Source organism: Molothrus aeneus, chromosome 24, assembly GCF_037042795.1.
Source record: "Molothrus aeneus isolate 106 chromosome 24, BPBGC_Maene_1.0, whole genome shotgun sequence".
In the NCBI taxonomy this organism is placed as follows: domain Eukaryota; kingdom Metazoa; phylum Chordata; class Aves; order Passeriformes; family Icteridae; genus Molothrus; species Molothrus aeneus.
Window position 1 is genome coordinate 4,672,009 of NC_089669.1, and position 70,492 is coordinate 4,742,500.

The 70,492-nt window shown below is 47.1% G+C and overlaps 2 protein-coding genes across 4 annotated transcripts; one reads left to right on the plus strand and one right to left on the minus strand.

The window, feature by feature from the left end:
* Positions 1-5,585: 5,585 nt before the first annotated feature.
* Positions 5,586-21,842, plus strand: STK38 (serine/threonine kinase 38). 3 transcript variants are annotated; one of them, XM_066565037.1, is made up of 14 exons: positions 5,586-5,687; positions 7,452-7,584; positions 10,060-10,111; positions 10,257-10,379; positions 11,575-11,658; positions 12,619-12,742; positions 13,151-13,305; positions 14,863-14,965; positions 15,517-15,578; positions 16,129-16,246; positions 16,600-16,723; positions 17,431-17,526; positions 17,774-17,868; positions 18,689-21,842. In XM_066565037.1, the coding sequence occupies exons 2-14, from the start codon at positions 7,454-7,456 to the stop codon at positions 18,817-18,819; spliced, it is 1,398 nt and encodes a 465-aa protein (XP_066421134.1). In that variant the 5' UTR covers positions 5,586-5,687; positions 7,452-7,453; the 3' UTR covers positions 18,820-21,842. The 3 variants fall into 3 exon arrangements, 2 of the variants coding, with proteins under 2 accessions (XP_066421134.1, XP_066421133.1); XR_010784988.1 differs by lacking the exon at positions 17,431-17,526 and having other exon boundaries at positions 16,600-16,745; positions 18,689-18,800; XM_066565036.1 differs by lacking the exon at positions 5,586-5,687 and having other exon boundaries at positions 7,424-7,584.
* An 819-nt stretch (positions 21,843-22,661) lies between these two features.
* On the minus strand, positions 22,662-57,177 carry KCTD20 (potassium channel tetramerization domain containing 20). The gene is made up of 8 exons (XM_066565038.1): positions 57,101-57,177; positions 31,959-32,155; positions 31,034-31,313; positions 29,889-29,991; positions 29,295-29,415; positions 28,164-28,361; positions 27,599-27,709; positions 22,662-25,839 (listed from the first exon to the last, which is right to left on the minus strand). Exons 2-8 carry the CDS (start codon positions 32,104-32,106, stop codon positions 25,547-25,549), a joined length of 1,254 nt encoding a protein of 417 aa, XP_066421135.1. The 5' UTR covers positions 32,107-32,155; positions 57,101-57,177; the 3' UTR covers positions 22,662-25,546.
* Between the last annotated feature and the right edge of the window lie 13,315 nt (positions 57,178-70,492).

Here is a 70,492-nt window from a genome sequence, read left to right on the forward strand (position 1 = left end):
AACAAACTTGTTACAGGCAAATACAGAACTGATGGGCATTTATGTTCTATTAATGTATAATTTGCTTTATTATCCAGTCACTGACAATATTCAATTTAGTATAAAGACAAGTCTTGAGAAGGTGCTGAGTTTTTTATAATCCCAAATTTCTTCTGCACAGAAAGAATTGTTCCTACAAAAACTTGTACAGGAACTTGTCTTTACTACTCTTAGATAACAATATAAATGCTAGAACTTTTGTTTTGTTGTCCCTCCAGGTTTTGATGTAACAATTAATACAGGAATAAAGGCTGGAGCCAATCCTAAAGCAGAGTACAGTCATCAATACCAAAAATACAGAAATTTTTGGGCTAGACCTGGCAAAAAAGGTGTGATGGGGTTGAAGGGATATGTAGGTATGGGTGTACCAATGCCATGAGCAGATATAGAGCTGGATGAAATGATAACACAGATTAAAATAATAATTTTTAATTGCACAATTACATCTTCTAGTTGTTCCTTCCCTAAGCCAGAAATCCACTTCTTCACAGAAAAGAAATCCAGCATCAGTCTAATATAATCCTGGATATTTGGGTGTCAGCACTTGTCTTGCTCATGGAAAGGGTTGTGTTATTGAAGGCCCAAACCCCAGGGCTGTGAACATGTTTTAACTTGATATTCCTGCTCCACCTTAAATACCTTCTGGGTTTCATGATTTTCAGCAATCGCGATCTTTGTGTCAAATTGCTGTGAAGGTTTTTGATCAGGAGGGTTTCTTCCAAGTCCTAAAATAATTTTCTGTGCTTGCAAATGCACAAGACAAAATGTTATATTGAGAGGCAACAGTGGGAAAGGAGATTTAAAGCAATGAAATGCAGACATATTCTGTGAATCCTGTCCATCCTTTCCTGTGTATGTTACAAATCCGTGGGTCTGGGATGATGTGGGAGGCCCTGGGGTGTTTCACCACAGCACAGTGCTCCACTCTCAGCCCTGCTTAAAGGCTGAAATTCATTTTGTCAGGTGAAAGCAAGAACAGAGGAAAAGATTTCTGGTCACAGCATCAGCTTCTGGTCCTGTGGAGCTGATTTAAAGAAGAGAGAAAATGTTCCTGCCTCAGAGATCTCTGCAGACAGTTACATTTTTGGCAATTCTTTTTTTTGCCTGTTCTGCAATGGGCCAAGACCTTGAAAAGTAAGCAGTTTAACCTTTTTTCTTCATTGATATCATTAGAAAACTGTTCACTTTTGATTTCATGGGCTGTGTTCTGCACTGCTCTTAGATACTCCAGGCATGGCAGAAGAAAAATTTGATGTATTTGGTACAGCACCATTTTACCTCACCCTCTCTGCAGTATAAAATTAGACCAATTGCATTTTTAGCTGTGTAACATGGACCACATTTCAGCTGTCACTTTTAAACACAGTGTGGCAAATCACATAAGGATGTTCAGCAGAAGCCATGGAGATGGCACATGCTGAAATTCCATATTTAGGTTCCCATTCAGATCCAAATCTGCAGTAGGAACCTATAGCTGCAGGGAGATCTTATCTAAGCAGCCTGGAATGCTGAAATGTTTGCATCTGAGATTTAGCCTGCCCTCCTCAGTCAACAGTTGACTCAAAAATTTTGGTGTAACTGTAGAAAATAGGAGTTTGGTTTTATTTCATGGATATCAGTGATTTCAGGTAAATTACTCCCGAGTTACAACTCTGGAAGGAAAGAATCAAACCCAAGAGTTCTGTAACACTGGGGTGATGGAAAGGAACCTTATTCTGCTATTGAAACCTCTGAAAAGAATCTAAACTTGGGAAAGACCAAATTGTCAGTCTCCCCAGTTTACCTTTCCTAAGAAAGAGGAGATTCAAGGCACACCTTTGGGAAGAGCACAGCATTTCAGCTTTGCTGGAATCTGAAATGCAGGGAACTCTCAGAACTTTGGACCTGCAAGCCAAAGCTTAGAATTAAACACAGGATTTGATCTGAGACTTTAGAAAAGGCTTCCAAACTTAGGTGCTAGAAGCAAGAATGTGGATTTATAGTTTAAAGCAGAGACAGACTAAAATAAGTAGAAAAAAGTTTAGAGTTTTAGAGTACAGTACTGTAGCTTTGTGTGTCATGACATGATGACACATGTCATGACATGTAAGCTAAGAAAGCTTACACTATAGCATGAGTCCTTAAGATGAAATATTTAAAGATTAAGTAAAAAACCATAAATATCCTTGTTGATAGTGTTTTATTAGTTAATAAATCCTTTTAAAAGCTTATAACTAGAGGTCTTGAGACGACCTGAGCCATGCAGTGAAGATGTGAGCCAAACTCACCCTTCCTGCCTATGTAGAAGATGAAAAAAAATAAAACCACACAATCTAAAACAACTCAAAAGTCCCATCTCTAAATTAATTCAAAATTCCTTCCAAATCCCCACAAGCCTCCCATCTGCAGGGATCTTTAGGCTTCCTGACAGGCTGCTGGAGCCTGAGGCACCTCCAGCGCTCCTTCCTCACTCAGATCCATGGATGCACATCAGCATCTCCCGTCCCTGACGCCGCGTTCCTTCCCCCGCAGCCGGAGGGCACTGACCGAGCACCAGCTCCTGCACGACAAAGGGAGGGCGGTGCAGGGGCTGAAGCGGCTGCTGTGGCTGCAGCACGCCCTGGGTGCCGTGCACACGGCCAGCAGCAGGGACACCCCGCTCCCCAGCGCCAGCTGCGACTCGCCGGAGAGCCACGATCCCTCCGGTTCCAACCGCAGCCGTGGAGAGGAGGCTTCCAGCCCGCTGAGCATTCCAGCTTCCAGCCAGCTGCTGGAACAGATGGAAGCTCAGGGTCTCCTCCCACTAGAGCAGCTGGATGGGAGGATCCCGGAGGGTAACTGGAACCCACAGCACCTTTTCAAGTCCCTCTGATACTCCCAGCAGTGTCAGCCCAGCCTCTGTCCCTGGCTTTACACGGGCACTGCTGGAGGGAACGGCTCCAGAACAAAGGGGAACAGCAAAATGAAAACCCTTAAGGGCACTCACTCCTCCAGGTGTTCACAGAGACCCTTCCACAGAGGGCCAGGGTTAGGGTCAGGGGCCTCTCCCATCTGGGCAATGTGACTGAGAGAGAACTCCAACAGCTCCCTTCTCTTCCCCTGCCAGGGCCCTCCATCCATCCAATCCATCCTATCCATCCCATTCATCCCACCCACCCCACCCATTCCATCCATCCCATCCCATCCCATCCATCTCTTTGGGATGTCCTAGGGATGCTGCAGCCAGCTGGAGCTCCTGGAGCTCACACCAGTGGAGGTTTGGGTCATTAATCTGCACATTCACAGCCCAGTGTTTGGACCAAGAAAGTTAACTCTGAATACAGGCTCTCTTCCATTCACACCTGCCTGCAGTAATGTCACACTCTGCTCCAGTAATCACTTTTCTTATAGTTACAAAGGATTTTCCCTGCTCCTTCAGCATGCAGACTGTTTTAGGCATCTCAGACCCTGAGGTTTTCCTTCATTTTTTCAGGTAGAAGTTGGCAGTGATCCCCATTCAGCCAAAGCCCCAGACACCCACCTTGTTCTGCTGGTGGAGGAGATGAGAATGAGCTCTCAGGGTTCCTCTTTGAGCCTTTTGTTCCACACTTCCTTTTCTTTCCTCAAGTGAAATCCTCTCCAAGAGCTCCCACAGCAGCAGGAAAACAGATTCATGAGGCCACTTGTGTTTCCTGAGAGGTACCACTGGATTTTGCTGTTCACCTTTGATAACAAACAGATCATCTTTGTCTAAGCAAAGCAAGGTCCATCAGATCATCTTTGTCTAAGCACAGTCAGTCTTTCAGAAGTTAAATCTGTCATGTGTGTAACAAATATATCAGCTTTTCCATTGTGTTGGGACACTGTTTTAAATCCTGAAAAATTTCCTCTGTTGCTGATAGACTTCAACTGTGCTGAATGCAGTCCTCAGTGATTAAAATGTCAATAATAAAAATCCTTTTCACCCTCTTAATTGCACCTGTTTTTTTTTTTTATTTTTTCTTTGGTAGAAATGTAAATAAAATGAAGCACAACAACATTTTCCCAATGTCTCCACATATCTAGGATGAATATTTGTTATGTCATTCCTCACAGCTCCCTATTAGGTTCCTAAGGCCAGTCAAACCATTCCTGAAGCTGATGGTTTCAGATATTTCAGATGAGCTGGGAGGGTTAGGGATGAAAATGGGTTGTGCCCCCCAAGCTGTACAATGAGTTGGCTGAGCTGGGATGTGGGAGCTCTTCCTCATCAGAGTCAGAGCATGGAGCCCTGGGGACCTGACAGCTCAAAGCTCCTCTCCTGCCCAGCACACTGTGGATCAGCCTCTGTATCCTTGTAGATGCAGTTTCCTCAGGGACTGAGGGGTTGTTTCCTTGATCCCTGAGAGGCAGAGGTGACTTGGTGGCCTCTGTTCCTGGCACACCTTGCTCCTGTGGCCATTGGGTGATGTGCATCACCCCTATGGGGATGGGAAAAACCAACCTCCCCTCCAGGGTGAGCCCGGGCTATGTGCTGGGAGGCTGCAGGCCACAGCACCGTGTGGGAAGGAGGGAAGTTGGAAAGGCAGCCAGGACAGGGCTTCCCAGGCTGGGAGGAGCACCCAGGAGCATCCTAAAGGCACGGCAGTGTAGGTGCACAGCTTGTGGTCACTGGGAGAGGGGCTGCAGCCTCATCCCCAACAGGCTACAGCTGTGCAGGCCAGGTGAACAGCACTGAAGGTAACGAGCCAGGGAGTGCCCAGGTGTACTGACCAACCACAAAGGGAAGGAATCTGTGGGGCAGACAGGATTTATGGGGCAGCTACAGCTGTGTGGGTCAGGTGAACAGCACTGAAGGTAACGAGCCATGGAGTGCCCAGGTGTAATGACCAACCACAAAGGGAAGGAATTTATGGGGCTGATAGGATCTATGGGGCACAGAGCATCTATAGGGCAGGAGGAATCTATGGGGCACAGGGGATCATCTATAGCGCAGGATCTATGGGGCAGAAGGAATCTGTGAGGTGGGATTTCAGGATTTATGGGGCAGAAGGAATCTGTGAGGCAGGATTTCAGGATCTATGGGGCACAGGGGATCTGTCGGGCAGGATCTATGGGGCACACAGGTGCGGTGCATGTACGCTAAGGGTGTAAAAGGTTGTGCTGAAGAACAGGAAAGGGCAGACTCTCGCAGCCTTCTGAAGCGACATGATGTTACTCTGTATGGGCTTGAAGACCTCTCCTGTGGCATGGTGTTACTCCGTACGGGCGAACGCTTAAAGCCTTCTGAGGCTGCACGGCGGCACTCCGTGTATCGTGGCCGTCTCAGCTGTGCCGTACGCTGGGGCACCGCAGGCGGGCCGGCAGCTCTGCCCTGCCCAGCGGGGAGCAGCGGCCGCTCCGGGCCCGCAGCAGCGCCTCAGCAGCGCGGGGCTGTTCGGGCCCCGTGCGCATGCGCTGCGGGCGGGGGCGGGCGGGGGCGGGCGGGGGCGGGCGGGGGCGGGCGGGGGCGGGCGGGCGCGGGGCTCCGCCCGGGCGGGGCGGGCCGGGCGCGGGGCGCCTGCGCTGCCGTAGCGGTCCCTGGGCCGCCCGTCCCGGCCGGGTCGCTGTCGGTGCGGGGGGCGGCGGTGGCCCCGGTCCCGAGCCCCCCACCCGCCTCGCCGGGACCCCGCCTCGCCTGCAGCTGCTGCCGCCCCTCCCGGGGGCTCCGGGTAAGCCGCTCCCGCCTTGTTCCTACGGGCGCCCCCCACCCAGCGCTCCGCATCCTCTCCCCGCCCTCCTCTTTCCCTCCGTCCCCGCGGGCCCTTCGCCTCTCCCGGGGAGCGGGGACGGCCGCCCGGAGCGCTCAGTGGGGCTGGGGCCGGCCGCGCTGCGGGCCCGGGGCCGGCGGGGGTCCCCTGCTCCTCCTGTGTTGGTGGCTCGGGCCCCCTTTGTCCGCTCCGGGGATGCTGCCGGGCCCCTCCGCCGGTCGGGCCACGCCGGTGTCACCGCCCCGCCGAGCCCCGCTGCGGGGGCGTCCAGCCCCACTCCGTCCCGCTGGTCCGTGGGCTCTGGGCGCCCATCCCCGTGAAGGGGCCCCGAGCACCAACAGGTGGTTTGGCACCGATACTTTCTCTTTTGTTCCCCTTCCCTTTTTATTTCCCCTGCAGCCCTTTCTGTCCGAGAATTTTCCTGGTTTGTTCTCTAGGAAGCGAAAACCGCCCATGGCTTTTACAGCTCCCACTTGCAGCCACAGAGTGTCTGACCCCAATTCCGGGGTACAGCCCCCATTTCTGGGTGTGTAAGCACTCACCTCTGGGGCTGTAACCCCATATCCAGGGGTACTTGTAAGAGAGTGACCCCTTCCACTTGTGTTTGCTACTTGAGCTGCTCTTGCATAAAGCCGTGATTCCACCTCACATAAAGACATCATTCCATCTCAAAAGCCACCCAGCTGGAGATGGTCACCAGCTCCTGTCCCACGAGGAGCCTGTGAAGACAGCACACACGTAGCTGCTGTCTGGGAAGGAGGTGGTTTGCAGGGCCCTGCCTCGTAGAGATCTGCAAAAAGTGAACAGAAAGAGTCATTTGAGCGTGTTGGCAGCACCCAGGGTTATAAAAATGGGAAGTGTCTCACCTATTTTGTCTGCAACTTCTAGTAATAGTTGCAAAACTCTGTTACCTTACTGTGAGTTACGTGGTGTGCCGGAGAAGCAGGGTAAGGTGTAGTTGTACATTTGAAATCTTTGGGGTTTTTTAATGCATATCAGGAAATAGAGCTGGGTTGTCAGATACACTGAAGCTGCTACATTCCAGTATTTATATACTGTATTCTCAGAAATAGAAAGGGTATTAAAATACATGTATCTTTCTTAGAAAGAAATATGTCAGATACCTACACTAGGCTTTGGGTTTTTGGCTATTTTTTAAACTACAACTTGCTCAAAGGCAGTGATCCTCTGGATTTGGTCAAATTTCTGTGAGAAAACATCTAGTAAAAGTGCTTAAGGACAACTAAATGCCCTTTTTATTCATTCCTCGGTTGCTCTCTTATTGAGATTTTCAGGATTTAGATAAATTTCACAGCAGAGGAGCCAGTAGGCAACTGGTGGAGTTATTTCTGCAAGGGTTAGGGGAAGAATAACTTCTGGATTAGATGTTTCAGTGTGATATTCCTGAATTTTGAGCATTCATTAAAGATAGAATGTGGTGGCAGCAATAAACATTTGCAGTGCTGGCTGAAATTGTGGGTTTTGAGGCTCAAAGTTTCTTAAGTTTCCTTCCCTCTAATTTCAGATCAAAAAATGTTCAAAACAGGAAGTTAGACTTGTACCTTTTATTTTGTAAGACTTTTCCCTGCTTAGCTTAGACTGGTGATATTTGTTGTTAAAATCTGAACTCTATGATTAAGCATCACTTAATGGGTATGAATTCTTGTTTGAAGATTATTTGTCTTTTATAATGTTTGATGTTCCTCCCTTCTCCTTTCCCACCAGCCATGGCCATGACAGGCCCTACACCGTGCTCATCCATGAGTAACCACACCAAGGAGAGAGTCACAATGACAAAGGTGACATTGGAAAACTTCTACAGCAACCTCATAGCTCAGCATGAGGAGCGAGAGATGAGGTAAAAATCCTTCTTGTTTCCCTTCCATGCTGGATAACAGCCCAGAGTTATATTGAATGAATTTTGTTTTCAAAGCAAAAATAATAAAATCTTCTGGTTGTGTTGGAAGGGACTTCAAAGCTCACCCAGTTCCACCCTCTGCCATGGCAGGGACACCTTCACTGTCCCAGGTGCTCCCAGCCCTGTCCAGCCTGGCCTTGGGCACTGCCAGGGATGCAGGGGCAGCCCCAGCTGCTCTGGGCACCTGTGCCAGGGCCTGCCCACCCTCACAGCCAAGAATTCCTTCCCACTATCCCACCTAACCCTGTCCTGTGGCAGTGGGAAGCCATTCCCTCTTGTCCTTCCAGGCTCTTGTCCCCAGCTCCTCTCCAGCTCTCCTGGAGCCCCTTTAGGCCCTGGAGGGGGCTCTGAGCTCTTCCTGGAGCCGCCTTCTCTCCAGGCTGAGCAGCCAGCTCTCTCCCCAGCTCTCCCAGCCTGGCTTCAGCCCTTGGAGCATCTCTGTGGCCTCCTCTGGGCTCTCTCCAGCAGCTCCAGCTCCTTCCTGTGCTGGCCCCAAGGTTGGAGTTATGACTGCAGGTGGGGTCTCACAGCCCAGGGCTCAGTGGGGTCTGCACTGCCTCATGTCCAGCTCTGCCTCATGTCCAGCTCTGCCTCATGTCCAGCTCTGCCTCATGTCCAGCTCTGCCTCAGCAGCACCCCCAAATCCTCGTGCCAGGGCTGCTCCCAGTCCATTCTCTGGATTTTGCTGGGATTGCCCTGAGCCATGTGCAGATGTGCAGGAGGACAATGCAGGGAGCAAGGAGGGGCTGTTGTGAGGAGTCCCTCACTGCTGGGACTGTCCTGAACCTGGGGCACCTCTTTAAGTCCAATCCAGCAATGGACTGCACTGAGCTGTGGCCTAACTTTGGCTGGAACCCTCTGAATTTGCTGAGTATCCTCAATTGTAGCACTGGGACTTGTGCTGTTCTCCCAGCTTGCCATGGAGTCTATAACCAGAATTTGGAAAATGGTTCAGTGTTGGTTTGGCTTTGCTGCTTAACAAGCTCCCTGAGGAGCTGCCCAATGCCTGCTCACTGCAAGAGCTGCAGAGATGAGGAAGCAATCTAGAAATAAATAGTAATGTGCAAAGATATTTGCTTCAAAGCTTCTGATGAGTAAAGAGAGACTGAGGTCCAATTCAGGCAGAAAATATCACTGATTCAATTAGTTTCATTCTCCTCACAAAGCTCTTGCCTTTAAAATTTATTTACTTATTATGAGCACTGTTGTGTATTCCCAAAATCTCGATTTTTTTTTTTTTCTCTTTAAGATCAAGACCTTGTCTGAACAAACAGACTGGCCTTTATAAGTGACATGTTTTTTGTAGCAACAGAAGTCTGTGGGTGTGTAATTTGGAGTTTAAATGGTGTTGACACTGTACCCTGAAGTGCAGATTGACCCTATTAGGGATATTTGGGGGAATTTCAGCATGGCTTTGGCATCACTCAGTCCTGCTGAGCTGTTTAATTCTGTGAAATTCAGACTTTGCTACTGGAGTTGCTGGTTTGAGTGTGGGTTGGGGTCACTGGGCAGGGCTCACTGGTACTTGAGCAAGAGCATTTTCATTGTGCTTGATTCTGAAGTGATAACCCCAAATATTATCACATCACAGCAGCTGCAGAGAGCCCCTGGAGACAGGAAGAGGATCTTGCAAAGAATGACTTGCAGAAGTGAAGGAATTTTTTAGTATATTTGTAATGTCCCAAACCACCAGGCCCTGCTGTTAATATGACTGGCATTGGGAAAAAGTTCCAGAGGATAATCACTACAAATGTCCCCTGAAGTCATTCCCCTTCTAAAGTCTTGCTTCCTCCTTTCTTTTCTCCCAAATAATCCCTTTGTACTAAGACTGTAAATATTTCTGATTCCTTAAGGAGGAGAACATGTACAGACAAGTTTCCGCTTCCCAAATATTTTGACTATTTCAGGGATTAGGAGATCTAAAATAACTTTTGTCATCTTGCATGTGAATAGTTTGAGATGCAGAGAAATTTTAAATGTGTTTGAATACCAATTCTTCCTAGAATAAGTGAAATTTTGGTGTTGAAATGCTTCTTGTGGCTCTGGCCTGAAGTGACTTGTCCAGGTGTCAGAGAGAGATAAGAACAGAACCCAGATCTCTCATTTGTATTTGTGTACAGCAAAAATGTACACTTGAATAACTTGTGGAACTCAAGGCAGGTTTAGTTTAATAAAAGCAGAGAGGACAGGGTTGGAATTATAAAACTGCATAGTAGATTCTTCAGAATTAATTTCCTGTCTGAGTCTCTTGTACATCTTTACCCTCAAAACTTGCTGGCACAGACCAGATGTTGTGGATATGTGCACCTTGTTAAGAAACAAAGTTAATGATTCAACCTAGGTTTTTTTCTAATTTAATTTAAAAAACAAGGTTAATGTTTCAACCTTTATTTTTCTAATTTGTCTCTGCTCTAGACAAAAGAAACTAGAACAAATGATGGAAGAAGAAGGCCTAAAAGACGAAGAGGTAATGAATATGGAAAAACTATCTTAATGGTTAAATACAAGAAATTTTCTTTTTCTAAATGGAGATCTGGGATCTTTCCTTGGAATTGCTGTGGTCCCTGTGGAAGCCACCTGCAGAGCTCTCACTGGGGTCTCTTAAACTCTAGAAAAGGATCAGGAGGTCGGCACATGCACAGAAGGAGACGGAGTTCCTTCGCCTGAAGAGAACCAGGCTTGGACTGGAGGACTTTGAGTCTCTCAAAGTGATAGGCAGAGGAGCATTTGGAGAGGTGAGTCCAGAAAAAATGGTTACACATGTTTATAACTGGCTCTGGTGTTTGTTAAAGACTTGCTCGGTTTATATAAGCAAAAGGAACAACCACAGATAGACTTTAGCTGTTTTTTACCTAATAAATGCTGGTTCAAGACATCCTGTGCTTTAAAGGAAACAGAATGATGTTGAAAATGATCTGATGGACAGCTAAATACAGGTTTGCAGTGGGTTTTAAAGGTGAACTTCTGGGGCTGGACTTAGGGAGAGGTGGAGAGCCCTTGCAAAGGCTCTTCTGGTGGCCTTCAGAGAAGGGGCTTTGGAGCACCTGCTTCAGGTGTTTGTTGTTTCTGATTTAGAGATCGGGTAATTGAGAGGTGTTTTAAAAACTTCTATTTTAATCTCATGTGAAGGGCGAGACAATACAGATATTATAATTTACACCATCACGATCAGAAGTTAACTATTTCTTAATTACAAGAATTAAGATAATGTGATGGTGTAAATTATGAATGTTTCTTGGTCTATCAGTTTTTGTTATCCTATGTTGTAAATGCTTTAAAGCTAGTTATCTAAAATTACTCTTGGTGGGTATTTTTTATATATAGATATAGATATATATATATAGATATATATATATATATATATACCAATGTATTTATATATTATTATTTACATATAAATATTTATATAATAAATATATAAATAAATTGTACATATATATAATTTATATTATATATAAAATAATATCTTTTATATATAATATATAAATATTTTATATAATATATAAAATTATATATAAAATAATATAAAAGTTCATATTATATTTATTTTTATATATTTACAATATATTTCTTTTAAAACTTGTTTCTAATCCTATTTTTCTCTCAACAATGTTTATCCTATTGTATAATATTTCTAAGTTAATATTTCTTATCTCAAAGTTTCCATACCAATGTATACTATGTGAACTTTCTATTAAACTTCAAGAATTCTCTACAAATCTATTTCCTACAGGTGTGAATCTCTCATGGTCCTGTGTTAAAATAACTGCAGCTCTTAGCATTAACAGGACTTTCTGCCATTGCTGTGCACTGTCTAATGCTTCTTGTGTTTTACAATTTGAGATGATTTGATGAGATGGAAGCCAGGGGCTTGATACCCAACCTTGGCAAGAGCAGTGCTGGGTTTGCTCAGTCTTTCTGTGCCCCCAGGTGCGCCTGGTGCAGAAGAAGGACACGGGGCACGTTTATGCCATGAAGATCCTACGCAAAGCTGATATGCTTGAGAAGGAGCAGGTGAGGAACACCCTGAGCAGGAGCTGGGCCATGGATCACTCTGTGTGCAGAGCAGGAATGGGCTTCTGTGCTTAATTAGCTAAAAATTCTGGGGATTTTTTGGTGTCTTTTCTTATAGAGGAAATAAGTCAGAAAAATCTCTGAATTCTCAAGGACTTCTTTTCTAGTGGGCTCTTTCAACACAAAGTTCTGTGCAAATGATTCTGTGTTTTACTGCACTTCTGACTTACAGGATTGGATATAAATATAAGAGATACAACTGCAGGAACTGTACCATGGATCACTCTGTGCTGTGTGCAGAGGAGGAATGGGCTTCTGTGCTTCAGTAGCTAAAAATTCTGGGGTTTTTGTGTCTTTTCTTATAGAGGAAATAAGTCAGAAAAAATCTCTGAATTCTCAAGGACTTCTTTTCAACACAAAGTCCTGTGCAAATGATTCAATGCAGGCTTCAAGGCCAGTGTTTTACTGCAGTTCTGGCTTGCAGGATCAGATATAAATATCAGAGATACAATTCCTGGAATTCAGACTCAGAGACATAAAGCAGCAGTATCTAATATATTTAAGGCTTTCCTTTGCTTTCCAGTACTTCTGGATATATAATGATCTGGGACAGTCATGTCCCAGCATGACAGCACTGGGATGCAGCTCTTGTGTTTTTAAAAAGAGATCTAATGATTAGGTGTGTTTGTAAAAAAATGAGATTTTTGTTTATAAGATTTATATAATGTATAGGTTTACTATATATAGAGTTATATATATCATATATAGGTGTATATATAATAGGTATAAATTATATGTATATAATCAACCACACGTTGAATGTTCTGATAGTGTTTCTGCCCTTGTGCCAAAATTTGACTTTTGTCTTCTCAATATTTGATGCTGTTCAGAATAATAATTGAATTGCCTGTGAAATAATTGCATTTAATAAAACTTATCCAATGCACTGTGTGTGTCCAGGTTGGCCACATCCGTGCAGAAAGGGACATCCTGGTGGAGGCAGACAGCTTGTGGGTTGTGAAGATGTTCTACAGTTTCCAGGACAAGCTAAACCTCTACCTGATCATGGAGTTCCTGCCTGGAGGTAACTCTGGAATGCAAGGACTGCTCTCCTTTTGTTTGGGGATTGCTAATTCCTTCATTACAAATGCAGTCTGGGACTAGAGTGCATGTGGTGTTTGCACTGTGCATCTGGAAGGGAACTAGATTTCTGCTTTTTAGGGTACTGAGGTGTTTAGACAAGCTTGAGGTTTCCTGTTTGGGTCTTCAAGCTGCAGGTATTTAAACTTGGCTTTAATATTTTTCTATTTAAACTTGGCTTTAATATTCTTCTCTTTCCTACCCTTGCTATGCCCTGGCTGTCTATAGAGCCAGAGCATATCCACCTTTGGCAATCTCTGCTGGTTTGAGCTGAATGCAGCAGCATTTCCTATAAATGTCTTCAAACTCAGTGAGAGTGGAGCCTGTGTGTTCACCTCTGGGGGGTTTCCAGGTGACATGATGACATTGTTGATGAAGAAGGACACTCTGACAGAGGAGGAGACACAGTTCTACATCGCTGAGACTGTGCTGGCCATTGACTCCATCCACCAGCTGGGATTCATCCATCGTGACATAAAACCAGACAACCTCCTCCTGGACAGCAAGGTATGGGCTGGGGAGGAGCAAAGAGGCCTTGTGATTGCTCATATTGACCTGAAGGGGTGTTGACAGTTGTGGAAGAAGATGGTGCTTCTTTATTTAGCCCTGTTCCTTCCAGCTTTTGAGGGACATATCTGCCAAATTGCCAGGGAAAATCCCCAAAAGCCAGGAAAGACCCCACCTCCACTCAGACCTTGAGCTCTTCTGACAGCTGTTTAAACTATTTCAGCTGTTTAAACTATTTTTGGCTATTTCAGATGCAGTTTAAAGCACGTGGTTTCAGTTCCCTCTTAGGCAAAACTGTTTCCCTTTTCTCTCACATCTGTTCCACTCCCACTTGCCAGCTCTGGTCTTACCAAATGTGAAGGATGTGGCTGTTCCAGGCTGAGAGTGGAGAACCTCCCTCAGGGTCAGGGTGTGATCCCTGAGAGCTGCCCAGGCTACCTGGTTATTGCAGGCACTTTGCAGAAATCCCAATTATTTCAGTGTCCTCCTATTGCTCCAAGTTTGCCTAAAATTAAGATTTCTTGGAAAGTAAATAATGAGCAGTAAATAATGAGTTTCCCACTGCTGTGTAATGCACTGTTGGATTTACTGCAGAATCCCAGAATGGTTTGGGTTGGAGGGACCTTGAAACTCATCCTGTTCCACCTTTATGCTGTCCCAGGGTGCTCCAAGCCCCATCCAACCTGGCCTTGGACACTTCCAGGGCTGGGGCAGCCACAGCTTCTCCAAGCAAGTGTGCCCAATTCAGAATGTTCACCTCTAGACATGCCTACATTTAGGACTTTGAAAAGGAGGTATATTTTATAGATACACCTCTAACAATTGCTTGTAGTCAGTGTGGTCATGTTATCCACCAGGACAGATTCAATCACTGAATTGAGGGTGATTTCTATCTCCTGGGGCCAATACACAACCCAGGGACTGCAGCTGTCTCTGGAGATGTTTCCTTTCACCCTGAAGGGGTTGGGAACTTGCAGAGCAGAGGTTTCCTGAAGTAAATTGTCACTGGGTTTTCTCTGTGGAGTAGCAATGGGAGTATTGATGGTTTCATTCCCTGTACCCATCCAGTGTTGGGTTTAAATAATGAAAGCAAAGGACATTGAGGGGCTGGAGCGTGTCCAGAGAAGGGAAATGGAGTTGGGGGAAAGTCTGGAGCAGCTGAGAGACCTGAGGGGGCTCATCCTGGAGAAAAAGAGGCTCGGGGGAACCTTTTTGCTCTCCCTGACAGGAAGGTGCAGCCAGGTGGGGGTCAGGCTCTTCTGCCATGTCTCAAGTGAAAGAAGGAGAGGAAGTTGTGCTGGGGAGGTTCAGATTAGTTATTGGGGTTTTCTTTTTTCACTGCAGGCGTGGTCAGGCATTGGAATAAATTGCCCAGGGAGGTGGTGGAGTCACAGTCTCTGGAAGTGTTCAAGAGGCATCTGGATGTGGCACTTGGGGATATAATTTAGAGGTGTTGAGGGTGGTGTTGGGTTTTCTTCCAACCTTGCTGATGCTGTGATTTACTATGATAATGCCTTATATTGGGTGTTTGTTTTGTTTTGTTTTGTTTATTTCTAGGGCCACGTGAAACTCTCAGATTTTGGTCTGTGTACTGGACTGAAGAAAGCCCACAGGACAGAATTTTACAGGAACTTGAATCACAGTCTTCCCAGTGACTTCAGTAAGTTCTTTGGCTCCAAAGGGTGTCTGGTTGGTTGCTCTTGGGTCCTGACAAAACTCATTTCAGTGTGAGGGCGTGGCTGCAGTGGGGAGTCTAATAATCAACTTTACATCTTGAGGTGGATTTTCATTTTCTGTAAAATCATTTCAGTTACATTAAACCCATTTTCATTTCAGATGTTTGTCTCTGAAACAGACTCTGCTGTAGCTTTTTGCATGTGTAATAAAATGAGAACTCAGTGAGTTGGTAGCTGCTGACTGCATCTCATTACTGAAATGAATAAACCAGCACAGTCTCTGAGTATCCAGGATTATTCTGGAAGGGAAGAACTTGGATCATGGAGTTACATCAACCCTGAAAACATGGTCTGCTAATGAAAGGCTCAATTAGATGTTGCCCATATTTCATAGGTTTGGAAGTTGCTGAGAGGTTTAGGTGTGGGGTATTGACACACATCTTAAATGAGATCTTTAGTGGTAAAGATATTTTGGGGGTAAAAATAATATTGGGTGACCAGTAGGATTCAGTCACAGCTATTGGATCTCCTTCAGCTTTCCAGAACATGAATTCCAAGAGGAAAGCAGAGACTTGGAAGAGGAATCGCCGGCAGCTGGTGAGTAGGTTCCACCTGCTTGGAGATGTTCTTGCTGAGCTGTTGCATCCACATGGACCATGGATTTACATGGAAGTTTTTAATGCATCTGAGTTTTGGACAATCCTGAAAGGAAAAGATTCAGGCATTTTTTTTTTTTAAAGAAGAGGAATGACTCTAGTTTGTCCTTTGTCCATCTGCTGAACAGCTGGTGACATATGTGCAGAGATAGCACTGCCATAATTATTTACATGGATATCTGAAGTCTCCCAGCCAAAACTATCAGTGCTTGCCACTTCCAAGCTCACAAAGGGCTGCTGACCCATTCCAAGGTGACCCATTCCAGGACACTGATTCCCTCCCCTGTTTTCCTGGTGCTATTTTAAGACTCTCTCACATGAAGATGTTAATTTTGTCTCTACATATCTTGGAAGAAAGGCTTTAAACACCTTTGCTAAAGGATCTCAGAGACAATCTGGTGTCTTCTCAAAATAACCACTGTTGTATAAGTTCCCATGTCCATGTCAGGCAGTTTTCCCTGCAGATGCATAACTGATGGTGTTTGTTCCAGGCTTTTTCTACAGTGGGAACTCCAGACTACATTGCTCCTGAGGTCTTCATGCAGACTGGATACAACAAGCTGTGTGACTGGTGGTCCCTGGGGGTCATCATGTACGAGATGTTGATTGGTAAGGAGCAGGCAGGGCAGGCTGGAGGTGGGAATGGTGGAGCAGGACATCAGCTGTATTCATATATTCATAGAATCCCAGACTGGTTTGGGTTGGAGGGGACCTTAAAGCTCATCCCTGTCACCCCCTGCCATGGCAGGGACACCTTCACTATCCCAGGTGGCTCCAAGCCCCATCCAACCTGGCCTTGGACACTTCCAGGGATGGAGCAGCCACAGCTGCTCTGGGCAGCCAATTTCTGTGCTTGGGGTCAAGTTCTCAGAGCATCCACTCCTTGCCTGGTCTCTGTGGTGTGTTTTGGCTTCAGCAATTAATTTTGCTTGATCCAAGATGATATTTTTGTTTCTTTTCAGGTTATCCACCATTCTGTTCTGAGACTCCTCAAGAGACCTATAAGAAAGTGATGAACTGGAAGGAGACCCTGACATTTCCTCCAGAGGTTCCAATCTCTGATAAAGCCAAGGATCTTATTTTAAGGTGCCGGCCCCATGGTTTGCCAGTTAATACAGCACTAATTTTCTTATCTTGTCCCTGTATTCTGTGCCTCTCATGGCTTGTTTCACATGGAAAACCCTGATGCTACAAACTGTTACACACATGCATTAAATGCTGAACTCCCTTGTCAAACACTTTTTGTCTCTCAGGCCATTTAGTGGTTCCCTGACTAAACTGTGCTCAAAAGGAGTCTCCATGGAAGTGCTTCTACTCTGGCAAAATGTTTCTGCTCCTTATTTTGCCTGCAGCCTTCTCATGGAAGGACACAATTTCAATCCTTTTGACAGAGCTGACTTCTTGCAACAGCAATGATTTTACCTTTGTATGCACTGGAGCATACAAATGTATCCCACTGCTTGCTGACTCATTTGTACTTCAGTATCTATTCTCAGGACAGAAATATAAATGTCTGGTTTTTTAGGCTTTATATGTTCTTCTCCTCTACTCTGGTCCTGAAATAGAAAGGTCACATTATCCTGTTGTGAAGGAGTAGCACATCTTAACTGTGGCATTGGACATGACATTCCTGTACATAACTTTGTGTGTTGGTTTTGCTGTGGAAGTTCTTAGTCTGCTCCATGTATATGTTAAGAAACTGCAGCAGTATCGGTTCAGAAAGCTGTTCCATTTCTGGATGGAATGCTTTCGTTTTCACCCTCCCTTCATTTTCATTCTTCCTTCCATCCCAGATTTTGCTGTGAATGGGAGCACAGAATTGGTGCATCTGGTGTGGAGGAAATAAAGAGTAACCCATTCTTTGAAGGGGTTGATTGGGAGCACATCAGGTAAGATGCTTTGCAGAAAAGCAACTGCTCTTCTCTAGGGACTGCTCAGGCCAGCCCTGGTCTGCAGCAGGGAGCAGCTGACTGGCATTTATCACATCCAGCTGTGGGTGAGAACATTTTGTTCTCTACCTGATGCTTGCTGAGGTTTAGGTACCTTCAGTCTTGATTCTGTTAAGAAATGAAAGGTGGCTGAATTCTGTTTTGTCTGCCTTTGAAATCTCAATGCTTCATCTGCTCTTCTTGGCAGAGAGAGACCTGCTGCGATTTCAATAGAAATTAAAAGCATTGATGATACCTCAAACTTTGATGAATTTCCAGAGTCTGATATCCTTAAACCAACAGGTAAATGATTGTTTGATTCTCTTTGTAAGCCTTTTCCTGTAGAATAATCCTTCCTGTTAGCCAGATCTTACTAGATGCTGATTTTGTTTGTTATCATCACCAAATAGCTTGGAAACCTCGTGGTGCAGGGGGTGCAAGCTGGAATTGGGGTTCCAGGAGATGCTGTCTTGTAAATGATGTGGAAGTTGCCTGAGAAAGGGCAGCTCTCAGAGGCAGCAGAGCTTCCAGAAAGTTCAGATCTCAGCAGGGCCTGAGAGCCCAATGCTGCCAGTTCCCCTCGGTGCTGATTCCTGCTGGCACTTGGAGTAGGGTGGGGAAGGGTGGAACTCAAGGGGATTTTTGCTGTGAATCTCTGAAGGATCACAGCATAGTCACACATTTGCTCAGTGAGTTTAAAAACAGAATCCCAGACTGGTTTGGGTTGGAAGGGACCTTAAAGCTCATCCCACTCCACCCCACCTGCCATGGGCAGGGTCACCTTCACTATCCCAGGCTGCTCCAAGCCCTGTCCAACCTGTCCTGGAACACTTCCAGGGATTGGGGCAACCACCACCACCTCTCTGGGTAACCTGTGCCAGTGTTTCACAGCTCACATTGTAAAAAATTGCTTCTTTCTATGTGATCTGAATCTTCCCTCTTCTAGCTTACAATGCTTGTGCCATGTCCTGTGTCCCAGCAGTTCTTTCCTGGGGTTGAAGCACAAAGCTGCATCTACATTTAGGACTTTTCCTTTAGAAACATTCATCCAGTGTTTTGTATGAAAAAATAAACTCTGCAGCTCCAAAGGATAATTAATTCTATTTCTTCTATGTCTTCCCAGTGGCAACAAGCAACCACCCAGAGACAGACTACAAGAACAAAGACTGGGTTTTTATCAATTACACCTATAAACGTTTCGAGGGCCTGACGGCCCGAGGAGCAATTCCATCCTATATGAAGGGAGGGAAGTAACACAGCTTTACCTGGGACTTCTGAGCCGTGGAATTCTGTTGCTGTACTTTGGGTTTATACCCATAAAAGAACTTGTTCTTTTTTTTAAAAGAAAACTTGAGGGCTATCAACTCTTGGAGAAGACTTCAGGACCCTGTTTTGTTACACACCTGGTTGTTATTAAGGATTTTTTTTTTCCCCTGCACCATTGAAAAATTCCACATGTTTGCATCATCTCTGCTGCCAGCACCTTTTGCTGCTTCAGGAGCAAGAGTTTTTTTTATATTCTTTGCCAGACTGTCCAGTCCATTGGGAGATGAGAGCAAGCTTTCCCTTTGGCATTGCAAAGCACGGGATTCAATAGGACTGCGTCCAGTCCTGCATTAAGTGACAAACTCACTCTGCCAATTCTGCCAGCACTGTTTGCCCAGCAGTTGAGGACTCCAGGACAGAGGAAACAAAGCAATAATTGAAGCTTGAGACAGACAACTCTCCAGGAAACTGTCTAGTAGAAGGACAAAACTCAGATTGCCTTAACCTTACTTTGTAGTGCTGTTTTTATAATGCTCCCTGGAAGCCTCTTCAATAGCATTTCTCAGCTCTGTCACTGTGGCCCCCAGTTCTGGTGCACTTTACTTTTGGTACTAAGTGACCCTCAAGCCATTTAATATTTTTTCTAAATTAAAAAATTTTGCAACACTTTTTCTTTCCTAAATAGAGGAGAAATGGGCCATTTCCTTCCCCGAGCGCCGAGTTTTTGGTTCCTGTATGTCAGGATGGATCCATAAACAATGCAGATAAACTACAGCTGGTCACATAAGTGGGTCTGGAATTAGAGCAGAGCGAGGGAATTCCAGGAACCTGATCCTTGGTGGGCAAGTTGTGCACAGCTGGGCCAGCCCTGAGGCTCCCCAGCCCAGCTGCTGCTGTTTCTCAGCCACCTCTGAGCTCTGCTGCATCTTCAGTGGTTTAAAGGCCAAAACCCAACTTCTGTGGCCTTTCTGCTGTTGGCTTTGAGCAGAGCAGGATCAGAATGTTGCTGGTGGAGCCTGCCTGGTGCTCCCTCACAGAGCTGCTCTTGCTGCCCTGGCTGTACCTTCTGTACCCAGAGTGTTCCATGGATGGTGCTCATGGGGTCACTTTTGGGGCACTGGAACCCACCATGTCCACTCATTGATTGTTGCCTACTCTATTTATAAAAGTACATTCAGTTCTGATCAGGGTCTCTCCAGGAGAGCCCCAAAGTGCCTTTCCTTGCCTAAGCCTCTCTCAGAATGCAACAGCATTTTGGGAGGGAGGATTCTTCCTCAGCTGAACTTTTCCTAATTTGTTTTTCTAACCACAAGCTCCACATGGTGCCCATTTGTAGTTAACTCTGCACTTGCAGGGGCAGGTGCCATTAACCCAAGGGCCTACATGGTTCCAGTCTGGAATTTACCATCAGATATTAAAAATACAATTCAGTGAGTTTTCTAAAAGCGTGTCTCAATTCAAATTGTCTCGGATTCCTGCAAACTTCTCTTGGTGCTGAACACTAACTCTGGAGTACAGACAAGACAAAGCTCCAGTGATGTCTCACAGGAAAAAAAAAAAAGGCTTCCAGGTCTGTTTAGTCCTGACTTTCTTGATTAGAAAATGAAACGAAATGGATTTGTAGTGTAACTTTTTTTTTTATATAGGTGCTTTTAGGGAATGTTTACCTAGATCATGACTCCAGTGCCATCCCCAAGGACTGGTGGGGGACTGCCAGTACTGTACAGAACTCATCAGGGTCCTCCCCTCACCACCCCTGTGCTTTTTGTACATGTCCTACGAGTTTATGACTTGCCATAAGCAGTTCAGACAGCAGTTGGATCCTAGCAAGCTGAAGTGCAAAAGCAGCCTTAAGTAGAAGTGCCAGGCTGGCTGTAGGCAGAAGGGCTCACTCGGATGGGTAAGGGCTAAGGGAAGGAATGACTTACAGGATCAGGCTTTCATCAGCTCCTCCCTACATCACATTCTGCTCCCTCTTGACTTTGCATGAAGGACTGATACCAGCTTCTCAAACTGTTCCATCCTTATCCTGCAGTTTCTTCTAGCCATTTGACAATGTTGCCTTATAAACTATTGGAATTAATGTAAGATCTTTTTTTTGTCAATTCTTAACAGCTTAGTTACTGCCTTAAAATAAAAACAAAAATCAAAATCCTTTGAAGCTGCTGTGGATTAGGAACAAATGATTTTGAGATAATAGCTGCATTCTTAGCCCTTTACTGAAAGGGACCAGCATTTTTATTTATAAATACCAAAGATGAAGAAGCTAAACAATTTTAAGCTGTGATAAGTTGCTGTGAAAAACCAACTCCCTAGTACTGTGTATTGTGCATTTTTAGTGCTGTGTTTGAAGGGGAACCCCTCAGGTGTGTCACTGGAGCCCAAAGTGAAGTTTTCAATGGCACGAGGAGCAGTTGGGTACCTCATTCCTGTTGTCTTCCAGCAAAAGTTGGATGTCTTTGAATCCAGTCCTGCTGGACACACCTTTGCAGTGGGAGGTTCTGTATCCCAGGTGCACTGTAAGCCTGCATCCTGTCCCAGGTTTTTTACCAACATTAGGGGAAAAAGTGTCTCCTGCAGTATCTCCTTCCAGGATCCATACTTCACTGCTATCAGTAAGGTTTTTGTATGCCTGTTACATCTCCCATGGTAGCCAAACATTTTTGCATTTTTTTGTGTTTTGAAGTTCTTAGTATCTTTTACCTCTTTTTTTTTTTTTTTTTTTTTAAGCTGCAGTTGCTGGATTTGTAGAAGTAATTCCAATCTGAGTTTCCAATGGATCTGAACACCTCATGCTGCCAGTACATCTCTGTTTCATGCCTAGCACAAAGCTGCACTAAGTGTTTCTTATCACTGTGCCCTGACTCTGCCTTAACCTCGAAGTTGAAAAAGTGTTCTGTAAATATTTAAAAGCTGTTACAAAATTGCACTGTACAATTTGGCAGGTGTAGTCAACTTTTTATGGAGCGATCTCATTGTGTTGTGTAAATAAAATCCTCTTAGTAAACACACTCTTGTTGCTATGTTGTGTTTTACAAAACAGGTATCAGGAAATCCTGGAATGGTTTGGGTTGGAAGGGACTTTAAAGCTCATCCATTCCAACATCCTGCCATGGCAGGGACACCTTCCACCATCCCAGGCTGCTCCAAGCCCCAGCCTGGCCTTGGACACTCCCAGGGATGCAGGGGCAGCCCCAGCTGCTCTGGGCACCTGTGCCAGGGCCTGCCCACCCTCACAGGGAACAATTCCTGCCCAATATTCCATCCAGCCCTGCCCTGTGGCACTGGGAAGCCATTCCCCTTGTCCTGATGAAGAGTCCTCCACTTTTCTTGCAGCCTCTCCAGGTAGTGGAAGGTGCTGTGAGGTCTTCACACACGTCCCACCTTGTCTGAACTGTTAGTGCCTTCCCAACCTTCATCAGGAGAAGCCTGAAGTACATCCAAGGCTGAAGATGGAAATCAAAGCCAGACTGCTCCAAAGCTGTTTTCTTCTGAAGCAGGTAAAAGTGAAGAACGCTTTTCACAGCACTGAACACAACCACTGGGGTTTGTTAGAGATGCTGCAGTTTGTGGGTCAAGGAGTGTTGTCTGTGCTGCCTTTAGAACATCATTGCAATGAGGTGTAGGGATGAAGTAAACTTAGGGGTCCTCTCAGCACAAGTGGTGGGAACACCACCCTGCAAACCAGGCTCTGATGCCAAACTACTCCTAAGACTTTGGAATCACCACCCCCACTTATTTAATGAAGCAAAGAAACAAAACCTTGTAGCTCTCTATGCCCTGCCTGTTCTACTCCACATTGAAAACAATTTTTAAAGGAGCCAAACAAGTCACATATAATTTATATTTTAATACAGAAAAGAAACCATACATCTGGGATTCATACACAGCACAGGAGCACTTCAGTACATCCAGAGTAAGACAAAAGTTGACCTTGTACTTGAAGTAGGTGACTGTGCGAGGAGGAAAAGCAAACACTTTTAAAATTTGATTCAGTGTTCCAATGGAATCACTCTACTAACAAAATTTAAAATCCAGAATGAATAATTACTTAGGAAAGCCAATAAACCACAGTGGGTAAGTGGTAAAAACTGCATGGAAATCATGGGAGCTGGATAACGTGCATCCATCCCATGCTGAAGGTGCAGCTGATTGCACAGGGAACCATGAACTCCTACAGGCACTGACAGTCTGGAACTCCCAAGAGGGCCTGGTGCAGTTTAATCAATGCCTGAATCCTTCCAGAGGCCGAGCTGCCCCTGCCCTCAGGGACACACTGGGTGGGATTGGGATTTGGTTTGGCTGGATATGGTCCTTCAGCTGTCAGATCCCAGAAGGTGCTGCTGAGCTGCAATCCTCAGCACCTGATGCCTTGACAGAGTCCTGAGGAGGAGCTCTGAACAACACCCACACTCTAGTCCTTAGAGCAGAACGTGTGGAACCTCCAATTCCAGCTCAGCTGGGCAATACCAACACTCATTTACCTGAACCTGACACTGCTGGGGAAATAAATCCACACAAACAATCACAGAGCCTGGGGGCCATCACTGCTGGGCACTCAGGGCCTAGGGACAAGTTCCAGCACTGCTTCTGTTGTCCTGAGGAACAGCTCATCACAAGGCAAGGACTGGGGTTGGTCTGGCCCCTGGTGGAGGTTCATGGTCCATGTGCCTTCTTTTCTCTACCACATCAACAACAACTCAGCTGGAGCAATACTGGAGTGTCTGCACATCCCCCCAGCCCTGTGCAGGCACCAGAGGACATTCTCTCTACCCACCCAATGACACACAGGGAGGAGTTTTCAAAAGTAGTCAAGGGAAATTTAGGCATCTGAACACCTGGGACTCTTAGGAGGTCCTGAAATCTTCCCATAGGCACTTCTTTTTAGAAGAAATCTATTTGCTGCACTTGGGAAAGAAGCTAAGAATGGAAACACTGAGGGAATGGAACTTGTATCCATACTAATGGAAATTATAATGTGCCTTGGCAGAGATTTGTTACTTGCAACTAAAAATTTCTGCTTGATCTTGTTATGTTACTTGCACTGAAAACCACAAACACCTTGGCAGCAACCAGCAGCAAATTTCACTGCTCAATTCACCATGCACTTGGCAGTCAGAAGGAGAACAATACAAATTTGCTTGATGTTGCAGCCTGGCAAAAAAGGATTAAACTTTCTAGGGCCAGACTGATACCTACACCTCAGTTTTGCCAAGTCTGACCAGATAACACTCATGAAATGCAGGTTTCAACACCTTTGCCAGAGCAGCACTGACCTGCCCAGCTTTGTGAGGAGCTCTGTCCCTCTTCTTCTTGAATGGTTTCAGCTTTTCTTTGCACCAGCACCATGTTCTAAAACTCTGGTTTGGGTACAGAGCCTTTACACAGCCTCAGAAGGGATGGCTTTGGGAGGCAGCCCAACTCTGGGTGCCCTCAGCTCAGCTGGGGCAGTGCAGAACTCACTGTGTGCTCATCAGGGGTTAAACCAGCTCCCACAGGGAATTCCTACATGGAACTCCCACAGGGAACTCAGTGCTGCAGGAGCAGGACCAGTGAGGCTCCAATGCACCTGAGCTAAACCAGCCTGGAGTGTGCCTGTTCTTACAGTCACAGCTTTGCTGGCCCTGAACCCAAATTCCCAGAGCTGACATAGATCAGGATAACACACTCAGAGCAGCAAAGGAGTTGTTCCCAGGTATGTCCATTTTTCTCTTCTTAGGGCTGGTTTACTATTGGTATTTCTTACCTGCCTGACAGAAAAATGGCCCAGTCAGTTCCAAATTGGGAAGAAAAGCTGGCTTTTTAAAGCTGCTGCAGCAGCTCCTTGGAGAGTCTACAGCAATTCTGACTAAGGTTGATGAGAACAAGGATGTTACTCAGGTAGTAAACTGGGAGCTCCTCCACTGGCTTTGTTTGTCTTAGCAGGGGGATGGAAAGACAATGCAAAGTCTTCAGTATGCACAGTCACCTCTAGAAAGCTTCTTACATCTATGTGGCTATTAACAGATTTATTTTATTGGTAAAATATCAGCTACAGTCTTTTTTGGGTTTTCCTTCAGCATGATCTACTCATTTTACTGAACTTAACAGAAAACATCCCTAAAAACAATGATTCCATCTCACAGAGAAGTACAGATGAGGAATTCCTGTGAATATGCTTCCTATGGAACTGGTTCCTCCTTCCTAGGGCAGCAGTACACCACGCTGGATCCAAAGCCAGGTGGCAGTGCAAACAGATTCCTCCATGCTCAGGCTTTGCTGTCACACTGTGCTACATTTCTGCTGGTTGATATAGAATATCATCTGTCCTGCTTTGATGTTCACTCCTCTGTAACTCACAAAAACAAAGCTGTGCCTAATGGCAAAGGAAAGCTTTGTCTTGACAGGCCCAGAATTTCCTCTCTCATGTCCCACAAGATATTTCCATACTTGTGCTCTTCTTTCAGAAGTTTAGATAAAATATTCAGCACCCACAATCCGGAAGCCTTTGTAGTAGAAACAACAGGTCATTTCTTTTTGTCTGAGCAGATGTTGCTTTTCATTGCACAATTAAGACTATGGAGTGTGGCTCTTTATTAACATGCTTGAAATATGACAACGTAGTAAGAGCATGAACGAGGATAAAGCACCTGGCAGGAGTCTGTGTCCCATCACCTGGGATGAAAGTGTGGTGAGAGTTCCCCACCTCCAGCAGGATTCTCCACCCTGAGCCGCACTAATCCGGTAGATCATTAACAACCATTTGGGAGAAGGGGGCGTTCAGCCTGTCCAATTCATCCACTTGTGGGGGGTGATGCATGATCACCTCGTGGTCCTCCGAGACATCGTCCCCCACCGTGACCAGGTTTGTCAGGGATTTGCTGCGAACGCACTGGAAATCCACGTGGCGGCTCTTGCCCTCCTCCTTCTCCCAGGACATCTGGATGAAGGGCCGCTGCACGTAGTTGTAGATCACCTCAGAGCGGCCTCCAGGCCTCCTCTTCACCTTCTCCTTGCATGTGGGGTACCCTGGAAACACAGACAGCCACTCAGTTCCACTGCACCTCTCTGATTCACAAAGGGACAACAGGATTCCAGAACATCCAGGTAGGAGTGTGTTGTTGTTCTATTTCTAGAGTCTCATATTGTTGTTGTCAGATTTCTAAAGTCCATACCTCCTTGGTGTGTTCTTATGGCTGCAGACCTTCACAGCACAGACTCTTTCTTCTACATGCTGTTCTTTCCCAGTTCAGGGCTCCTCCAAGGCTCTCCCTGACTGGCTAACCCACCCCCTTTTATCCCAGTTATCTTCATTGGTCACAGCTGCAGCCCAATTAAAGACATTGCAGCTGCAGCCCATCAAGGACAACCAAGACCTCCTGGGGCAAAGCCTCTATACAGATATTCAAATACAATACATTTCCTCTACTATAGGAGTGACTGTGGGGTCAGGGTGGGACACACGCACAACTGAGCAGACAAATGCTCAGATTCCAGACAAATGCTCACATTCCACATTTAGCTTTACTGGCTTGTAAAAGACTGTTCTCTTTTCTCCTGAAAAAGAGTCCTGCAAGGCTGGGCATCCTCCAAGAAGGAAAACTTAAAGTTTCAGGAGCAGGTCATCCCCATGTGCCAAAAGATGAGCAGTGAGGATGAGAAGGAAAAAGGGCCAGATAAATCAAGAGGACTATGAGGATGCCCTGAGGTTATGTGGGGAGAAAATGAGGAGTTGAAGGCTGAACAGGAGCCCAGGTGGGCAACAAGGCCATGGGCACCTGGGCTGTAGCAGCCATGGTCTGTCCAGCAGGCCCAGGGCAGTGACTGTCCCCCTGTACTGGGCGCTGCTGAGCCACCTTGAGTACTGCATTCAGTTTTGGGCCCCTCACAACAAGACAGACATTGAGGGGCTGGAGCGTGTCCAGAGAAGGAAATGGAGCTGGGAAAGGGTCTGGAGCACCCAGACTGGCTGAGGGAGCTGGGAGGGCTCAGCCTGCAGCAAAGGAGGCTCAGGGGGGACCTTGTGGCTCTGCACAAGTCCCTGACAGGAGGGGACAGCTGGGGGGGGGTCAGACTCTACTCCCAGGGAACAGGGACAGGATGAGAGGAAATGGCCTCAAGCTGTGCTGGAAGGGTTTAAATTGGGCATTATGGAAAATGTCTTCACCAGGTCCAGCCATGGCACAGGCTGTCCAGGGCAGTGGTGGAGTCACCATCCATGGAGGGATTTAAAAGACATGTAGATGTGGCCCTTGGAGATGTGGTGGGCTTAGCAGTGCGGGGTTGATGGTTGGATTCAATCATCTTAGAGGGTTTTTCCAACCTAAACAATTCCATGGTTCTCTGACAAGAGAATCACACACAGCACTGTGTGTAGTCAGCCTGCAGGTGCTGCACAGCACCAGCCATCCTGTGAGCAAACACAGCTACTATAAAAATAAGTCTCCCAGGACAGAGCCCAGCATTCTCTAAGCTCCCTAAGGGAAAGCTTGGATCAGCAGGTGGAAACATTTGACTCCTGTTTCCTGTTTACTCATTCCTAAGGAGACAAGTCTTTCTCCTACATGTTATGTACCTTTCACTTCCCTTTAACTTTTAAGCCCCCTGGCTAATTTCAGTGGAACATGGCAGAGGTAAAGGAAAAACATGCTGAGTTTTAACTGGCTTGGTAAAAATAAATGTAAAACACAGAGTAAACAAAGAAATGCCTGGATTTCAGAAGAAATCAGGCTTTGCTGACTGTGGAGTGACCTGAACATGCATTTCACCTTCTGAAGCAGCACGTTACCTTCGATGCCAATGCGAATGTTCTTCAGGCCCCGTTCCTTCAACACGGCTTTTGCCACATCCCGGTTCTCAATGTACTTGAAGAATCTGTACAGCTTGGAACTGTAAAGGACTTGAGAAATAAAAGGGGTGATTAGAATCAACAAAGAGGAACCTCCTCCCTGCTTCTGGCATGCCCTGCTGTGCCAAAAGCCAGGTGTGGATTCCAAGGATTATTGCAGGTGTCTGTTTTCCTCACTGGGATTAATTGCACTTCCTTTTGGGAGGGCAGAGATGCAAATCACAGTCTCGATAGACTGGGTGGTGATGGGAGTGTAAAGCAAAGAATATTCCCTCATTAAGGAGCCTGGAAAAGGCTAAGGGGAGGCAGAAACAGGAGGAAAGGTGCAGTGAATGCTGGGATCAGTTTTAACCAGCCAGCCATCCTGCCTCCAGCAGCACCAGCTCATACAGAGCACACAAATCAGGGCTCCACGTGCCAGCACCTCCTCCTGGAGGAAGCCAGATTGGGAATGTGCCCTTTTCTTATGGCTGGGTGTGTGTGGAACAGAGAGCAGAGCCCTTACTCTGTGAATACTCCTCTCCCATGGGAGGTGGATGATCCTCATCCCAGTCCACGGTGTCCTCATCGGTCAGCACGACGATGTGACACTCGCGCTCGCCCTTCCGCGCGCTGTCCACCATGATGGGCAGGATCAGCTCCTCCAGGTAGCTGTCAAACTGCTTGTGAGCCCCATCGTTGGAGAGCTCGTGTAACAGAGCACCTGAGGAGACACAGAGCACAGCAGCTTTGCTGCAGCATGAAAATATCTCAGCTCTGCACTTCCCAGATCCATCCAAGAGCACAGCCAGAGTTCTTCTTCAGACAAAATGCTCAACATATGTTCAGACACATCAACAGCCTCCAGATCCAGAACTGGCAAAGTCAGAAGTGCAGACTGCATTTCAAATGGGATGCAAATTGCACTGCAGAACCATTCCATTCCCATTAAAAACCCACCAAGCTCCAATCAATACAGTGAAACAGTAATAGACTGAATAATTAATTCATTATGATACTTAACTTGAATTTCCAGCAACAACCTCTGCCCTTGAAAGTACATTTTGCTGCTTTCTCTGTGATCACTCACCAGAGAACAGGGCAGGAAATTCCACCCACAGCCTGTGTTATGATACCACACACCCCATTTCAGTAAAGTGCCTTTCACAGACCTGCCTGTGTTAAAAGTACTTCTTTTTGCCAGCATGCCCACCAAAAAGCTGCTCCAAATCAAATCCCTTCATGACCAGGAATTCTACTGCTCTCCAGATTTGGTATCCTTGGTTCCTGCTCTGCCCATCAGCCTTTAGCTTAAATTATTCATTATTCTTTGGTACATTTTGGATAGGGGTTATAATCCTGCTTTTAGCCTTCATTTTGTTGGCAGTAACAGCAAGCTCTGCTCAGCCTCTGTTAGAAAAAGAGACTAAAATGTTAAAATTTGCTTTTGGAGCAAAGTGCCTGTGTCCTGAAGGATCTGGTCACTTTGGATTGAAGCAGCCAAAAGGAAGCTGTTTAAATGCAACTTGAGCCCCAGTGAAATCCATGTGTTCATGTCTAAACTAAAGCTCAAGATTAAGAACTACACTGAATCAGGATCAGAGTGCTCAATGCCCTGCAGATGATCTCCTAAGAGCTGATTTCTCTTTGTACTTACTTAAATCTTGACATTTGATTGTGTTGAAATCAAAGTTTATGCAGAGGTAATCACATGTGTCTCGAAGGTCTGGGATGGAAATCCCATCAGGGCAGTTAATGATTCCGGTTTTGTAATAATCCTGTGAATAAAAGGACAGTTTTTGGAGAGAAAAACTATGAACATCTTGGACTATGATAATTCCTAATTAGTTCTTTATTTTGTTTACTAATATTGGAGAGATACTGAAACGATTTATAAAACAGCCCTGCTTGTCCGATCTTTTTGCAGATCCTCTAGGGTCTGATAAATTATGAGCTCCAGTTAAAACCTTTCCATGACACAGGGTTTCATAACATCTCATATGCAATATGTATTTATATACAACCACAAGGTCAGGATACAGCTCAGGAATTACAACAGCAGGACATAGAAAAGGTAAAAGGCAACACAAGCAAATATCTGAAATGTAGACTTATACTAAAGCTACATTTTTTCTTTAGAAATCACAATGCAAAACTTAAAACCAGAATGTTCCAGGGAGTGCCTGGAGATGGCTGAGCTGTGTGACAAACAGATTGTTTCGTTTCTCCCCCCCTGCAGAGCTGCCCTTACCAGCACGGTGCGGAACACGGCTGAGCTGATCCCTTCTGCGATCTCGTACTCGCCCTTCTCGTTCGGCCGGGTGAAATTGTATTCTCTGCCTGGCCCAAACATCCTGAAAGAGGTGAAGAACTGTGTGAGTGCACAAGGACATCGAAATGCATTTATTCCAGAGACAAACAGGTGCACTGGGGTTAGAAAATTCTTTCCTGTGTGGGCAAGGAGGGCCTGGCAGAGGCTGCCCAGAGAAGCTGCGTTGCCCCAGCCCTGGAAGTGTCCAAGGCCAGGCTGGATGGGGCTTGGAGTAACCTGGGCTAGTGGAAGCTGTCCCTGCCCATGGCAGGGGTGAAATGAACTGAGCTTCAAGGTCCCTTGCAGCTGAGGCCATTCCATGATTCTGTGATGAAGCCCAGCAGTGACACAGAGATACAGCAACTTAAACCTCCACTGCAATCTCTTCCTTAGTAAACAAGGACAAGACTTGGCTCAGGGAGGCCTCTGTTACTCTGGCTACTGCACTCTAAGGAACAAGCCAAAGGAACAGATCATTCAGTCCTGGGGCAGAAAATCCCCTGGCCATAAAGCCCTTGCACTGACCTACACCAGATAACTCCACATGATTTTAGATGCCTTGTTTTACACAATGATCCATGCAGGGTCAGTGACCCACCAGAACCCTTTGGGCAGAGAGGTGGAAGTGCTGGCAGTACAGCACCCCTGGCAATACAGCACATGAGGATTTCTTGGTGCAGCAACAGGCTCCAACCTCTCAGAAGGAGCTGAGTAACTTCTCTTTTGAGAGAGTATCAAGAGGTGCCAGCAGGAAGGGATGGAGCATTATCACATTCCCCATTCAGGAGGAAGGTTATCAGTTGGGGACAGATGTACAGCTGACAGACCAGGCAAACACTTGGGGAGAAGGAAAAGGAGATCACCTTTGGCTAAAAGTGTGCATGTTTTGATGGACATGGAGACTTATCTAGAGAACCACCAACTCTCCATCTGGTCAGGTCTTCTGGGCCTCACTCACAGCCAAATTCTGACTGAGGTCACCGTGTGTACAGATGAGATCACAAAACAAACATTACACGTTTATTCCATTAAAAAAATATTTTAGACTGTCCTGATGTACCTTGAAGGTAACAGAAGTGACCCACCTTCCCAGCATGGTGTCAGGGTGAGCAGTGAAGATCTGGGGGTTCACTGCAAAGCGGGTGCCATCCACCACCAGGGTCACTTTCTCTGGAGCTACTGTCTGGGAATTGCTGCTTGAAGACAATGCACAGCATCCATGGCGTTCCTGGGTATTAAAATATTCCAGCTGTCTCTTATTTCCATCTGGGATATGGCAGCTGTGAGGTTCTTCAGGAGCAGACAGCATGCTACAGATCTGGGGATTTACTGGGCAAGTGTTGTGTCGGCATTCAGAATCCAAACCTGAGGGACACAAACAAACATTGCAAGGGGAGGAGAGAATTTATTAAAAAACATAATTTCATAGTAACACTTGCTACTGAAATGAGAAAACTGAGTCATGCAATAATTAGGGATGCCATAACTGTCAGGGTGATGTTATATGGCATAAAACTTGGCTGTTATTGAACTGCACCAGCACCTGGATGTTTTGGTGAGCCATGGTGCTTAATGTTCCCTGTTAAAGCAAGATGGATTCAGCTGAAAAGGGCAGGAGCACAGGAATCAAACAAGGCCAGAAACACAGACCCAGCCTGCTGGCAGGACTCCCCCAGGAAGCTGAGCAGCAGCACACACCTCAGCAGAGTGCTGTAGGGCAGCAGTGCCCAGTGCAGCCCGGGGTGGGCACACAGGACTGCCCAGATGCCTGCAGTGAACCTGCTCAGGGCCAGCTCCAGCCTGGCCAGGACAGCCCTGGGGATGCTCTTGCCAAGGTGCTGAACTCTGCTCTGAACTCCTGACCTTTGGAGCAGCCTGGCACAGGCAGGGCACATACTGCCCAGTGCAAACTGCCCTGTGATACTGGAACACTTTCAAAACCATTACACCCCTTAAAGCCCAAACAATAATCTCCCTCAAAGATTACAATGTTGAGGGCAGTATCCTTACCCTCAGTCCTGGGAACTGCAGGGCTGTGACCTCCTAACACCACAGAACTTTCTTCTGACTCATGGGCTGCTGGAGTTCTGTTTTCCACAGGACAACTGGAGTCCAGATTTCTCAACCAGTCTGTGCCCCCAGCACAGTTCCCATTCATGCTGGGCCTCCGTGCTGTGAGGAGTTGGTGGCGTTTCCTAAGAGAAGAGCTGGAGAGAGAATCCAGGTTGTTAGTTCTGGAAGAAACTCCCAAGCAAGGAAGTTCAAATCTCTGTAGCTGGTACCACAAACAAGGTCCCTCAGGCTCAAAAGGCATTTCTTCAGGTATTGAACTGTGTTTCAGAGGCTTATGGTGGTAGTTATGCCCCTACTCTCACGTGGAAAGAGGGGAAAAACGATTTTAAAGTAATCAGGGGTCTATTAAATCTATTTAATTTATAGACCTTCACTTTTTTAAAGCTTAGTCTAAAGCCACTAATGTATTTAGATCACATGTGTGTTCCTGCAAATACCTTCCTGGCAACTCCTCCTTTAAAAATGTTTATATTCTTGACTCTCAGTCCTGGCCAAATGAGCTCTATACCACGGTTCCAGCCTAAAATGTAACATTTTCCCAGTTACCAGCTCAGGCATTGCCTCTTAACCACTCTGAGGTTTGACCAGGAGGTTCCCTGCTCCCAATCATTGCTTGGTTTTGGTTCTTTCTTCCTGATTTATGCTGTGCTGTCACACAGTGCTCCCCCCAGCATTTGACCCACTACAGTCCCACAACAAACCCTTGGATGGTGCAGAGCAGCCATGGCTGGAGCAGCCCCACACAGGAAGCTTTAACCACTGCCACTCACATCTGGAATGCTCTTCCAGCATATGCAGAGACACAGCTTCATTTTTGTTCCTAGTAAAATTCCTTCCTCCTATCTTTAAGACTCACTTCACTCCTTTCTATCTCCTAGCAGATCAGATCTCTTTGCTGTCTCTTTCCCTCACTCTCTCTGGCATTTGCTTTGCCCTGGTCAAGAACCAGCTCTCCTTTCTTGGCTTCAAGTGTTTTCCTTTCACTCTCTCAAACATAAAACACCAATTTTCTCATTAATTAATTTTTCCAATTTCCCCCCCCCTGCAGAACAATTGTCCTGTGTCTTTCCCTTGGCTGAATGATGACTGCAGGGCCCGTGGGTGCCATCTCTGATGCCTGGCAGAGACAAAGCAGATGAAACACAGCACTAATAAAACAGCAAAATGCCAAGTCAGAGTTGCTGAGTTTTCTGGCCAGCACCTGCTGAGGGTGAAGGCCTTAATGAGCAGTTCAGTGGTGGGTTTCAAGCCCATTGTTACTGGCAGTCTGAATTAAGCATTTTATTCCTAATGAGAATTTTAAAAAGGAGTAACAATTCATTCCTTTTGTTCCGTAAACCGAATTCTAAGTTGCCAGCATTATTATATCTGTATATTTTTAGAAAATCTGCTGCTTACACATCATGTGATGGTCATCCAAAGGAAGATTTTTGGCAACAACAAAACTATTTCTTTTTTTCAAGGCTCTGGCTGGCAGCACAGTGACACAAGGAGCCCCCAAGGGTCATCTCAGTCCCAGCAACCTGAGCAGCACCCAGAGCACTGCCCTGCCCTCTGCTCTCACCAAAATACCCAGTGTGGGAGAACTCCCTGTCCCCACACCCTCCAGGCTGCTTTCCTGTCCTGGCTGCCTGGACCCTGGAGAAAGCCCTGTGAATGCTGCCTTGTACCTGGGAATAGACTCCTGGAATATCCTGAGTTAGGAGAGAACATCAGTATGAGAGTCCACCTCCCTGCTGCTTGCAGGGCCACCTAAAACTGAACTGTGTGACCAAGCATCCTCTAGGGAGAATCCTGGAATATCCTGGGCTGGAAGGGACCCACAGGGATCATCCAGTCCAGCTCCTGGCCCTGCACAGAGAGCCCAACAATCCCTGGAGCTCAGGCAGCTTTGGGGCTGTGCCCATAACCTGGAGAGCCTGGTCAGTGCCCAGCACCTTCTGGGGTAAGAAGCTTTCCTAACATCTTAAGAGGGATGCATGTGGTCACACATGAACAAATCTTTTACCTGAACAAAAGTAACACAAACTCCATGTGAACAACCTGAGCAACCCTCTGCCCTCTTCTCTTGTGTGCCAGAGCAGCAAAGGGGGGGAGAACGTCCAGCAGTGCCAGGCAGTGGGACACAGGGGTGTGGAGGGAAATCTAAATATGAAAAGTCACATACTCTAAAGCACCCTGGAGGGAAAAAAAAGCCCACCCCTACCTCTTCCCCCCAAAAGGCTTTAAATCAATTCCAGAACTGACAACGTCCAGTGGAACAAAAAGTCAACTATTCCCCTGCTTCATAGCTCTGTAGTTGTTATGAGGAAATGGAATTTTTCAAGACTGCAAATGTTAAAGTATTTATACCACTAATAATGTGATTTCAAACAGATCCACTGAATTATTACATTGTATGTTTTGACCCTGACATTAGCTCAGTTGGCTGGAGCATGATGCTGATAAAACCAAGGTTGCACATTCAATCCCTGCATGGGCCATTCACTGAAGATTTGGACTTAATGATCCGTGTGGGTCCCTTTCAACTCAGACCATTCTGCAATCTGTAATCTGAACCAAAATGCTTTAAAATTTGCTAACTGCACTGAAAGGCAAAGCCTGTTTTCAAAATGCAGTTTGATTTACTCAGGGAAAAGCATTTTGAGATGGGGAGAAGAACAGCCTTGTTGAGCAGATATATAATCATAACCCTAACCCTAAAGCCCTTAAAGGGAGTCATTCTTGAGAGCTGCTGGCTGTCAGGAGGAGCCCCAGAATGCTCTGGGCTGGAGGGACCTTCAAGCCTCTCAAGGCACGTGTTCCACCAGCCCAGGTGGCTCAGAGAACAGACACCACACTGGGCTGTGCTCAGGAACTCTTTTCCCCCAGCACTAACTTCCCTACACTGAAACAAACCATATCCCTGACAAGGCTGATGCTACCCCACTCACCAGGGAACAGGATTTGCTCTGTGAGCTGACAAGAACTCCATTAAGAAAACAAGATAAGCATCAAATTTACTTCTTGGGCCTCTTTCTTCCAGGAGTGATGAATTGCTGCAGCTCTGCCAACAACTTCCCCTTGCGGTGCCTGAACAATCTCTTGACTATTTAATGCATTACTCAGCAGAGAGGAGAAATTAGGCAGGAAATCAGATCAATAAGTAGAGTATATGAAGGCAAAGAGCAGAGTTATTCAGGGCCACTCAGACTCCAAAACTCCCCCAGAGCTCTTTGGGCCTTACAAGCCCCATTTAAGTGATGTCAAACAGCACAAAACACCAACTGAATTTCACAACAACCAAACTGGGTTGGGTCAATGTTGAAATCTTGTTCATCACCTCAAGCTCTGAATTAAATGCAGAGACCCTGCACACCCTTCAGCAGAGTCCTTAACTACAGCAGCTCAGAAATGATTTACAGAACTATCACCAGTTACACAGGAACTATAATACACCAATTCTCCCCTGTCATACCCCCCCTTCTGCTGCTTCATCTGCTAAGCAGGATTGTCAGGGAAAAAATGGCCCAGCTGTTTGACATCTTTCTCCTCCTTCTTTCCTGTTTTCTTCACCAAAGTTGAGCACCAGCAAAACCTGCTGCAAACAGCTGCTCTTTGCAATGTGGTGGCTCTCCCAAGCAGAAGATCTGACTTTCCTCTTTCCTGGAAGTGGAACATCCAGTCCTGCTGATCATCCAACCCAGCTCAGGCTGATGGCATTTCCCTGTCTCCTGGCATGCCAAAATCCTGCAGGTCGTGTGTCAGCAGAACTGAGGGAAATGAGTAAAGATCTTTTGGCACATCTGGCTGGTGCAATAAATCCCCAAACTGGTCATTTAATGTGACAAATATATTACAAACACACCCAGAACCCAGTGGGGAAACAAGTACATAAAGACTTCAAGGCCAAACTCCTGCCTGACCAGCTTACAAATGTCCTGGTTTCCTTTCATGCCCAGGATCAAGGAGAACTACCCATGGTGAGAACAAATGCCTATAAATAATAATTAGCACCATTCAGCTTCAAAGCTTTTTACAAATATGAACTGCTCATTGCTCCTAAGAGCCCTGGGAAGCACTGCAGGAAGTGTTTTACGAGAGAAAACAGGGACACAGAGGCAGAGAGCTGATCCTCAGGCTCAGAGCAGCAGGGCCTCTGCCTGCTCAGGTGTTACTGACTCGGAGCACGTTCACTCCTCAGCTCCTGGCCCTGCACCAGCAGCTCCCCTGTGCTGGCAGGACAAACACTGCCAGGTCACCACCCTCCTTAGAGGGCTCCTTCCATGCACGTTTGCACCCTCTGGGAAGTGTAAATTGGCTCAGGATGGCTCAGGAGCAGTGGACAGGCACCCTGATGTCTTTTCCCACTTCTCTGGGACTCGTTTGCAGGCTCAGATCCTGAAGGAGCAGGTAAGGACCAGTCCACAGAGGAGCTGAAGCCTCACAGCTGGACTGTGGGAGCTGGGCACGCAGGAGCAGCAAAAGGCCCAGGTCACATTCAGCACTAAAGGTCAGAGAAAGGCTGGGATTTTAATTTTTAAAATGGAATCAGTATCAGAATCAAAACCCAAAATTCCCATCTGGCTCTGGCCATAGATGGAGCACGTGGGCCCCTCCTTCCTCTGGAACACAACAAGGTCAAGAATGAGCTGTGCAACTGCACAAACATCTCTGCTCTCCAGAGCCTGTGCTGGTGGCCCATCATCTCTATTTGAACTTGTCTAGAGCCTTGTGTTTTGTTGAGGGAAAAACATGGAAGTCATATTTAAGTTGTTTTTAATCACAAAGTGGAAACATTTCAATTTTGCAATGCACCATTGGTACAAACAATTCATGCTGCAAATGTTTTGCAGAGATAAAGAGGCTGATCCCTGCTCTCTGCAATCCTTAAGGAAGTGTTCTGGAATGTAAAGAGGCTGTGACATCTCCAGTACATTATCCTTCCCCACCCTAAGGCATCTAAAGCACATCCAAAGCCACTTCCCAATGCATGCAGCTCTCACCCCATTACTGGAAGAGCTGAATGGCTTCACCTGCACAGAGCACCATGAACAAGGTGAAAAGAAACTCAAATACTGCAACGTAGCCAGCAGAGAAAACCCATTTAGATACAGCAGTTATTAAGCAAGAAAAAAATAAAAGCATCACTACAAATGTGCTGGTTTCTACTTTTTATTTATTGTATTACATAAATACAATATTTTACTATATTTATAAAGATATACTCATTGGAATTTTTTTTTTAAAGAGCCATCATAGAGTATTTTAGGTATTAAAAACTTCATAGAAACTTCAAAGAAAAATCATGAAAAGCCTAGCTGCCAAAATCCATTAAGGAGTAAAGCCCTGACAGCTTATACAGGGTCTCACTGTCATTTGGCATGGCAAGAGAGAAGGTGTAAGAGAGCAAGAACAGTGGAAATGAGTGGCTCTACTTCACCATTTGGTTTGCAAACGGTGAGGAAGCAGCAGCAGCGAGTGACTCAGCTGGTGAACAATCCTCCCCTCTTCCTGAACCACAGCCTAACCATCACGACAGAAATAAAACTCCAAACAACTCATTTTTAAGGTGACAACGCTCCTTTAAGTCTACAAAAACATTCCCATGTCCAATTATTGTCAGAAATATGAGCAAGCAGGAAAGGCGCGCGCGCAGGGCGTGCCTGACCTCATTCCACAGCCCTGCTCTGAGGACAGGATGGATCTGATGGAGCTGCACGTCCTGGCTCTCATTTGTGTCCTGCTTTAACCCCAGATGGCAACTGAGCCCCAAACAGCCACGTGCTCACTGCTCCCTGCTGGGATGGGCAGAGAACTGGAAGAGAAATTTGTGGGTGGAGAGCCAGACATTTTATAGGTAAAGGAAAAGAGAAGGTTGTGGAGAGATCTCACAGTACCTTCCAGGATCTGGAGGGGCTCCAAGGAAGCCAGAGAGGGGCTGCTCATAATGAACTGGAGGGACAGGACACAGGGAATGGCTGCCCACTGCCAGAGAGCAAGGATGGATGGGATACTGGGCAGGAATTGCTCCCTGGCAGGGTGGGCAGGCCCTGGCACAGGTGCCCAGAGCAGCTGGGGCTGCCCCTGGATCCCTGGCAGTGCCCAAGGCCAGGCTGGACGGGGCTGGGAGCAGCCTGGGACAGTGGAAGGTGTCTCTGCCCATGGAAAGGGGTGGAATATGATGAATTTTAAAGTTCCTTCTAACCCAAGCCAATCTGGCATTCTATGACTCTATAAAAGCTGTCTATGCAAGTAAAGCAAAAAAGGAATTCATTCCCCACTTTCCATGGGCAGGAAGGTGTTCAGCCATGCCCAGGAGAGCAGGGCTCCATCACCAGGGAAGAAAAACACCACCACTCCTGACATCCCCCCTGTTCCTGCTTCCCCCAGCTCTGGATGCTGAGCACGATGCCACAAGGAGTGGAATATCCAGCCCTGGGTCAGCTGGCCTGGCTGTGCCCCCCAGCTCCTCTGCACCCCCAGCCCATTGGTGGGTGGGCAGCAAAAAAGGCCTTGGCTTTGTGTGAGTCCTGCTCAGCAATAAATAAAACCCCTCTGTGTTATCAACCTGGTTTTTCCAGCTAAATTCCAAACCACAGCCCCCCATAAGCTACTAGGAAGAAAACTAACTTTATATCAGATAAAACAAGCATAAAATCTTAAAAGGTCTCCTTAGAATATTCCAAAAGTTTCTCTAAACATAAAAGCAGAGAAATGAGCAATGATTTGCTTTCTACTTTGGAGAGGAAAAGGGCAATCTCATGGGTTTAAGATAAAGAAGAAGTGTTTCCTGTACATAAGGATTAGGGGAATCAGTGTAAGGTATAAACCACAGCAGGGAATGCAGCACAGAGATCATGGATCTCCCCTGGCCTGGGTAGCATTGGTTAAATAAAAAAGCAGCCAGCAATCTTGATCTGAGAAGAATTCTAATATTGGCAAGAAGGCAGCAATCTAACTTCTAATATTCATAATAACTATTTGCTTCTGATAATCAGATGAAGACTTTCCCAGAGAAAGAGAAAAACCAAACGATTCTGCCTGTCAGCTCAGTTCAGCTGCAATAAAACCTTCCCAGTGGCAGGGAGGCATTCCAGAGGGCTGTGCAGAGAGACAGGAACTCACCCAGCAGAAAGAAAGGCAAGAAGTGAAATATTCTCCTCTATTAAAAAATTAGAGCTGACCTGATGGCTCATTCTGGAACGATGAAGGACCTTAAAGCCCCCCCAGTGCCACCCCCTGGCATGGCAGGGACACCTTGCACTGTCCCAGGCTGCTCCAAGCCTTGGGCACTGCCAGGGATGGAGCAGCCCCAGCTGCTCTGGGCGCCTGTGCCAGGGCCTCAGCACCAATTCCTTCCCACCACCCCATCCATCCCTGCCCCTGGCAGTGGGCAGCCATTCCCTGGCTCCTGTCACTCCAGGCTCTTGTCCCAAGCCCCTCCCCAGCTCTCTGAGTCCCTTTAGGCCCTGCAAGGGGCTCTAAGGTCTCCCTGGAGCCTTCTCCCATCCAGGCTGGACATCCCCAGCCCTGCCAGCCTGGCTCCTCAGGTCCCTCCTGTCGCAGACATCTTTCATGAAAAATCCTTTCTTAGGATTTTTCCTTGTGAGAAGCTGCAGTTTCAGCAACCAAAATAAACAATGGTTTTCTGCTGCTGTGGAATGCAACAGGTAGACCTGGGATTGGTCTCCTGTGGATGTTGGGATTTCCTGACCACCCATGGCAGAGCTGGCTCTTGCTCTCTGTCTGAGACACAGATCTTTGTTATTCATTCTTGTCTATTCTTAGCTTAGCTAGCTTCTCAAGAAACCTTTTCCTTTCTATTTCTTTTTAGGATGGTCTTAATGTAACATATATCATAAAATAATAAATCAAGCCTTCTGATCATGGAGTCAACATTCTCATCTCTTCTTCATCCTGAAAACCCTTGTGACCACGGTCACACCCTCCCAACCAGGCTGAGCCCCAAGCACTGCCCCGTGCACCTGAACCAGGGGAGATGCTCAGGGCAAGGTGAGACCTGGCAGGGCTGGGGTTGCCACTCCCTGGCAGCTGTAGCAGCACCTGGAGCACAACATGGTCCAGGCACTCACCTGGGCTGTACCAGAGAGGAAAACATCCAAGTGCACCTTCACAGGCTCTTCACAAACCCCCTACTGACCCTCACTTCATTCTCCCAACACAAACACAAGCAGACAATAAAAGCTGATTTATAGGTTGAACCAGCACAGGCACATGACAAAAAGCTTTTCCCTTGTTATGAAATAACTCTATCAATATACAGAGGATTCATTTTCCATCTGGTTTCAAAGGATAGATGGAAAATAATGTCCAGCAGGTCTGATGCAATGCAGGACAGCCTGAAAATGTTGGCAAGAGACAGCCAAGGAGGCTGATGAAATGCTTGATTGTTTCTCCCATTCTGTTCATAGTGCTACACTGTTAGCAAAGTTTACTGACTTACTCATTTAACTGAGGCTCAACAAAAATCCACTGTTTCTACAAATGTAATTCAAAACTACAGTTGGCAATAAGGGTTTAAGGGTTTAACACTGCATTTGCACACCTTGATTTAAGACCTGGGGGAACCAGGTCCCTCTGTCACCACCAGTGCTCAGTTTATGCACTGAACTGACCCCTCAGCAGTGCCCCACATTCACAGCTGCTTTTCTTTTGCCAATCTACACAGCAAGACTGAAACCTGTAGAAAAATAATGGATATTTATTAACTGGATGTAACCTTTTACAGACTTTTCCAAAATAGGAAGGTCACAGAGTGGCAGCCTCACCAACAGAAGAGATGAAACACATCCAACAAAATTCCTCACACAGCAACAACTTACTGCTTTTGGATTTGCCTCCCTCTGAGGGCCAAGGTATTCATGTTAGAGAGCAAACCCAAGTGAACTGTAATGGGTATTTCCTCACAATACTGCAATAAAAACAGGCACCTGAAAAATGATATTTGATCCTCAAAAAGAGCATCTTACCCCTATGGCAATGGCAGCTTTGCCAGTGCTATCTGATTAAATTCAGCATTTTTAATAAAGCTGGCCATGCCCATAAAGAATACACACCTCCTTCCTTGGCAGAAGGTTGGACTGTGCAGATATGATCAGGGAAAAGGGAAAAAAACTGTGGCAAAAGATGAGCTGTTGCAAATATAAGCAGGATATCTTTACCTAGAGACAGGAAAAACAAATGTTCCCTGCTCAAATAAACAATACTGAGCTAAATAAAGTTTTAAGGCAGGTGACACCTGTGAGTTACACTTTCTCTTCACCTGTGTTAAATTCAGCTACAAACACTGAGGTGAGAGCCTGCAACAGGAGGAAGTGCTGCAGATAACAGAGTTTGGCTGTGCTCTCTGTTCTACCATTTGCTGCAAAAGCATTTATAAAGATTTCAGAAAACCCCACACACTTCAGCAAAGCATAAAAAAGCTGCCTTACCCCTTTGGATTTCGAAAACCTTTTATTTCTCAGCTTTCGTTCTTAGGCAGTTCAATCAAAGTTGATTCCAAATTCCCTTGATTTCAATTGCTGCATTTGTATTGTGAGAAGTCCAATTTTTCAATTATAAACTGCAGCAAGCAGCATAAGGACAGGAGTATTTTTGAGAGAATCTGTCCTCTCATTTGTATTATGCAGTTTTTCCATTAAAAACTACAAACTGCATAAGGACAGGAGTATTTTTGAGAGAATTTGTCCTCTCATTTGTATTATGCAGAGTCCAGTTTTTCCATTAAAAACTACAAACTGCATAAGGACAGGAGTATTTTTGAGGCAGCACTAACAGAGAATCTGTCCTCTCATTTGTATTATGCAAAGTCCAGTTTTTCAATTATAAGCTACAAACTGCATAAGGACAAGAGTATTTTTGAGAGAATCTGTCCTCTCATTTGTATTATGCAAAGTCCAGTTTTTCAATTATAAGCTACAAACTGCATAAGGACAAGAGTATTTTTGAGAGAATCTGTCCTCTCATTTGTATTATGCAAAGTCCAGTTTTTCCATTAAAAACCACAAACTGCATAAGGACAGGAGTATTTTTGAGGCAGCACTAACAGAGAATCTGTCCTCTCATTTGTATTATGCAGAGTCCAGTTTTTCCATTAAAAACTACAAACTGCATAAGGACAGGAGTATTTTTGAGAGAATCTGTCCTCTCATGTGTAATATGCAAAGTCCAGTTTTCCATTATAAGCTACAAACTGCATAAGGACAGGAGTATTTTTGAGAGAATCTGTCCTCTCATTTGTATTATGCAGTTTTTCCATTATAAGCTACAAACTGCATAAGGACAGGAGTATTTTTGAGAGAATCTGTCCTATCATTTGTATTATGCAAAGTCCAGTTTTTCAATTATAAACTACAAACTGCATAAGGACAGGAGTATTTTTGAGGGAGCACTAACAGAGAATCTGTCCTCTCATTTGTATTATGCAGAGTCCAGTTTTTCCATTAAAAACTACAAACTGCATAAGGACAGGAGTATTTTTGAGAGAATCTGTCCTCTCATGTGTAATATGCAAAGTCCAGTTTTCCATTATAAGCTACAAACTGCATAAGGACAGGAGTATTTTTGAGAGAATCTGTCCTCTCAGTTGTATTATGCAGTTTTTCCATTATAAACTACAAACTGCATAAGGACAGGAGTATTTTTGAGAGAATCTGTCCTATCATTTGTATTATGCAAAGTCCAGTTTTTCAATTATAAGCTACAAACTGCATAAGGACAGGAGTATTTTTGAGGCAGCACTAACAGAGAATCTGTCCTCTCATTTGTATTATGCAGAGTCCAGTTTTTCCATTAAAAACTACAAACTGCATAAGGACAGGAGTATTTTTGAGAGAATCTGTCCTCTCATGTGTAATATGCAAAGTCCAGTTTTCCATTATAAGCTACAAACTGCATAAGGACAGGAGTATTTTTGAGAGAATCTGTCCTCTCAGTTGTATTATGCAGTTTTTCCATTATAAACTACAAACTGCATAAGGACAGGAGTATTTTTGAGAGAATCTGTCCTATCATTTGTATTATGCAAAGTCCAGTTTTTCAATTATAAGCTACAAACTGCATAAGGACAGGAGTATTTTTGAGGGAGCACTAACAGAGAATCTGTCCTCTCATTTGTATTATGCAGTTTTTCCATTATAAGCTACAAACTGCACAAGGACAGGAGTATTTCTGAGAGTTCTAAGAGAGAATCTGATCCACCTGCAACCACCAGAAGTTCTGCTCACCCACATTTGCTGTGGAGCAAAGCCTGTGCCCAGCACCCCTCACTTACTGCCGGCTCATCCGCGCTGGGCGCTCCCTGCACCACGACCCCGAAATCCTCCCGGAGCACAGGGAAGCACCGGGCACAGCAAAGCTCCGCAGTTTAAACTCCTCCAGCAGCACTGGTCACTCCCCCAAAGCTGATTCATGTAAATATTTCAGGTTAAAAGTCCCTCCAGCTGATTGGTGGAAAGTTTGAATATAAGCTGTGTGTGTGGTGACAGCTTAAAGTCTCCTGTTTTCAGTAAAAGCCTCCCAAATTCTTTATTCAGACAGGAATTGTGTGGGAGAAAAGGCTCAGTTGTGGGGTGGAAAAGGCCATATTTTGAGGGAGTAAAAAAAAAAAGGGAAATACCACAAAAAAAAAAATACAAAATTGAAAAAGCAGAGAAGATGCCTATTTCAACACACATAATGAGGTGTTGGTGCTGATGGAAGGTGTCCATTTGGAGACTGGGTAAGGTCACTCTTGAAAGGGGAAAGTTCTAAAATTGAAGTGTATTTCAGAACAGGCCTCTCTGGCTTGTTTTTACCTTGACAAGCAAGAACCCAGCAATATTCTAGCCAGCTGGTTTTGTGTCTATCTCGAAGATAACAAGCAAAAGAAATTCCAGGAATTTTTAAAAGTTCCTTGTTTCAAGGAAATGGTCTTCAAAGTCTGTCCTTGTGAGGAATATTCACTTTTCTGCTAAATAATCCAAGAGAATCTCAAATTAAACCCTTGACACTATTTGGTAAAACACCCTCCTGCCACACAGCCCTTAAGCAGGCAGAGAGGAATAAAGCACCTGAAATTTTGGTTATGTACATAAGGATGTGCACATGGACTCCCAAGAGCCCCAGGACTTGGGCCCAAACAAATGCACAGCAAGTGAGGATAAAATGAGTTATTCTGACACATCAGTGCATTGCTGAAGAGCCTCAGGAAGAACCACTGCAGTACATGGTTTATGTCACCTGGAAATGTTCCCCTCTGTCAGCTCAAATATTAAATCCATCCACTCTAGCTCTTACTGCTTTCCCCTAAGATACAGCTGGATTGCTCAGAGGCTGCTCCAAACACAGTTTCACAAAACAGCAGAGTTAAATATATCACATATCATCAGGAATATATAATTTTTAATGCAAAGAGAGTCTAAACAGGCAGGAAACTATTTTCCTCCTGACTCATGCCAGTGATAAAGCCCATGTGTCCTGGCAAGTTGGAATAAAAGATGCCTTTAGAGAGCTCTTAATTAAAAACAAACCAAGCAATACAGCATAGAAAATAAAAAAAAAAAAAAAAACCAAAACTCCAAGTAACTAATTTACTAACTTTAGTATGCAAAAACTTGTTATTACTTTGGTTTGGGGGCAAGATTTTATTTCCTTAATGCCCAATTCTCTCATCTCATCGTCCAGACACAGGTGCAGTAGGCTGGGGGAATGTAAACAGCAAGAATCTCTAAACACCAAGAGGTGTTGTCCCACACCAGGTGAGGCTGGTGGCCATCATCAGGAGAAAGAATAGATTGATATTTTTTTATATATAATTGACATTATTTGTGTATGTATAATTCATAAATTAGCTTTTATAATTACCCTATTTGTTTTTAGGACAGCAACTGTCCACTGTGGATCTCTCAAGATCAGCATTGCTGTACTATCAGTGTGAGCTACACAAGTTTTAATTAATTGAAGTAAAAATTCCAAATTCAGCACAGCCAATACCCTAAACCAAAATTCCTGTCATCATTCACATTTTTGCTTGCTACAAAAACTTATCTGACATTTTACCCACGGTGAAAAGCACCTACTTGGTCGGACTCTTACTTTAGAAAGGCTGTGAGCAGCTCAGAACTCCACCTTCCCTTCTCTGGAAGGGATCCCAACAAGTAACTGCTCACTCATTCCCAGCTCATCTCTACAACTCCAACTGCCATTCATTTCTGACCAATTACACAGCAGCACCTCAGCAAACTAACAATAGCTGGCACATTTTTGAAAGTTGGACGCAGTCACGGCAGCTTTCAAAATAATAACAGTGAAAAAACTCAAAGCAAAGCCAAGAAACAAAGGCAGGGATGCAATGGCAGGCAAAGAAATCTGCAAGGAAATATTGCCACGTTCAGCAGGGGGTTCAGGCTCCAGGTGCAGCAGCTGCTGGTGCCCAGTGTCGAGGGCAGAAGCAGGAATAGCAGAGCCAGGTGTCCCCCACTGACTGGGGTGTCCCTCACTGACTGGGGTGTCCCCAGCCCTGGGGTGTCCCCACTGACTGGGATGTCCCCCATTGACTGGGGTGTCCCCACTGACTGGGATGTCCCCCATTGACTGGGGTGTCCCCACTGACTGGGGTGTCCCCACTGACTGGGGTGTCCCCATTGACTGGGGTGTCCCTCACTGACTGGGGTGTCCCCACTGACTGGGGTGTCCCCACTGACTGGGGTGTCCCCCACTGACTGGGATGTCCCCAGTGACTGGGGTGTCCCCCACTGACTGGGGTGTCCCCACTGACTGGGGTGTCCCTCACTGACTGGGGTGTCCCCACTGACTGGGGTGTCCCCCACTGACTGGGATGTCCCCAGTGACTGGGGTGTCCCCACTGACTGGGATGTCCCCATTGACTGGGGTGTCCCCCACTGACTGGGGTGTCCCCACTGACTGGGGTGTCCCCCACTGACTGGGGTGTCCCCCACTGACTGGGGTGTCCCCACTGACTGGGGTGTCCCCACTGACTGGGATGTCCCTCACTGACTGGGATGTCCCCCACTGACTGGGGTGTCCCTCACTGACTGGGATGTCCCCCACTGACTGGGGTGTCGCTCACTGACTGGGGTGTCCCTCACTGACTGGGGTGTCCCCACTGACTGGGGTGTCGCTCACTGACTGGGGTGTCGCTCACTGACTGGGGTGTCGCTCACTGACTGGGGTGTCCCCCAGCCCTGGGATTGCCCCCAGTCTGGGCTGGTTCAGGCTGGCACAGGGCCCTGGCAGGGGCATTATGTGCCATGCCCATGGGCACTGCCCTACCTCACCAAAGAGCTGCTGGAAGCTTGTTCAGGTAAAGCACAGCTGGATTTTCCTGTGCAAGGGCAGAGAGGCTCCTCTGAGCTGAGGCACAAAGGGAACATTATCAGTGCTGTCCTTAGAAAGAACAGAGTTCTCTGAATCAGACACATGCTTTCATTCTCATTAAGATACAGACAATAAGAAAAAGCAAAACAAACACGAGGCTCCTTTCACGGTGCAGCTGCATTAGTAACTGCAAGTAATACTGAGTAATCCAAAACCAAAATAAACACAGGAGTTTTATTTAGCACAATTGCAGCTCTTTGGAAAACACCTCCTGATTTTATTTTGAGGCAGGCAAGAGCAGGGGCTACAATTTCATCTAGGTGAGGCCAACCATTAGCACTGTGCCAATTCATGTCAGCACAGAACCTGATACCTTATTTTCAAGAACTGCAAAACAGTTCATGATTTCAAACCAGCCAAGGTTTACAAGGGGACATTGGCAAGACACCTCTTGCTTTGTTTACACGCCTGGATAAATATTTTACATGTCAAGCATAGTTAGAACACTTTCTAAGAATATTTCATTACATTCTTTCTTCTATGACTAATAATTCTTCCACAAAAATATTTGGCTAGTGCAGCATTACAGCAAAATTAGTCAGGAACTGGAGCCTTATTTTGAGGGAGTAAAAAAAAAAGGGAAATACCACAAAAAAAATTACAAAATTGAAAAAGCAGAGAAGATGCCTATTTCAACACACATAATGAGGTGTTGGTGCTGATGGAAGGTGTCCATTTGGGGACTGGATAAGGTCACTCTTGAAAGGGGAAAGTTCTAAAATTGAAGTGTATTTCAGAACAGGCCTCTCTGGCTTGTTTTTACCTTGACAAGAGAGAACCCAGCAATATTCAAGCCAAAACTGTAGCTGGTTTTGTGTCTATCTCAAAGATAACGAGCAAAAGAAATTCCAGGAATTTTTAAAAGTTCCTTATTTCAAGGAAATGGTCTTCAAAGCCTGTCCTTGTGAGGGATATTCACTCTTCTGCTGAATAATCCAAGAGAATCTCAAATTCATGAGCATCTTTCAGCAGTAGAGCTGAAATGTGTGATTTTAATAAAGATTAACAAGAAGATAGGTTTTCCTGCAGAGCCTGCTAATTAAAGGGTCTGTAAATGTCCCCAAAGCAGCTCCCTCCAACCTGAGGATTCCAACTCAGTCCTGACCGCACTGGGACATTTTAGAGCTCTCCACATGACCTGCATGAAATGAGGTGGCTTTTGTCAGTGAAGACACAAGCCATCAAAGTCCTGTTCCTGCTGAACCTGAGCACCTCTCCCATAAGCAGAGGTCGCAGCAGGGGAACATTTCCTCCTGCCCTGTGTGCCAGACACGGCCTGGGCAGCACGAGGGGCTGGGATGCTCCTGTCAGGGCTCAGCTGCTCCACAAGTAAAGCTTTAAGGCTCACGGCTCTCAGTCTGGTTCACAGGAGGTTTTGTTTTGAGTTGTTATTTTTACTTCAGCTGTGACAGCTTTCTAATTAAAGACAGCACTAAGTTTCTGCAGCACACAGGGTGAGAGGCTGGAGAACACTCTATTTTCTGCACTAAGAATTATTTCATCTCTCAGAAATGCAATCATTCTACTCTCCAAGAGGTGAAGTGGCATTTCCCATAGCTGTTCATAACACCTTTAAAATGCTCTTGGAATGACACACAGAGGTGCCACACCCATGGCATATTAACCAATTTTCTGAAAACAATTGATTTTCAAATCCAACTTTAAAAAAGAGAGGCCCATGATCTTGGCAAAGAACATTTTGTAATAGGGACATCTGACAGACAGGATACTGTTTAAATATAGCCCAGTGCTAATGCACAAAGCTCTCCACAGCTTCATAATTATCAATAAACAAACCCAGTTTCCCCCTTGCTCAGCCAGCACAAGGTAACAGAAATCCTTCGACTGGTTTCACTTCAGTATCTTGTGCACAGCAACCCCAGCTGACCTCCTCCAACCCAGCTGTTTATCACTCCTTGGGCCTGACAGCCAAACTGCACATCAGCACAGCTCCTTGCATCAAATGAACTCACTCTGGTCTTTCTGAAGCCACCTTGTCCAGCCCTGTGGGGGCACCTCCAGTCCCAGAGCAGCAGGAGCAGTGGCAGAGCTGGCACAGTGCCCTCCCCACCCAGCACATCTCATTGCCAGCACTGTCTCCTGTTTCACATCCAGCAATGGGGCTGCAGCACCTCTGCCCCTGGCCCAGCTCAGGGGGAGGCTGCAGCAAAGTCATTTGAGCTGCTGGATGTGAAGTGCATGTGCCTACAGACAGAGAAAGAGAATATGGGGTTTTCTTGGGGTTGTTTGTTTTCTGGAAGGGTTTGGAGACAGTGATCACTCTCAGTGATGAGGCTTCTGGAATTACTTATCTGCCACTCCAAGAACTCCATTGCACTGTTTGTATCATGATCTATCCTACAATGTGCAACATGATCTATAGCTTCAGACCCCTATATCACAAAATTTTCCACCTACCTACTATTCTTCCTAATTGCTCTACTCATCCTAATCATCACCAACAACTTATTTGTCCTATTCATTGGTGAGAAGGAGTTGGAATCATATTCTTCCTACTAATCAGCTGACACTATCATATCTGCCACTCCAAGAACTGTCTCCAAACCCTTCCAGAAAACAAACAACCCCAAGAAAACCCCATATTCTCTTTCTCTGTCTGTAGGTACATGCACTTCACATCCAGCAGCTCAAATGACTTTGCTGCAGCCTCCCTCTGAGCTGGGACAGGGGCAGAGGTGCTGCAGCCCCATTACTGGATGTGAAACAGTGCTGGGAATGAGAAAGCTCCTCTCCTCTCCTCTCCTCTCCTCTCCTCTCCTCTCCTCTCCTCTCCTCTCCTCTCCTCTCCTCTCCTCTCCTCTCCTCTCCTCTCCTCTCCTCTCCTCTCCTCTCCTCTCCTCTCCTCTCCTCTCCTCTCCTCTCCTCTCCTCTCCTCTCCTCTCCTCTCCTCTCCTCTCCTCTCCTCTCCTCTCCCACGTGCCCAAGAAATGCTCATGATCAATATTTCTCTCCATTAGTGCAGCATCCCAATCGATGGATTTGACTGCACACAAAGGGAGCTCTGAAATCAGCCCAGCTGAGTGCAGAGATGCCAGCATTTACAATAAAAGCTAAAACCTGCTGTCCCCAGAGAGTCCAACATTAGCTGATTTACACATGCTCAGGATGCATCTCAGCAAAGCCTGGATATGGGCAAACCTTGTGGTCTTTGGGTGCTTTACATTAAAGCTGAACCACTTCTCAAATATACCTGAATCACCTCATTTGCACACAACTGAATCATCTTATGATTTTTCATATTTGTAACTTGGTCAGTCTGAAAGGAAAAAGAAAAATTGGATCCTATAGAAAAAGGCCAGGTTATGCTCATGTATGTGAAACTCCATGGATTTAAGAAATCAAATTTTAACTGCAATCAAAATCTGAGATTTGAATAATCTCTATTTCTTTTCCATTCCTTAGTTGGATTCCTTTCCCAGGACAGGCAGTAAAGTCTTTTTTTCCAAAACCCCTATAAGTTTAAAGGCCTTTTCTATGTAACATCCATCTCCTGAGGCTGGATCAGCCCCTGACACCTGACTAAGGGCTCCTCAACAAGCATCAGACTACAGGGAAGTCTGCAAGTGCCTGCTGGAACGTTTCTGTCAATGGATTAGGGAACTCATTCATAAGCACCAACTGCCACAGCAGATAACATTCCAGGCAGACAGAAGCTTTTCTGTGGGTAGAGATTATGTAACACCACGATTTTTAATCCACTTGCCCAGAGGAAGAAGAAATGAGCTCACTTTCACGGAGGTTAAAGCTTCCTTACTCTATTTTTCTCCATTATTTGTTCCAGTCATGTTGAACTAGCAGATGATAGTGAGCACATGAACTGAGAGACTGAGAAAATCCACTGTGCTCATCTCCAGTCCATCCAGAAACTCTGCTGCTGCCATCACTTTCTCTCTTCCTGCCTTTTCCATCTTTTGTGGACCTCTCACTCCAGTTCATCTGAGCTACCAGAAAAACCTGAGAATTGCAGTCATTCAGTTACAAACCAGGCACCACTTAGAAAAAAATTCATGTGAATGGTTATTAAACTGAGCATAGAGCTCCAAGTGGAGCAGATGCTTAATCCTGACAGTTTACAGGACATGCAGTGGCATCACGTGGGCTCCCAGCTTCATTTCAGGAGATGTGACCAGCTGCTGTCCCAGCACAGCGAGCCACAGAGCTGGGCTCCAAGGGACTCAGCTATGCCTTCTAGCCCAGGAACGACATTGCTTGAAAACCCTTCTTTTATTAAACATGGCCTTGTTGTTTACATCTTCCTCATCTGTTTTGCAAAGCTTTGCATAGAATCCAGGTGGCAGCAGCAATCATTAACTGTTACACACCACTTCCACTGCTGTCACAAGGGTCACTTCTCCTGTTTCTGTGGCTGCCAAGCTCTGCCTCCTTCTGAAAACTTCCTGATTCAATGGACTAAACTCTGACACCCAACCCAGGTCAGGGACACAGCACTGTTGTATGGGAGCTGGTGAGGAAATGCATTCATTTCCCAGTTCTTGGAAATGCTGCTGCCACTGAAAGCAGGACTGACTAATACACTCTAATCTAGACTATTTGTCCACAGATGGCAGAGGCAGACCTGACACAGAGCTGTACTCTCATTTCTCTATCTTTAGTCCATTTCTATCACCTCTTTTTTATTGCTTCTTTTGGCTACTTCTGTATTGAATCTCGGGCAGCTTTTTATTCTTGCAGTAAAAAGCTGAGTAATCCTCAGTCACTCTGACAGTGGGATCCATATGACTGCTCCATTTTATGGTTCACAAGGGTATTTCTGTATTTGTGTGTTCAGTAGTAAAACCAAAGCAATGGCTGAACATTCCTGCTCCCAGGAGCAATCCATGGATTAACACAATTTTTAACAGCTGCACACAACACATTTGAGGTTGTTCTGAGGGCAAGAAGAACAAAACAATCATAAATTGTAGAAGAAATTACTGAATGTTGAGCTTCAGCAGCTACAGCCCATGTTCAATGCTGCCTCCAAGACTAACAGACATCGATTTTCCTTCTCAATTTCAGGCTTGTGCTTATGGACCAGCTGCCCTTCAAAAGTCCTTAGTGCTCTTTTGTGCTCCAAAAAGTGGATCCAAAGCCCACAGGGGCCAGTGAAGAGGCTGGAGGACACATTGTGACTGCAAATTAGAACTGCAGCAAGACACAGGAGGAGAAATGGTTGTGAAAAGTGATGGAATAAGACAGGGAAGGGAGGCAGGTCCCAGGACTTCAGCTACTTCAGCACCTGTGATTATTGTAACACTCCCAGTACACATCCCCTCCCCACTACCTGGATTACAAGTCCCAGCTTCTGTGCACTCTCATGGCTCAGAACAAGGAGGCTGTTCAGTGAACAATTCACATGGCAAGGCCATGCAAAAGCCACAGACCCAAAACTGCACCAACCTTGGCAAAGATGGTCCAGCAGTGCTACCCCACTGTCATGTTGGAATTGGAGGGGATATTGAGATGAGAAACCTGAAATCAGAGTGGCTTTCATCAGCAGCCCTGCCAGGTCTCCCCCAAAACCAGATATTGCAATCAAACTGTTTCTACAACAATATTAATGACACCGAATTGGTAATTTCTAAACTTTACTTAGCTTTAGTTATGCTATTTATGAATAAATGAAGAAAAAAATGCTGATGGTTCCCCATTCTTTTAGATTTTCCCCCACAGAAAAGATGTTTGTTGTGCTGCTTGTCTAGATGTGGGTTAAATTAGCCAGTAATGCACTGATCCTCCGGCTAAATTCACTTTTTATTAAGAAACTCATTTAAAAATCAGATCTTTTAGACAGCTCAAGTGACTTTTATCAGCAGGCACCAACTCAGCACTTTTCTTGTAAAGAAGAGCTCATTATCCACACACTCCTCTGGGATCTCCAAGCAGAACACAGCAGTTCCAGCGTCCATCCCAAGCTGAAGCTTTCAGAAGACTCACTTTGCATTAATTAGGCAGGATGTGACTTTCTAGGAGGAGGAAGAATTTTCGACAGTGGCTTTGGCAAGCACAGGCACCAAAGAGAGAGCTCACAGGTGCTATTTCAGGAGTGCTGCAAGGCTCCTTCCCCCACATTTGGCTGCTGAGTTGGCCTTTCATTGTGCAGTGACTTTCCAAACAGCCTCTGCAGCTCTGTGATGCAATTATTAATCCAGTCCCACTGCCTGGCCAATGTCCCTTGGTGATGACAGCTTTTGGCAAAGGGGGACAAAGGTGTTGTTAACTACAGCACTGGAGCCTTACAGCAAATTCATTACACAGGGTGAAATGTTATTTACTTATCTCTACACCCAAATTTTCTGCTTATGGGTGTTCAGGAGTTTAAGTAGAATGAACAGCAAGAGTTTTAAGCAATATTATACTTTGATTCTTCTGAATGTACTGCTACACAGTGAACTGAACACTTGGCTGCCTGTCGTGGGCACATGGAACGAGTTCAAGATGAGGTCGAGTGACAAACACACCCTGGCATGGCCCAAACTCAGGGCTGAAAGTATCAACTGATAAAATGAGATGATGATTCTTACTTCTCATGACCTGTAAAGACAGACTGAGTCACCACACAAAAAATGTTACAATATCCTGAACAGAAAACTCCAGGCAAGTGGTTATGAAAGCTCTTGGACTCTGAGAAGGCAGGACTGAGCATGCCAAAACATGAAGGTACTTCAAAGAGACTGAGGTAAGATCAGATTTATGATCCAATCAGCTGAAGTAAGAGAGTTCCTCAAGCCTGATGGTTAAAAATACTTTGGGGATGCAAATATTGATGACTGGTGTGCAGAGCTCAGGTAAGGACACCTCTGGAGCACAGGAAAGCTGTGGGAACTCAGCACATCACTCTGGATGTCCAGAGTTACCCAGAGAACCCTTGGGGGGCACAGAAATCCTGGAATGTTGCCAGGAGCATCTGGTGGCTTGATTTCGATCCCTCTAGGGATGTGCCACCTGTTTGGGGACATGAGAGTCACTTGGGAGTGACTGGTGCAGGAATGATGGATTTACAGGGTGAAATACAGATTTTAGGGTTTTTGGTACAGGGGGGTTATGGAGACAAGATGGAGGGATCAGGGTGTGTCTTGTCCTTCTTTCTTCTTCTTGTCATCCATTTTCTGTGGTGATGTTGGCACTTGGGGATTGGTTCATGGTAAAGGTGCACTTGCTAATATGGGTGAAAGGTATTGGGAAATAAAGGTAAATATGATGTATGTAGTTTTTAGTATAAAAAGACACGACCGCCCCGTGGGTGGGCAGAGTGCCCTTGGCTGCCTTGCAGGTCAGACCTGTGCTGGGCAGACAGAAAATTCTGGAGATAAGAAATAATAAACGATCTGAAGAGCGAGAAACTGAAGAGTCCAGACTCGTCCTTTGAAGTGTGGGCAGTCCCAGAACCACCCTACCCGTGTCTGGGCACAGACAGACAGACGGCAGGACAGACAACAAAGACAGACGGCCGGACAGACAACAAAGACAGACGGCCGGACAGACAACAAAGACAGACGGCCGGACAGACAACAAAGACAGACGGCCGGACAGACAACAAAGTGTAACCTGGAGTGATTTTATACTGGACACATCCAGCAGCTCTAGATGGATCTCAGCTGTACATTTCTGTTAGCACAGCCAGTGATGAATTGGGGGTGATGAATCTGGAATTACTCTTATCTGCCACTTCAAGAACTGCCTCCAAAGCTTTCCAGAAAATAAACAAGCCCAAGAAAACCCCATATTCACTTTCTCTGTCTGCAGGTACAGGCACTTTACATCCAACAGCTCAAATGACTTTGCTACTTGGTTCTCAGCACTGTTAGAAGGATAGAAATAACCAGTTGGGTTCTTTCACCTACAACTTCCAGCTGCCCCTGCAGCTTGACTGAGCTCACTGAACTTCACTCATTTATAGAGAGCAACTACAAAACAGACAGCTCCCCCAAAATAAAATGATGTAATGAACTCCTACCAGAAAGATCATTCCTTTCAAGCCCGAATCAAACATAAAACTCATCCTCTTTAATTCTGGCAGCACAAGACAGCATCAAAAGAGATCAAAAAGCATTTCATGTGCTGCAAATTAGTCTGTCTTGAAACAAACACCAAAAAATCAGCACATGCCTATTTCCATGACAGCAGAACTTACTTTAACCTGTCCTTAATGGCTTGAAGATAAGTTGAAGTGAGTCTAGACAATCTTCTGCACAGGCTTCCCTTGGTTTACATAAGCTGCTGCATTTCAGCCATAAGATCAGAACATGGATGTTATTATGGAAAATAAAGATAATTTTTGTACAGGCTGCTCTGCAAAAGAGCATTTGTTAGTGATGTAAGTACAGAGTTATGCTATAAACAGTGTATTTATTTTAGCAGAAGGAGGCTGCTTCCCTAAACAGAATAATAATAAAGGCACATAGAAATCCAGTCTGGAGAATAATAACTCTCACAAGCAGCTTTGCCTACACACTAACCCACAGTTCCTGACCCAAATAATTCATGTTTTGATGCTCAGATCACTGAAAACACTTCTGAGAACGGAGCCCTGAGGTATTTATAACCCTCCAAGGCAGGTGACTGTGAGCAGTGCAGCCCCACAGCCCCTGCACAGGGTAAACAAGGACACACCTGAACAGGGAAAGCTCAGGGTTCCTGTTGATCCCAGACACAACTTCCTTGCCATGAGCTGTTTGTGACTGCTGCTAATGCCAGCAGGAAGGACTGCACTGAGCTGAGGATGAGGCTCTCAAGGGATCACAGGGGAACTTTCTGCCATAATCTACAGCTACAACACAATTTGGGGTGCAGCAACCCCAGCAAAACAATTCAGAACACTCTTCCTACAGAGGTTCTCAATCTCCCAGGGTTACAGAATCCCAGGATGGTTTGGGAAGGAAGAGACCCCAAAGCTCATCCTGTTTCAGCTCCTGCCATGGGCAGGGGCACTTTCCACTGTCCCAGGCTGTTCCAAGCCCTGTCCAGCCTGGCCTTGGACACTTCCAGGCATGGGGCATCCACAGCTGCTCTGGGCAACCTTTGCCAGGGCCTCACCACCCTCACAGGAAGATTTTTTTCCCAATATCCCATCTAAATCTACTGTCAGGGTGAAGCCCTTCCCCCTTGTCCTGCCACTCCAGGCCCTTGTAAACAGTTTCTCTCCATCTTTCTGCAGACACCTTTCAGCTCCTGGAAGGCCACAGTAGAGTCACCCCAAACCTTCTCTTTTCCAGCTTGAACAACCCCAAATCTCAGCCTTTCCTGACAGCAGAGCTGCTCCATCCCTCTGATCATCTCAGTGGTCTCCTCCAACAGCTTCATGTCCTTCCTGTACTGGACCCCAGGGCTTCAGGCAGCTCTGCAGGTGGAATCCAACCTGAGCAGGGCAGAGGGGGAGAACCCCCCTTCCTCTGCTGCCCACACTGGGGGAGCAGCCCAGGGCTCTGGGGGCTCTGGGTCCAACACACCTGACCAGGGCATGTCCAAGCAACTCATGGATTGAGGCAACAGCCTGGATTGATACTGGAGGTTGACCTGACCCTGATGCAGCACCTGGACCTTGGTCTTATTAAACCTCATACCCAAGACTGCATTTTTATCACCCCTTCCCTGAAGAGCCTCGGGTCACTGAGATGGCAGAACAGAGACAGGCAGGATCACAGCTGACACAAAAATGTGCCTATGAGCAGAGGTGGACTGAGGTTTCACCCACTCATTTCCCCTCACCCATTTAGGGGAAAACCCCTAAGAAATTCCTGCTCCTTTCAAAGCACAGTGGGGCCAGAAAAGAGGGATGAAAAGGAAGGTTAATTCAAGCCAAAAAACACGTTTAAGAACAACACAGCACCAGCCTAGAGCCCGAGAACACGTGTAGGAGGGTGGTGTGTGTCCAGCCAGTACCCCAAGGGGAGGCTGGTTCCATTCTGGGGGTGGTGGACACAGCACAGGGCACTGGGCACAGCCCAGGAAAATGTGAACACCTCAGGAACACGAGGATGCAGTGCTAACCCAGGGATAACAGCCCCAGCCCCCCACCAAACACAGAGGGTAGGAGACACTCCAAAGACCCCTTTGTAAGTAAACACCACAAAGTGGCAGCACCCCCATCCTCACAGATGGCCTCTGTCAGTGCACACAATGCTCTGTCCCCAAACACCCTCAGAGCAGCCCCCAAAGCTCTCCCAGCCCCTCCAAAGCACATTCACAACAACAGAGTCTGCTGTGACCCCCAGACACCCCCTCAGCCCCACAGCTCACTCCAGGATATCCCGTGTGACCCTCAGACATTCCCTCAACCCCACATCCCCTGAGATAGCCAGACACCCCCAGACCCGTCATCCATGTCCCCTGTGATCCCCAGATACCCCCGAACCCCCTCCAAAGCCCATTCACAACAACAGAGCCCCCTGTGACCCCCAGCGAGCCCCTCAAGCCCTCTCCCCCTGTCTCCTGTGACCCCCAGGCCCCTCTCGGCCCCGCACTATCCTCTGTGCCTGCCGGGCCAGGAAAGCCCCCCCCAGCCCCCTTTTCCGGACACAGAGCGCACTGCGGGCGCCCCCAGGCCCGTAACCGCCCTCAAAGCACCGAGAGCACGGAAAAGACCCCCAGAAGGTCAGAGGAGAGCGGGAAGGGGCCCCCAAAGCCCCGCGGAGTCCACGACCGGCCCACGGCCCACCGCCCCCCGAGGCCTCACTCACCGCGTCCCCGCCGCGGCCGCTCCCTCAGGCGGGCGGGGCCCCGCCTCTGAGCCCCGCCCCCCGCCCACGCCGCCATCTGATTGGATAAGTTCCGTGATTGGCTTCCCCAATTAGCCAATTGGAACCGAGAGAGCAGGAGGGGGCGGGGCGAGAGGGGGCGGTGCCCGCGGGGAGCGGAGCCCTCCCAGTCCAGCCCAGTCCAGCCCAGTTCCCTCCCAGTTCCCTCCCACAGCCCCTTTCTGTCCTTAAAACGCCTCCCAGTCCCATCCACTCCGCTCTAAGTCTATCCCAGTCTCCTCCCACAGCCCCTTTTTGTCCCTAAAAGCGCCTCCCAGTTCCATCCACCCCCCTCCAAGTCCATCCCCGTATATCCCAGTCTATGCCGGTGCCCCCCGGTGGTTCCAGAGCCCTTCTAGTGCCCCTTTTGTTCCTAAAAGTCCTCTTCTTGTCCCTCCCAGTTTATCCCAGTGCCTTAACAGTCCACTCCCAGTGCCCTTTTTGTCCCTAAAAATGCCTCACAGTCCTTCCCAGTCCTGTCCAATCCCTCCCAAATCCCATTCAATCCCCTTCAAGTCTATCCCAGTCACTCCCAGCTCATCCCAGTGCCTTCCAAATCTATCCCAGTCACTCCCAGCTCATTCCAGTTTATCCCTGTGGCCTCCAAATCTATTCCAGTCACTCCCAGTCCATACCACTCTATCCCATTACCATCCCAGTGGCCTCCCAGTGCCCTTTTTGTTCCTAAAAGTGTATTTTTTGTCCCTCCCAGTCCCTTCAAAGCCCATCCCAGCCCCTCCCAATTACCCGTAGAACCCCACATCGTGTGTGCCCAAACATCCCCGGGTGTGCTCGGGGGCCGGTGGGCACCTCCCGGTGTGCTCCCACCTCCCGCTGCTCCGGGACCGCTGCGCCGCTTTCCCCTTTTCCCCCTGGGGGAGAGAAAGGACGAACCCCGCTCGTGGAGCTGCTCCCGGTGTGTTCCGGGATCGCTCCGTCCTCCCGAAAGAGGAGGAGGAGGAGGAGGAGGAGTGTGTCGGCCCGCGGGGCCCCGGGAGCAGGAGGTTCCCCGGTGCTTTCCCGGTACCGGGCGGAGCGGGGCCCCGGGAGCAGGAGGTTCCCGGTACCGGTACCGGGCGGAGCGGGGCCCGGGAAGAGGAGGTTCCCGGTGCCGGTACCGGGCGGAGCGGGGCCCCGGGAGCAGGAGGTTCCCGGTACCGGGCGGAGCGGCGACCCAGGAGCAGGAGGTTCCCGGTGCTTTCCCGGTACCGGGCGGAGCGGGGCCACGGGAGCAGGAGGTTCCCGGTACCGGTACCGGGCGGAGCGGGGCCCCGGGAGCAGGAGGTTCCCGGTGCTTTCCCGGTACCGGGCGGAGCGGGGCCCCGGGAGCAGGAGGTTCCCGGTACCGGTACCGGGCGGAGCGGGGCCCCGGGAGCAGGAGGTTCCCGGTTCTGTCCCGGTACCGGGCGGAGCGGGGCCGCGGGAGCAGGAGGTTCCCGGTACCGGGCGGAGCGGGGCCTCGGGAGCAGGAGGTTCCCGGTACCGGTACCGGGCGGAGCGGGGCCCCGGGAGCAGGAGGTTCCCGGTTCTGTCCCGGTACCCGGCGGAGCGAGGCCCCGGGAGCAGGAGGTTCCCGGTACCGGTACCGGGCGGAGCGGGGCCCCGGGAGCAGGAGGTTCCCGGTACCGGTACCGGGCGGAGCGGGGCCCCGGGAGCAGGAGGTTCCCGGTTCTGTCCCGGTACCGGGCGGAGCGGGGCCCCGGGAGCAGGAGGTTCCCGGTACCGGTACCGGGCGGAGCGGGGCCCCGGGAGCAGGAGGTTCCCGGTACCGGTACCGGGCGGAGCGGGGCCCCGGGAGCAGGAGGTTCCCGGTTCTGTCCCGGTACCGGGCGGAGCGGGGCCCCGGGAGCAGGAGGTTCCCGGTTCTGTCCCGGTACCGGGCGGAGCGGGGCCCCGGGAGCAGGAGGTTCCCGGTGCTTTCCCGGTACCGGGCGGAGCGGGACGAGCCGCGGGGCCCCGGCGGGGGCGGGGGGAGCAGGACCCGGCCCCGGGCTCTGCCCCCGGCTCTCTCCGGCCTCCCGGGACTCCCGCTCGTTTCGATTTCGTTTTTCGCCGGGATCGCGGCGCGGGGACGGGAGCGGAGCGCTGCGGGCTCCGCTCGCACCGGGCCGGCCACCGGCCATGCAGGTAGGAGCCGGCCCCGGTCCTTGTCCTCCCTCCTCCCCGGCCCCTCTCGGGATTTCTCCTCCTCACTTCGGGCTCGTTATGATGCTTGTATCCCCGCTCGTGTGTTCTGTTTATGCTGGGTGTGATGTTCTGTGCCTTCAGGACTGGCAGACCAACAGAAAGCTAATTCAAATAGGCAAATCATGTTGGATGCTATGAAGAAGTTGATATACGATGAAGAATATAATTTTGAAAATGAGGGTGAAGATGAAGCAATGTTTGTGGAGTACAGAAAACAGTTGAAACTGTTGCTGGACAGACTTGCTCAGGTCTCACCAGAATTGCTGTTGGCATCTGTCCGCAGAGTTTTTAACACTGCACTCCAGAACTGGCAGAGTACACAATTTATGGAAGTACAAGTGGCAATAAGGATGCTGTATATGTTGGCTCATGGTGCTCATTTCTCACAAATTTGCCCTAAACCAGGACAAAATTTGCTGGAAGTTCATGCCCTGGGGGGTGACCCCCTAGCCCACCTCCAAAGGACCTCACAAAGCCCAGAGCAGCTGGGAGCCTCTCTTCCTACATTGAGTTCTGAGCAAAAAGCTCCTCTCACACATCTGGGGGTTCCTTTTCACCCTGCTTTTTCTCACTTTCCCACTCGAACACCCCCAAGGACAGTATTTCCTCTTGAAGCAAAAAAAAACCCCAAACATCTCAGAAAAGAGTGAAAGCAGCTAAGCAGGGATAAAAGCAAGAACATAAAATTAGTATAACATAAAAAAAATTCAGAATGTATCCCAAGGCCTAGAAATCTTTAGGAGCAAGAAAAATACCAGATTTGTTCTGGTTTTACTGTAAATCTCGTTTGTAAGGGAGTCACGTCGATGGGAGAAAATTAAAATAACTTTTAGAGAGTTCTAGATAAAATACACTGCTGATTTCTTTCACTTTTATTTTCCCCATAGCTTATTGCTTAGAGTGAATCTGAAAGACAGTTTGTGTTGCTGCCAAACCTGCTCAGAGTTTATTCTGGGGTCTCACTTTCTCTTCATGCAGTGTCATGTAGCTGCCTGCTTTTTAAATCCAGTCCAGTGACCACCAAATTATCCTTCTTTTTCAGAAGGGAAATTCTGAAATTTTCAGAATTTCAGGATTCAGAAATTCTCCCACCACCTGCTGCCTTCCTTCTGCTGTAACTCCCAGGGAAGCATTTTTCCCTGGACTGATGCACTGTATTGCCCCTGGCTCTTCTTCTCCTGATTTTGGGAGCTTCAGTTTTGCATTTAAGATGTGTCCAGCTCCCATCTCCTCACCCCTCATTTTCAGAGGGCTCAACTCCTCTGCCTGCACACAGTCAGGGGTTGGCTGCTCTAAATCATCTGCAAAAGCCTGCCTGAGCCTGAAGTGCTCAGAGTTGGTAACTGCTTCAGAAAATACCATTTGACAGCAAAATTGTTAATTTTCCAGTGAGCGAAGCTGAGAAATTGCTGGGATCCACATTAATAGGTTTTTAAGGGGAAACATTATCTGCTTGGCTGCCAGTAATATTTCATGATCTAGATGTGGCTGGAAGCAGGATCTGAGCTCCCTTCTGGCTCACATGCCCTGGCTGAGAGGGAAAGAAATTCTTGAGGGGGGCCAGAACTCCATGGAGAGTGAACAAGAGGAGCTTGCACCTCCCTAAACCATGGGATGGCCATTTCCACTTATGCCCAAATGATCCCTGGGGACAGAGTGAGAGATCTCTCTCCATATGGTGTTTTCAAGGCAAAATCAAAGCACTGCCAGGTTTATTTTAACAGCTCTAAAGAACTGAAGTGCTCTCCTAAAACCTTGAGCATCCATTGAGCATCAGAGAGTCCTGCAGGAGCACAGGCACTGCAGGCTCTGCCTGCCTTAGCTCCATCTCCCATTTCCCTGCAGCCATGGGGAGAGGGGATGGATAACCCCCATCCAAAGCCTGAATGAGGGCAGGTTCCTCTGCTAAAGAGCTGGAGAAAGGGATCTCTTGGCAACCAGGGACTGGAAAAGTGTGAGGAAGAGCTGTAGACAGCACATCACATCCGTGGTTGCTGAAAGTCTGCTCAGAGAAAGAATCAGAAAAACTTTCCCAAGCATTACTCTGGGAAGTTTGACAAAGTAATTCTTGAGGGAAAGAATTCTCAGGGAAAGAATTAATCCTTAATCTTTACAACTAGTGTTTTAAACATATTGTTTACTTAAAAATATTTACAATAAGGGTGTTATTCCTAATTAACCAATAGTATAAAGAGTATTAATTAAAGACCAATCAAGTCCAACTTTATCGTAACTATCTACAAAAGAATACATAGTGTCTAATAAAATTTACATTTACCTTCTAAAAACCTAAGGGTTTTGGTCACTTCATTCATCCATCATTAATACAAAAATAACACACATCACATCACACTGCTATGAGAAAGCAGTCAGGAAATACTGGAGCAGGTGGAGTGTCTTGGTTTGGAAAGCCAGGAGTCTGCTAAGGAAGGCAGGAGCCTCCCCTGAAATGGAAAATGTAAACCACCTCCCTCTGAATTGCTATAAATTTTAGATTAAGGGGCTCTCAGGTAAAAATATGGGAGCAGAAATAACAGTTCTTTAATAGGGAAGAAAATAAAAAGATAAAATAAACAATGCAGTGAACCAAACCAACAGTGCCAGAGTCAGAACCCAGCCTGACACCCTGTGGGTCAGGCTGTTGGCAGCAGAACCATTGGAATTGTGGCTCAGCCCTCCTGCAGTGCCAGGGCTGGTTCTGCTGGAGCAGGGATCCTGGAGAAAGGTGCAGTCTCTGCCTCTGAAGATCCAGGGGAAGAAGAGGCAGCTGCTGTTCCTCTGGGCAATCCAGTGCAGAAGCTGTGCTGGTGTTCCAGAATCTCCAGATTCTATCCAGGTAGGAATGCTTGGCTCCTCCCCCTGGGCTCACATCTGCCAATGGGATGCTGTAGTTCTTATCAGCCATGCAGGGACATTCAATGGCTGTTATCAGCAGATGTTGCCCTGGAGGGAGGAGTGGGTGTGGAAGAGATAAGGAAAATGCCCATGAACAGAAGACAGCTGGCATCCAGATGGCAAATAGAATACAGTCTGCTTGGCATTGCAGGACATGGAGGCACCTCCAAAGCAAAGGCAGTACCAGAATTTCTCCCACTGATGTATCTGATCTCTTCCCCAGGGCAAAGTGACCATCAGCTCCTCCAGCCCCGTGGTGGCCGTGTCAGTACCGCCCCCACCCCAGGCCAGACCCTCACCCATCAGCACTGGGCAGATCTTCAGGCTTCCAGGGAGGCTGAGTGAGTAGAGGTCAAGCAAGTCAGTGCTGCTCAAAAAGGAGTTGCCATGGGGTGGGACAGGGTGGGTACAGCCATGGTGTCCCACCCAGGGACCATTCCCTGCTGGCAAGGGGGACAAGGCTTCCTCAGGGTTCGTTTTCTCTCTTTGTGGTGTTTTTGATCCATGAGTGTTTAATATAGAGGGAAAGTTTGGTGATGGAGAAGAACCCCCACCCTGCCACTCAGCAGTTTGAGACCAGAGGTGTTTTCCTGGTTTCAGGAATCCAGCCCTCCCTGTGGAGCAAGGATGATGTGATCCACTGGCTGCGATGGGCTGAGAGGGAATATTCCCTGCGGCCCACTGAGCAGAGCAGCTTCGAAATGAACGGCAAAGCCTTGTGCATCCTCACCAAGGAGGACTTCAGACACCGAGCTCCCAGCTCAGGTGAGACCCAGGGGCTTGTGAGCACCATCCCAGCACAAGGTGGGGATCCTGCATCAAAGCCAGGGAAGTCCAGGGAGTGCTGCACTGGGCAGCAGGAGCACAGGTCCCTGCTTGTTCATTGTCTTTCCATCATGCAAAGTACACGTGGTGTACATTCCAGGAAGCCACAGAAACTTTAAAAATCTTACAGTGGTCAAGTTAATGGGTAACTTAAAAACAGATAGAAGTTTATTTTTTTATTTGATTTTCTCTAATGTGTTGCAACCACTATAGGTGTTTGATCCTCTTGTTTACTCTGTAAGGCTCTTTGTTACTTGATACCTTGAAAAAAGGATATCCATGGGTTATTAAGTTTGAAATGAATGGCAAAGCCTTGTGTATCCTCACCAAGGAGGACTTCAGACACTGAGCTCCCAGCTCAGGTTGGACCCAGGGGTTTGTGAGCACCATCCCAGCACAAGGAGCACTTTGCTGACAGGGCTCAGTGGGTCCCAGCAGAGCAGGTTTTGAGCTGGAGATGAGGACAGCTCTTCCTTTCTCTGGTCCATCTGAACTGCAAATACTTTGGTGTCAGTGATGGAGAGAGACAGGGAGACTGACTTGGTGATCAGAATCCAATTTTATTGTGGGATACAAGCACTTATATACTATTTCAGGGAGACTAGTAATGTGTCCTGCAATGATTAGGTTAAAATCACATACACAAACTTATGCATATAACAACATCTCTTGCTTGCAGAGTTTAATGGGATTTTCTTTTTCTGGTAACCTGTTTGATTGAATCTTCTTGCAATCCAGGTCCAATTTTCAAAGTTCCATTTGCTTTTGCCAAGGCACCCTGTTATCAAATCTCTTTTGTTAACCAGCTCCAAAGTGCATCATCTGTCTTGTGTCCCCCAACATTCCAACACTTTGGGATGGGGAGTAACCCCACACTGTAGTTCAGAATCTCAGCAACATTATTCAAACCATTATGCAAAGGCATCTGAGCAGTTTCCCTCCCTGCAGGGGATGTGCTTTATGAAATACTCCAGTTCATTAAAACTCAGAGAAGAGCTCTGGTGTGCAGCCCCTTGCTGAACTCACCCTTCAGGAAAGCCAGGAGCACAGAGGAAGGTATGATGGGGGAAAGATATCCTGGGAGAGCAGCAAGCAGTGTCCAGCAGGCAGAACCTGCCTGGTTGCACACACCTGGGGCTTGGAGCTCAGCCTGCTGGAACCATCCTGAGAGAGGCAACCAGGCCCAGCAAAGTCCAGGCCAGCTGGGAATTTGCAGAGATGCAGCAGCTCAGAACCAGTGCTGTGGGGGTCTGTGGCAAACTGGCAATGCTGTGACTTCCCTAAGAAATCTGCCTGCAGGCTGAGATTTGGATCAGGGAGGGTCAAAGCCAGGCAGAGGCACAGCCCTGCTGGAGATTAATCCTGCAGCATAGAAAGGGCTGAGGAGCTGGGGCTGAGCTTACACAGAGCTTCTGGGTCAGGGGATGGGGTGGGGAGAGGGCCCAGCTGAGGTTGGTGGGGGCCAGTGAGGCTTCTTTGTGCCCTTGGGGGACCCAGGTAGGAGTCAGGGTGGGGTTGGATTGGTCTCAGAGGCTGGATGTGTGTGGAGGTGGATCTGGGAGCACTTTCCTGGGCTCTCCTACTGGTTCCTGTGCAAGGTAATTAACATATTAAGTCCCCACAACAATTTACCAGGGGATGCCTCTGCTCTGGGGCATTTTCCTATGCCAGTTTTTCTGTATCTGACCCTTACCCTACCTGACATCTCCTCTAACCCTCCCTGGACTTTGTGCTGCTCCAGCCTTAGGAAAATCCCAGGCTTTCCTCAGCATCCTCCTCCTCTGCTGGGCTGGTCCCACCTGATAGCCACCCCAGGCTGTCCCTCCCCTCCTGTTTCAGGGCTTTGCAAGGTCTGGGACCCTAATGAACCCCAGGGTGATTATGAGGGGTTTTTTTTTGCAGGTGCAGACTGCAGTGCTGAGGCTGCCCCAGTTGTTTCCTCGTGGCTGGGCTGTGCAGAGCAGCCCCTGCTCCACAGCCACACGCAGCCACTGAACGTCTCCCCCCACAGCTCAGAGAGTAGCTGCAGGCCAGGTGCCATCTGCTCCTTTCCTGCTACCCTGTCGGCCCCAGTGGATGGGAAAATTGCAGGTAATTATGAATTTATAGCCTTGTTCCTTGGGGAAATGAGATGGTGCTTTGTCCTGTCTGCCCATCTGTCTCCCTTCCCCTCATTCCGTGCTTTTCCACCTCAGTTTCCACCTGAAAAATTGTAATTGCTCTGAGATCTTGCAGAAAAAGTGCTGTGCCTGAGCTCTGTGCTCTTCTCATATTTATTGTCTGTTGCCCTGATTTTTTAAGATTTTCTAAGCCTTCTGATGTTTACATTCTGGTAAAAAACTTTCTCACACACTTTACATAAATAACTTATTGTTTTGCATTCTTTTATGGAGGAAGAAAAATATAATAAACTGTTAGTTTGTCCAGTGTCATTGGAGAGGTGGCACTGTCACTTTTAGAAATCTATAAATGTTTGAGTTAGAATTAAAAACTCTCTTTTCACCTTTGTGTCCATGGCATGTTATTTAGTGACAATTGTCATAGTGACAGTGACTGTGGTGACAATTGTCATCTCAGAGTCTCTGCTGGTCACAGGGACCCCAGGATACATTAGAAAGTCTCTTTTCCCAGCCTGGCAGTTGAAGGAGTCAGAACTCTTCTATTCTCCTTCTCAAGGTTGTTTATTGTTTCTTATCTCTAAAATTCTTTCTCTGACCCACCGAGGTCTGTCTGGCAGGTCAGGTTGAGGCACACTGGTGTTATCTTTTTATATTAAAAAACTACATGTACAATATTTACAATAACTTCCCAATACCTATCACCCACGTTAGACAGTGAGCTCCTACCTTAAACCAACCCAAAAATGCCAACATCACCCAGAAGATGGAGACCAAGAAGAAGGCTGGACACACCCAGATTCCTCCATCTTGCCTTCTGAACCCCCATTCTAAAAACCCCAAAAATCTGTTTTTCACCCTGATGTCGCTACAGGACATGAAACAACACGAGCACACACACTGCTGCTCTCAAGGTGAAGAAAAGGGAAGTTTATTTTCTGACTCCAACATTTATAGTTTTCTAAAAGAGACAGTGGATTGGAGGGTGAAAGTGCCACCTCTGCAATGACACTGGGCAAACCAACAGTCCATCAAATTTCTCTTCTTCTATAAAAGAATGCAAAACAATAAGTTATTTACAGAAAGTGTGTGAGAAAGTTTGCTACCAGAATGTAAACACCAGAAGGCTTAGAAAATCTTAAAAAATCAGGGCAACACCCTGTGACCAACTATCATTCTATTTAAACTCTCTTGGCTTGTAATTCTTCATATAAAGGTGGATAATTGTTTTTTCCAAGGGCTAAATCAAAGGCACAGGGGTCTTGGGCTCTGTGCCAAGGTCTCTGAGCCCCCTGGGCAGGGGCTGGAGCCCTCCAGGGCAGCAGAGGGATGTCCTGGGTCTCGGATTTTGGTTGTTAATTTCTGCCCTGAGATGTGCAGGGTGTCTCTGTTTCAGCCCACATGTCCGAAGAATGAGTCAGAGCTCTTCAGTTTTCTGTCTTGAGGTTGTTTATTAATTCTTATCTATAAAATTTTCTTTCTGCCCAGCCGAGGTCTGCTCAGCAGGGCAGCCACAGGCACTCTGACCGCCCTCGGGGTGGTGTTGTCCTTTTATACTACAAACTACATAGAACATATTTACACTTAATTCCCAATACTCATCACCTATGTTAGACAGTGCACTTCTACTCTAAACCAATCCCAAAGTGCCAGCATCACTGCAGAAAATGGAGACCAAGAAGAAGAAGAAGAAGAAAGGCTGGACATGCCCAAGTTCCTCCATCTTGTCCCCATAACCCCCATACCAAGCATCCTAAAATCGACATTTTCACCCTGTGATAATTTTATTATTGTACTATTCAAACTTCTGTGACGTTCAGGTCCTCATACAAAGCTGGTAACTTGCTCCAGGGGTCACAATCAAATCCCCAGGTGCCCTGGGCTGTGTGCCAGGGTCTCTGAGCCCCTGGCGGGGTCCTGGCAGCTCTGGACACCCAGGGGGATGCGCTGAGCTCCAACACCTGGGTTCTGACATTGTTGCTGCTACGTGTGCAATTGTGCTGCTGGGGCAGCCTGGCAGGGTGGCAGCTCTGTGCCCAGCAGCTGCCCCCTGCTCAGACTGCAGGCTGCTCTGGGAGTTCGTGTACCAGCTGCTGGCCGACCGCCGCTACGAGCCCTACATCAGGTGGGAGGACAGGGAGGCCAAGGTGTTCCGCGTCGTCAACCCCAACGGGCTGGCCCAGCTCTGGGGCAGCCACAAGGTGAGTGCAACTGAGAGGGAGTTTGGCATCCCTGAGAAGGAATTTGGCATCCCTGCATGTCCCCTTTCGTGAGCTGTTCCCTAGAGCTCGTGGCCCAGGGCTGGGGAGGGGGACATGGGGGGTGTAGGGTTAGTGTCAGGGTCTCTGGCAGGCCAGAGTGACCCTGAGAAAAGTTAGAAAGTGTCTTTTCCCAGCCTGGTGTTTGAAGAAAGAGTCAGAGCTCTTCATTTCTCAGTCTCAAGGTTGTTTATTGTATCTTATTGTCACAGACGTGTTCTATGAAAAATCCTTTCCTTAGGATTTTTCCTCCTGAGAACCTGAGAAGCCTCAGGAACAAAATGTAACCAATGGTTATCTGCTGCTGTGGAATGCAACAGGTGGAGCTGTGATTGGCCCATGTTGGTTGTTTCTAATTAATGGCCAATCACAGCCCAGCTGGCTTGGACAGAGAGCCTTTGTTATTCATCCTTCCTCTCTCTATTCTTAGCCAGCCTTCTGATGAAATCCATTCTTCTATTCTTTCAGTATAATTTTAATATATATCATAAAATAATAAATCAGCCTTCTAAACATGGAGTCAGATCCTCATCTCTTCCCTCATCCTAAAACCCCTGTGAATACGGTCACATCTTATCTATAAAATTTTCTTTCTCCTGTCCAGCCAAGGTCCATCCAGCAGGACAGTTCCAGGCACTCTGCCTGCCCCCAGGGCAGGGTTATGTCTTTATGCTAAAAACTACCTGTACAATGTTTACAATTACTTCCCAATACCCATCACCTGTGTTAGACAGTGAGCTTCTACTCTAAACCAATCTAAAAGTGCCACCATCACAGCAGAAGATGGAGGCCAAGAAGAAGAAGGAGAAAGGCTGGACATGCCCAGTTCCCTCCATCTTGCCTCCTGAACCCCCATACCAGAAACCCCAAAATCTACTTTTTCACCTTGTGATAACTTCACTATCATTCCACTTAATTTGTCATGGCTTGCAGATCTTCATCTAAGGTTGGTAACTTGCTCCACGGTTCATAATCAGAACCACAGGGGCATTTTGGGCTCTGTGCCAGGGTCTCTGAGCCCCCTGGCAGGAGTCTTGGCCATCCTGGACAGCCAGAGGGATGTGCTGGGTCCTGACAGGTTAGTGGGAGATGCCAGCCTGGTGGTTAAAGTGGAACTTCCTCACCTCTTGGAAAGGAAACTATGAAGCCAGTCTGGGGTAGGGACCCACAATGCCCCAAACCTCCTCCAGTGTCCCATGTGTGGCCCTGCTGCACACAGACCCAGAGCAAGACTTGTTGCTCACTTCTGCTCAACACCCCACAACCCTCTTCTCCTTCCAGAACCGGATGAACATGACCTATGAGAAGATGTCACGAGCTCTCAGACACTACTACAAACTCAACATCATCAAAAAGGAGCCAGGGCAGAAGCTGTTGTTCAGGTGAGGTGAAGCAGAGCAGAGAAATGGCACGGATGGGGCATGGGAAGGTGATGAGCTCCAGATGTTGGCAGCTGCTTCATCCAGCAACATCCTCCCCTGCACACACCCCCGTGGTTTCTGTCCTGTGCCAGCTGGGACCTCAGTTCTCCTGGGATCCTCAGCAAAGCCCAGGGATGGCAAATCCCCTCTGAGCTCCAGAGCTCAGCTGATCACAGACTCATGGAAGGGATTGTGTTAGAAGGGACCTTAAAACTCATCTCATTCCATCCCCTGCCATGGCCAGGGACACTTTCCACTCTCCCGGGTTGCTCCAAGCCCCATCCAACCTGGCCTTATTGAAGGCAAAGGCTCCAGCATTTACAGCCTGGTTTGGGGCTGGGTTTGGACATGCCCTGAAAGTCACCACAAAAATGTATTTCAGGTTTTTGAGGACTCCTGGGGAGGCTGTCCATGAGAAATCCAGCAAACTGGAGCAGCTGGAGAATGAGGACCATGAAGATTTGAAGGAAGACCCAGTGGAGGTTTCACCTCAGTAAATCTTTGGAGGCTTCACTTGAGTGCATCACAGGGACCCTTGTGCTTTGCTGGGCAGTGCTGGTGTCTCTTGCCTCTCCTGGACAGAAGGCCACAGAGCTGGCCTGGATTTCAAAGCCTGCTGTGAGCCAAAGCTGGGCCATCTCTGGGGCTTCTTTAGCAAAGCACACCCAGAAGGTGTCCCCCAGCCCCAAGGCACAGGGGGATGTGTGGGCTGGTCTTCTGCTGGTTCCTCTTCTGCTCTTTGGGAGGGAATGTGATATTTTTGCTCTGAAATTTTGATGCTTGTCTTTAAGGTCCAAACCTGTGGAAAAGATCCCTCTGTTCTTCCAGGGAGATGAGCAGAGCAGGAGTTTGGGCTGAGCATCTGCTGCTCTGCTCGGGCAGTGGGAGCTGTGAGCGAGGGCACCTTGCAAACCTGGTGCGTGCTGGAATCTCTGCTCCTGTGAGGTTGCTCCTGGGATTAAGGCTTGGAGTGTGCTGAAATACCTGCCTGGATCAGGCCTGGCTGAAGCTCCGTGGTTGCCCATAGCTGGTATTCACTTTAAATCCTTTCTCTCCAGCTAATGACTTTTGTAATTAATTTTGTGATTAAATAATGTGAAAAGGAACAAAGCCAGTAACAAATATGACCCCACCCGCGGTCAGATATGTGATTATTTGTTTTGAGTTCGGAGCAGGAATAGCTGAAGTGAACAGAGTGTCTGTATGTGAGTGTGTGAAAACAGAAAATACCCATTACTATTTTCACTTTGCTTTCCACAGAGGAAATAAAATGCTGTGACCGTAAGGTTGAAAATCTCACTTCTTGCTGAAGGTCTGAAACTGGGAAATCCAAGCTTTCCTCATTTAAAACAGCTCCTGTGGGCACCCAGATCTCCTCCCCAACATCTTTTGGCAGCTGCTCAGCAGCTGAAGGGTGACCCCAGCACAAACACGTGGCTGCACCATGAGGTTTCCACCAAAACTGGTTTCTGCCAACCTGAAACTACAGTTCCTTTGGCTGTAACTGGTCTTGGTCCTGCAGAACTACTTCACACCTGCATCCTGGAGATGGTAGGTGGGCAGTAGCCAGTAAGAGACAGTGGTGGGATGGGTGGTGGCTGGATGGCAAAGCTTCAGCTTCTCTGAAAATAT

What these genes read in the sequence shown, in the direction of transcription:
- STK38 (XM_066565036.1), top strand. Translation starts at nt 7,424, where the DNA reads ATGTTCCTCCCTTCTCCTTTCCCACCAGCCATGGCCATGACAGGCCCT. An exon ending in CATGAGGAGCGAGAGATGAG is followed by an intron (nt 7,585 to 10,059) that starts GTAAAAATCCTT and finishes TCTCTGCTCTAG; the next exon opens with ACAAAAGAAACTAGAACAAA. An exon ending in AAGGCCTAAAAGACGAAGAG is followed by an intron (nt 10,112 to 10,256) that starts GTAATGAATATG and finishes CTTAAACTCTAG; the next exon opens with AAAAGGATCAGGAGGTCGGC.
- KCTD20 (XM_066565038.1), bottom strand. Translation starts at nt 32,106, where the DNA reads ATGAATGGGAACTGTGCTGGGGGCACAGACTGGTTGAGAAATCTGGAC. An exon ending in AATCAAATGTCAAGATTTAA is followed by an intron (nt 28,362 to 29,294) that starts GTAAGTACAAAG and finishes GTGTCTCCTCAG; the next exon opens with GTGCTCTGTTACACGAGCTC. An exon ending in CATTCGCATTGGCATCGAAG is followed by an intron (nt 25,840 to 27,598) that starts GTAACGTGCTGC and finishes CTGTGTTTCCAG; the next exon opens with GGTACCCCACATGCAAGGAG.